At 36.3% G+C, this 72,089-nt stretch overlaps 4 protein-coding genes and 1 long non-coding RNA gene across 11 annotated transcripts; 2 read left to right on the top strand and 3 right to left on the bottom strand.

Annotated features, from left to right (window-relative positions):
• Positions 1-25,701: 25,701 nt before the first annotated feature.
• On the top strand, positions 25,702-29,184 carry LOC111901112 (monodehydroascorbate reductase, chloroplastic/mitochondrial). The gene is made up of 17 exons (XM_023896983.3): positions 25,702-25,929; positions 26,023-26,215; positions 26,318-26,417; positions 26,483-26,560; positions 26,646-26,717; positions 26,848-26,966; positions 27,043-27,127; positions 27,197-27,286; positions 27,380-27,481; positions 27,551-27,640; positions 27,707-27,790; positions 27,883-27,954; positions 28,046-28,229; positions 28,307-28,369; positions 28,457-28,497; positions 28,613-28,726; positions 28,895-29,184. Exons 1-16 carry the CDS (start codon positions 25,920-25,922, stop codon positions 28,724-28,726), a joined length of 1,497 nt encoding a protein of 498 aa, XP_023752751.1. The 5' UTR covers positions 25,702-25,919; the 3' UTR covers positions 28,895-29,184.
• Positions 29,185-31,816: 2,632 nt separating this feature from the next.
• LOC111901111 (2-C-methyl-D-erythritol 2,4-cyclodiphosphate synthase, chloroplastic) lies at positions 31,817-33,445 on the bottom strand. Its single transcript, XM_023896982.3, has 3 exons — positions 32,986-33,445; positions 32,411-32,541; positions 31,817-32,244 (listed from the first exon to the last, which is right to left on the bottom strand). The coding sequence occupies exons 1-3, from the start codon at positions 33,314-33,316 to the stop codon at positions 32,011-32,013; spliced, it is 696 nt and encodes a 231-aa protein (XP_023752750.1). The 5' UTR covers positions 33,317-33,445; the 3' UTR covers positions 31,817-32,010.
• Positions 33,446-35,852: 2,407 nt separating this feature from the next.
• LOC111901109 (uncharacterized) lies at positions 35,853-41,785 on the bottom strand. 6 transcript variants are annotated; one of them, XM_023896980.2, is made up of 10 exons: positions 41,515-41,653; positions 40,733-40,756; positions 38,328-40,647; positions 38,148-38,251; positions 37,976-38,045; positions 37,192-37,890; positions 36,912-37,114; positions 36,692-36,815; positions 36,419-36,622; positions 35,853-36,338 (listed from the first exon to the last, which is right to left on the bottom strand). In XM_023896980.2, exons 3-10 carry the CDS (start codon positions 40,614-40,616, stop codon positions 36,195-36,197), a joined length of 3,837 nt encoding a protein of 1,278 aa, XP_023752748.1. In that variant the 5' UTR covers positions 40,617-40,647; positions 40,733-40,756; positions 41,515-41,653; the 3' UTR covers positions 35,853-36,194. The 6 variants fall into 6 exon arrangements, with proteins under 6 accessions (XP_023752748.1, XP_023752745.1, XP_023752746.1 ...); XM_023896977.3 differs by having other exon boundaries at positions 38,328-40,838; positions 41,515-41,783; XM_023896978.2 differs by having other exon boundaries at positions 38,328-40,756.
• A 3,322-nt stretch (positions 41,786-45,107) lies between these two features.
• On the top strand, positions 45,108-46,770 carry LOC111901215 (uncharacterized). Its single transcript, XR_006183970.2, has 2 exons — positions 45,108-45,609; positions 46,508-46,770. It is a non-coding gene; the product is annotated as an uncharacterized LOC111901215 (long non-coding RNA).
• Positions 46,771-48,431: 1,661 nt separating this feature from the next.
• On the bottom strand, positions 48,432-53,120 carry LOC111901108 (E4 SUMO-protein ligase PIAL2). 2 transcript variants are annotated; one of them, XM_023896975.3, is made up of 16 exons: positions 52,746-53,120; positions 52,145-52,217; positions 51,924-51,989; positions 51,761-51,826; positions 51,581-51,663; positions 51,394-51,445; positions 51,247-51,315; positions 51,089-51,156; positions 50,950-50,998; positions 50,723-50,807; positions 50,473-50,626; positions 50,319-50,370; positions 50,121-50,237; positions 49,440-50,039; positions 49,028-49,352; positions 48,432-48,951 (listed from the first exon to the last, which is right to left on the bottom strand). In XM_023896975.3, the coding sequence occupies exons 1-16, from the start codon at positions 52,934-52,936 to the stop codon at positions 48,701-48,703; spliced, it is 2,301 nt and encodes a 766-aa protein (XP_023752743.1). In that variant the 5' UTR covers positions 52,937-53,120; the 3' UTR covers positions 48,432-48,700. The 2 variants fall into 2 exon arrangements, with proteins under 2 accessions (XP_023752743.1, XP_023752744.1); XM_023896976.3 differs by having other exon boundaries at positions 51,924-52,004; positions 52,746-52,799.
• Positions 53,121-72,089: the final 18,969 nt, after the last annotated feature.

Genomic DNA, 72,089 nt, shown 5'->3' with positions numbered 1-72,089 from the left:
TAAGATCAATTCAATTAAGAATTCAGAAAGAAGAAAAACGATGAATACGAAAGTAAACATAATATTTGTTCAACTCATATTATGCTTTCAATTTTACAGAGTACAAATGAATTCTCTGTAAAGACTGTGTGAAAACTACTATTCTCACTTAGTACATACCCCTATTTATAGGAGAACAAAAGCATAATAAAAATACTAAGGACTAGACATTAAGACTATTCATTATAATGCCTTAGTAAATATAACATTACATCCGAAGACCCTTCTTATGAAGACTAAAGATCCTTCGTAACAACATAACTAACACTTTGACATATTACAACATTTATACCCTAACAATCTCCCCCTTTGGAATAAAGGTCGAAGTCTTCATGAAGTTAGTAGTTGAACGGCATACATCAGCACTCTTCGGATCTCCATGTACCAAGAGATAACTTTCTTTATCTCCTTCTTGTGTCCTTCTGAATTCTTCTTGCAATGATTCATACGAACAATTAAGTTCGTATATTGCGAATTTGTGTATCTCTCCACTTCAGAAGTTTGAAACAAGAATCTTTTAGCTCTTCCAGCTTTATCTTTTCCTGCAAAGACAATCCCCAATGGCTTTAAACATATTTCACCGTCTTCATACTTTTTCAACTCAACCTGCTTCTTCGTAGGTGCCATTGGTGCAGTAATGTCGAAGCCTTTAACAGCAGCAAGTTCGACATCAGTTTGAGCTAAGCACTCGAAATAATTCTCCAAGAATATTTTTATGTGCCTACACCCAAGACTGAAAACATCTAGTTCTGTTTCTTGGAGAAAAGAGAATGACTTGTCTTTAAGTATAAGGGCAACATTGATGATATCATAAGTGTTCATCAATGGAAAGTCTGCCACAGTGAACTCTTGTATCTTTCCACTTGCTCTTGTCACAACATATTTCAAATTCTGAAACTTCCCTTCGAAAATGACATCCCTTTTTATGGATATCACCTTCTTAATCTTCTCCAAGAACCAAACTTCTTCTTGAGCCTTTGCTAGCACAGCATGAAATTGTATCTTCATCTTCTTTCCCTCTTCAACATCCATAGACTTTGTCTCAGCTTTGAACTGTGGCATAACGAACATCATCTCGTTGATAGGAAAATCAAGTTAACCATAATCAGTATTTGTCACCACAAAGCACTTCTTTGGAATCTTTTCAAACGAATACATGTGATCGAACATCACCCTGGATTCTATTGTTTCGTAATTGAATATTTTCGAAGGATCACCCTTATCAACATTCGAACCTTCAAGAGCTCTTTGACGCATTATACTTTCAACATGCCTCATTCTTTCAACTTCAGCTGCCACCTCAGCTTTCTTCTCTTTGTTAGACTTCTCAACCAAGACTCCTTTTCCTTTGTCTTTAACATTCGAAGGAGCTGCATTCTTTGACGAAGATACATTTGAAGGAGCTACATTCTCAATTACAATACCTTTTGCAATAGGTCTTGAAATTCGAACAGTTGTAGTCACAGTCGAAATGACTGGAGCAGCTGAAACAATTGTTGGCTTAACAATAACTTTCGAAGGATAAACCTTTCCTACCACCTTTGTATCTTCAGTTGTTTTCTCATGTTCCCCAACCTTTGCTTGACCAACCTTTTCTCCCCCTTGCACCCCTGTGACAACAAGTGGGGCATCTGATACATTCGGCAGAAGGCTTGAAATACGAAGTAATGGAGCAAGGTGTTTTTGTAGAATGGCTTCGAAATGTATGAATTTTAGAGAAAGAAATTCTTGAGAAATAATTGGAGAAGATGATTTCGAAGATATTTCTTGGAGTTCATTCAGTAGTTTCACCAACTCTCCAAAATGTTGTTCTTCTTTGGCTGAAAGAGAGATCATCTGAGGATTGACTTGTTAGAACATCTTAACACACTGAACAACCGCATCACAAATAATGTGCTATCCAAGGTACAAATTACCCGAAATTACCTAGAGATTCATAAAGTTGCAAACTTTAAGAGATCTAACTATTGGATTAATGTCTAAGTCCATAACTATAATTGGTAAGACTTGACCCGACCCGACATGGTCCAATTGGGTTGCATGGCATTGTGCACTTGGATAGACTATAATGAGAGAAATAAGACACTTATGGTTATTAATATATTATAAGTTCTAGTATATTAATAATAAGAATAATAAGATTATTTAATTAGTATTGATCAAGAATTAATCTAGGATTAATTAAGTGATCAAAAGAAGACTAATTAAATATATGGGTTGATTGTGTAAATCATCCATACTTGTATAGTGGGCTAATGCTCTATGGATAATCAAGTTGGCATAAAACCCGTAGGATGGTCCATGGATGCTCCACGGTGTATTTGAACCCATGGATCCAAGGAAATGGAAAGTCATGACAATTAGGGTTTACCCTAATTGTAACACTATATAAAGATCTTATTTTTGACAAAATCGACGACTAGTATCAATCTAGAGAGGGCTAGCCGATTTTCATGAAGTGTAGAATTCTCTCAAGTTATTCCAAGTGTATTTGGTGTTGTGTGAACCATTTGAGGTGTCACACTTGGGGCACTTGGCACTCAAGCTTCATGAAGACTTTCTACATGAAACAGGTATGTATTCTATCTTGTTATATTCATTATTTTATATGCTAGATTAGGATAATACCTTGAGTGTTCATATTTGTATGTATAATAGAGAAAACATACATCCAAGGTATTTAGGGTTGCATGTACACTTAGGAGTGTTAGAATGCTCAAAACCCTACAGTGGTATCAGAGCCTAGGCTAGTTTTCTTGTTATACTTGCAAAAGAAGCTGGAAAATCGAGTTTTGATGTTGTCTGCCCAACAGACTCACCGAGTCCAAGGCAAAATACATCCAACTCGTCGAGTTGGTTCGTGCACTCGACGAGTTGGACCCCCAGACAGCATAAATTCGACTTTTTTGGCTGGAATTGGACTAGGAACATTACCCTAAGATGTTTTTGAACTTATAAACTTGTTTTTGATGTGGTAATGTTCATGCTAATCCAATTTCAAAGATAATTGTCAATAGATTCATGTTTTGTATTAGGTTAAAGTTTAGACTAATTACATGAAAAAGTTTGATTTGAATTATCTTGTTCTTATGAGTTGCTTAGATTAATAGAAAGTTGAGTGAAATAGTTGTTTTCAATCCAAATTAATCTAAGAGTTGATTCTAAAATGTGTTTTCGTAACTTGTCCTCAAGTTATATGAAAAGTCACATTTAAGTTTCATAAAACTCATAATAGTTGGCAAAGGTTACAAAAAAAAATGAAGAGTCTAGTTCTAGTTAAATGGTTTTATGACTCCATAATTTGTCCTCAAGTTATGGAGGACCAAGAGTCTCTTCATTAAATAATAAATAAATAAATAAAAGTGTAACCTTAATTAATTCCATAAGTTATAAAATAAAGGAAAAAGTTAATTCTTTTATTAGTTTAAAGTCTTCCATAACTTGTCCTCAAGTTATGGAACTTGAAGAGTTTTTGGATTAAAACTACTTTAAACACATAAGTTATGGAATTAATTAGTTTTGAATAGTTTCAAAACTTGCCCTCAAGTTTTGGAATTTGAAAAGTTTTCACTTATGAATACTTTAATTCCAAGTTAGCCCTCAGAATTTTAAAGAGTTAAAATTCAACCCTTATACTTTATAATATTATAAGTTAATAATAAATATATGTATAAGAGTAAAGTCGGTCTTACCGCTAGTACGCCTCATTCACGAAGCCGGTCCATAAGGTGGGTATAAGGTTGTTGCCTATAAAATGGCAACTTAATGGGTGTCCACTCTCACCCACCGCTTGCTTGACTGGTGGAGGGTCGTTAGCCGAACGGGTTTGACAGGACTATAATTCTCCCTTCATTAAAAGTATTAATGATAAATACTAAGTAACTAAACTCTTAATAATACCCAATCTTAGTTACTTAGGAAAATGTGAATAAGGTGCTAATCCATGAAATTACACTTTGCACTTTGTTTAAGTCGGTTAGTGGAGCGTGTGTGGTTAACCGGCACACTAACTCGTATTTAACAAGGTAGGCAAAGGGTAACTTAATGTTTATCATAGTATCGATGGAGCGTGTGTGGTTAACCGGCACATCGATTGAGGGGTAAACACTTAAGGGTACCAAGTAATTTGCATGGTTACTTCACACCTTGTTTTGTGATCCTCGGCATCCCAGTCACATAACTTGAAGGGCACACTCGAGATTGAAACATGTCATTGAACAGTTCAATGAATCTCAAAAGATCTAGGAGTTTCAAAACCAATTAAAACCTAATAATACATTTCGTTTATCTTGGTGTAAATTGGTGAATCGTCATTCACCTACCTTCAAATATTTTATAGCTTGGATTACGGCATACCTCTTCTAAGTTATAAAATAGTTTGTTGGGTCCTAGCCTTAATATTTCATATTGGGTGTCATATTAAGGACTTAAGATCAACTATCTTGAATATCTCCCAAAAGATGTCTGGTTTAGACATTTATGATCTTCCCAAATCTCTTGAAACAGGCTTTCCTAAATGAAGATGATGTCCCATGGAAATCATACTTCTTTCACCTCCTCCAATTATTCTCCCCAACCCACAAGTTATTGAAAAGTTTAAGGTCACTCAAGCCCAATTGGCAAGGCAAGGTCTAGGTGTGGTCACGTCTTGGAGATGTAGTCACATATTGACAAGCCGGGAGAGTTGGGTGTCAAAGTCTTGAGAAAGTTGGTGGTTCAATCACTTTCTAAGTCACATAGTGAGTTTCTTTAGGACACCTATGAAACAGACTATGACAAGACCCTTAATGATCTTATCTATTTGTTAAGATCAACTTCCTTAAAACTTGATGGACATTGACAATAGTGACACAGGAAATCCCGGAAAGCATTCTCTTCTCAACGGAAAGGGATCGGCCATAGTCAACTCGGTTGACCAAATGGTAAAGAGAAAAGCTAAGTCTGTGATAGTCTCGTGTACCATTATCAAAGGGTCCATATGTTTATATTGCCAAAGAAAGGGGCATTGGTTGCGAAGCTGCCAAATTTACCTAAGGATGTTAAAGTCAATAAGTTTGACTCTACTTCAGGTAAAGTCCACTATCTAACTCTGTTAAGTTCTATTCTGAGATTCCTGATACATGATGTGACTGGGTCACATGGTGATGTTTTAAGAATCAAAGAAAAGTGAAGAAACTTAAAAAAAGAATATGCTGAATCTGATCGCATAGATGGATTTCTATCGCGTAGTTTGAAGATCAGATTCTTGAGCTGCTTCTTAGGAGTTATGAGATATTGCTTAGGAATAGATAACAACAAGTTTTCATATGGATTGTAAGGATAAGTTTTTCCGCAAAGTTTTAAAATAAAAGAAAATTTTTGATTTTAATTATTTTAAAATATCCTTACAATGGCATTTGAGGAAAAATTGTTGCTTATATGATTTCATTAATAGCAAGAGTGGAAATATGAAATTGATTCTTTCATTTGTGGTAATGTCTAAATTTACCAAATAAGGAAAGATTCTCATCACCCAAGTTTCAATTGGACCGGAACTTGGAATCATGCAAGTTGTATTGCATGATGAATGAGAACTTTCAAGTATTGGAAAAATTAAGACTAATTACTCGTTCACATGGATGTGTGAGTCAAGTAAAGGACTAAGGGATCGAGTACACATTCTTGTGCACTGCTCAAGTCCACCACAAAAGATCGATAAGATTATTCATCATAATTTACTAAAGCTCAGTAAATATGGTTATACTTAAAAGCTTAAGTGTAATTCTGAGATATTGGAAAAGGTTCCGATGTAAGGCAGAGCGAATAAGAAGAATCAAATTAGGTAGAAGGATAAAAGTTTCTCAAATCTGAAAAGATGGGAGAGTACTTTAGTATCAGTTTTGTGATCATCTTAATGATTAAGAAACCATAACACAATTAGTTCTCTAAGGAAATCTTAGTGCATTCTTATGACTAAGACGAGGAATCTTGAATTGTTGAAATGGTTAAATCAAGAAGATGAGTCATACTCCGTTCCAATACAAGTCTTAGAGTCATACTCCAAGATTGTAATTTGAGAGACATGTCTTAAAGAAGGTTTAAAACACTTGTCAAATGTAAGAGTAAAAGTTTCCTACTCTTGTACATTTGAAATTGGTAAGTTGTGATGTTTTGGATAAAACAGAGACCAACTAAGGCCAATTATGTGAAGTCTTTGTCTTGATTAGAATCCACACTATCTCTTGGATGTTTGACAATGGAGTCTTATAGGTCAAGAGGACAGTGGGAGTCTTAAAGTTCTTGAAAGTCTCAAGAACTAATCAAGAATAAAACCTGAAGTTCTTCACTAGCACACGACTTGAGGTTTATAACCTATCGTATTGACATATTCTGTGCCCATTCCAATTAAAGTTGGCTTTGCATATGAGTTCTTAGAGTTCTCAATTTGTTGCACAACAACTTGGAAGCAATGGCAGGCCCTTGAGCTGCCAGGTGGCAAGAAATTAAGATTGAGTTCAGTCCATATGAGTTTGGATTTGTCATTATCCTTGCCTTGTGACTATGGTTTTGACAATTCACATGGATAAGAACACATACACCATTAAGTCTAAGTGTCATAAGGTTTCTCTCCGATTCATGAAAATGATGGTGAGGAAACACTTTCACTAAGTAGATTTTAGCTAGATAGCAATTGTGATATTTTCATTCTCAAAGTCGTTAGTGGAGCGTGTGTGGTTAACCGGCACACTAACCTGGACTTGTGAGAAGTGGCAAAAAGTTCTAACCATTATGATTACGGCATCCCTCTTCATAATTGTTTAGATACACAAGTGTGCTATCTAAGGGAAGGTGTATGATTTTGATAAACTCTTATCAAAACAATCTAGTATCAGAAATCTGAACTTTGGTAAGAAAGTCCATGAAGTATTGATTTCTAGAAGTCCAGTTGATTTCTGAGTACATGTCAAAGCTAGTGGGAGCATAAGTGTTATGCTAATAATCATCATGTTAGTGGGAGCATGATAATTATGATAAGTATTGCAAGCTAGCAATGTTAATTATAGAAAACAAAAGGTTTCAATTGGGAAAAGTTGTTTTGCTATAATTAAGGGAGAGGAAATTATACTTCATCTCAAATCTATAAGCTTAGATCGTGAGGTTTTAATCATTTAGTCAAGGATATATATATATATTATATATATATATATATATATATATATATATATATATATATATATATGAATTTCATGTTGGAATGGTTCAACATAAGGAAATTCTTTATATGGGTCCATTATTTGCGTTCTAAAATTCTATTATGATTACGGCATCCCTTTTCATAATCTGAATTATGAGAACTTGGCAAATAGAAATGGAAATGTTATAGCAAAAGACTGGTTTAGTCTTTATGTGAGACATCATGAATCGTGTCCCATATGCTTCAGATATAGGATCGATTACATGTGCTATATTCATCCATTCTAAAATTTTCCTAATGCCTGGGGCATTAAGAAGTGAAAAGGTTTAGAACTGGATGTGACTAAAAAGGATTAATCAATTGTCGAGGACAATCTAAGGTTTACCAAAGATTGGTTGCTCAAGGACAGTTGGAAGTATAGTGATAATTCTGGAAGGACCATATTGACATAATCTGTAAGGAGGCAACTCTTGTTCAGAAGTAATAGTCAAAATGGAATCTGGAAATGTTTCAAAGTTAGAATTTTCAATCTGTTTAAGATTAGGAAACTTAATGCAAGAAGGATGTTTCCAAGGAGTTGATCTCCTTTGGAATACTCTGTAATGATTGTTGTCAAGTCTTTCTGACTTTGTGCATAATCATTACAAGAGGATCAATGCATATAAGTTTAGAATCTAACAGATTTCAGTAAATGACATGAATTTGGAATTCTTGTATTTGCAGTAAGGATTTGGGACAGTGAAAAGAGAATCATGGAAGTTATGTTCAATGGATCTAGTTCACAAAGTAAAGATCATAGACAAACATAGTATGCATACTTGGTGTATGGCATGACTAGTGTTTAGAAAACATAGTGTACATACTTGGAGCATGGGACAAGTATTGTTTTAAATTCAAGAATAAAGTTGATAGCTGAAACAGTATACAATGAATAACGTGTAATCATATGGTGATAAATAAAAGGTGTTTTATTTATGTTCATAGGTTTTGATACCATATTGGATTCAATTATTATTGTGTTTCACTTTGCATGTTTTGACTCCCCGAATAAACTGGGTTATTCTTCCAGAATGACTAAGTTATTCAAACCATCCATAGTCGGTCATATGTTGGAAGTATATATGAATTAAGACTGTCATGGGTTGGCTTGTAGAGGTCTAAGGTATTGGACAAAGGGCTATAACACTCATGAGTGCTCATAAGTTATGAGTATTGGATTCAACCCGCGCTCATTGGAATCACTTCATGGATTTTATCACGAGTGATCATGAGACGATAATATCTTATATTCTTCAAACCTAGAGATATGAGTTGTTACTATGAGTTGGTTGTACATTGATTTCACGAAAACGCATTTGGTAACTCGGTGCTATAAAACATGTCTTTGTGTATGATTTAACAAGTAGTAGAACAAGCCATATGAGTCGAAATTTATCCATTCCTTTTACCTTTGGGATAAAAGCGATATCTTTGGCCCCTCGATGATTTGACGATGACAAATGGAAGTGCTCGGCCGGGCCAGGACTGATTTGATTTGTTCAACTAGTCAGTCGTCATAAATCGGAAATCGGGAAACAACAAATGGACAGAGAGAATGATTATAATCCATGTCTCAGTCCATATGATATCTAGAATGGAGGAATATATGATCCCTTATCTAATGGACAAGTCACTGACAAAGGTTAGAGTTCATCTACAAGGTCAGAGTTCGACAGAAGCTTTTGAGAGCTACGATTGCCAGTCGGTTCCTGAAGTCATACGCAATATTAGTTTTAGACTTATCCAAGTGGGAGACTGTTGGATTAATGTCTAAGTCCATAACTATAATTGGTAAGACTTGACCCGACCCGGCATGGTCCATTTGGGTTGCATGGCATCATGCACTTGGATAGACTATAATGAGAGAAATAAGACACTTATGGTTATTAATATATTATAAGTTCTAGTATATTAATAATAAGAATAATAAGATTATTTAATTAGTATTGATCAAGAATTAATCTAGGATTAATTAAGTGATCAAAAGAAGACTTATTAAATATATGGATTGATTGTGTAAATCATCCATACTTGTATAGTGGGCTAATGCTCTATGGATAATCAAGTTGGGCTAAAACCCATAGGATGGTCCATGGATGCTCCATGGTTTATTTGAACCCATGGATCCAAGGAAATGGAAAGTCATGAAAATTAGGGTTTACCCTAATTGTAACACTATATAAAGATCTTATTTTTGACAAAATCGGCGACTAGTATCAATCTAGAGAGGGCTAGCCGACTTTCATGAAGTGTAGAATTCTCTCAAGTTATTCCAAGTGTATTTGGTGTTGTGTGAACCATTTGAGGTGTCATACTTGGGGCACTTGGCACTCAAGCTTCATGAAGACTTTCTACATGAAAGAGGTATGTATTCTATCTTGTTATATTCATTATTTTATATGCTAGATTAGGATAATACCTTGGATGTTCATATTTGTATGTATAATAGAGAAAACATAGATCTAAGGTATTTAGGGTTGCATGTACACTTAGGAGTGTTAGAATGCTCAAAACCCAACTCTAACCATCCCAACAAACAAGAACAAGACGTTTATGGGACAAAACTCAAGATCTAGAAACCTATCGTGATAAAAATTGACTCTTGGACACTTATAATGGTCCAGAAGAGTGCTAAGGTGAAGAATGGAGACTTTCTTATTTGATATTTTCTACCTTATTCCCCCTTATTCCTTCTTTAGCTTCAAGGATCACCAAAACTAGCTCAATAATGGAGGAAAGTGATTAGGGTTTGAAGGTTTTCACAGATCGGATACAATTCAAGTAAAATAAACAACAAAAAACTAACTAATCAAAATAAAGAACAAAAAAAGTAAAGAACAGGAAGAATTCAAAAAATTGTTCCTTTCACCAAGAAAAGAGGTTTTCTCTTCACCAAGAAGACGGATTTGTCACAAAGACAATCACTAAGACATTAACAATACCAAGCCGTTCTACATTAGGGTTTCACCCTAATGTAGTATATATACTAAACTAATTTAGTGAATCCCTTAATTAAAGGGATTGTATCTAATCTAAATATAACCGGATCCTTATCACCAAGATATCAGATCTGTTATATACTCTATATATAGAGTCTATAACTACATAATATAAAAAGATATCTTCTAAAATGATATCTTCCTAGTATACAAAGATCACTAAGATCATGGACTTCACACTGACGCTGAACATGATATCTTCCTAGTATACAAAGATCACTAAGATCATGAACTTCACGTTGACGTTGAACACTCTTGAGTTGATGTTGGCGCTGGTGTTGATGCTAGCGCTAGAGTTGTATGGTCAACATGTTATGTTTGACTCATCTGATTATAAGGTATCACCTTACAATCTCCCCCTATATGATGATGTCAAAACTAATCTTCAAATAATTTTTAGCTTTAACGAATGATCCTCCTGAGAAGGTGTATGACTCCCATTTTTGGTTATTAGCAGTAAAAGCAGTAAGAGCAGCAGAAACAATCAGCATAGCATGAGTTGCAGCAGAATGATAGATGATAAGGAGATGATGGAATGTTGATATCAGCTCCCCCTTATATTTTGATCCCCCTCAGATAAGCAACATTTGAGTTTTTCTCCCCCTTAGATGTGTAATCTTCTTTCAAGAGTGACTACTATGAATGATCAAGTAACAATGTAGCAGAATTGGACATTTCTCCCCATTTTTGACATCATCAATAACTACTGGCTCCTTTTTTTAAACAGCAATTAACCTGAAATAAAAAGAAAACATCAACCAAGGTTAGAGGTAAGATAGGTGTATCACACTATTGTGTTGTTGCAATAGTAGATCATTTACACATAATTACAAAGTCTCATCAGCATATGGTTTTTAAACATTGAATCATTAACTTCTTATATTAGAAGAAAAAGGAAGAGAGTGGATAGTTGCGTGTAATATATCACGGTACATGATATACCCATCGGCACAGACTGTCGAAATTTATCAGTGTGTTATTGCACAGTGAATCATCAAATTTTATATTAGAAGACTCATAGGAAAGAAGTAGGATGTCTCAATCATGCTGAGGTGAAATCAGTGTGAATCATTGACAATGATAACCCATTAGCATGAAGTGGTTCAATCCTTGCATCATAGAGTTAGTTGCAGTCTAGAATCAAATATTCACCATCAATTCATAATGGTACCATGTATACCTCAGACTAGGAGGTCAGGGACATAAATAACCCTTTGTCATTTAAGGACCTGACAAGTATCTCTTACGATGATGACTATGAAATCAAGGTAAGCCACTGAGTTATGCTCAATGTTTTAGCATAACATGGGACTTGATGTATACGGCAAGCATGCTTATAGGGACAGAGTCAGGTAAAAGATGATTAATCAAGAAATATAAACACCCAAGCCTTGTAATAATTTTTTGATGTGGACCAGGAAATCTCACTTTGAAAGTTTAGATGATGCTAGACAATCATCTTGAGTGGGTGACTCAATGTCATCTCAGCAGATGTCTCGCAGATGAGATACGTAAAGAGATTTTAGGCACATACAATATCTTGCTTCTAGGGACAAGCATTTTCAATAGTCACATACTTGGCTTATGAAATGACACCATCAATTCATGAAAGGTACAATGATTTTAGAATGAATAACCATACCTAATGGAGCTTATGTAAGAGCCAACTCCAGAAATCAACCAGCTTCAACGATTATTATGACTAGCTTGTAAACTTTCAACTTTTTTGCCTTTGTCAAACTTGATTTCTCCCCCTAAGCTTGTGATTCAATTGTTTGAGACACTTTGTAAGCATGTTGTATGTGACGCCCGCAGATTCTAGCTAGTCAATTTATATACAATAAGCGTTAAAAATGACTTTTTGATAGAATATTATTTAGAATAAATAATCTTAACCAATGTATAGTATATGTCACAAGGATTTCGTACATATAAAGAACGTTGAAATCCGACTTATAATGAAGAAGTTATGACCCGTCGAAGTTTCGCGATTAAACCGACACGACTCGGCGTATCGTAAAAAGTAAATTTTGACAAAATACGTTTTATCCTTAGCAATCTAAAAAAAAAGTTGTAGCATATGTTAAACCGAGAGTGTGCATATAGAGAACGTCCAAATATGACTTTGTTTGAGTAAATTATGATTTTTCAAAGATTTTGCATAGCAGCATGCAGCCCGAAAATCGAATTTTAGATCGATGGATTTTTAGCCGACACAATCTAAACGAGAATTGAAGATCTCGTGAATAAGAGCTCAACGATATAAGGATAGTTGAAAACAGACGTCAGATGACAAAGTTATGAAATTTTAACGGACTTTAACTATATAAGCCTATTAAAATATAACTTTAAAAATAAGTTCAAAAATTAGCCGACGGAGTCTAAACGAAAGTTGTTGATCACGTCGCTACCTATGCGTGGATATAAAGAACGTCAAAATGGAGCTCGTATACGAAAGTTACGGATTTTAGAGATAATTAATTTTTGGACTAAACCAGCGAGTGACAGGTGGCAAGATCTGGGCCACACCATCTTCCCCATGGCTTTGCACGAGATCGTGACAGCTGACATGAGTACGCCCGACATACCCTTGCATACGCCCAACGTACAGCGTTGTTGGCAGCCTATAAATAAGTGACATTTTTCACACTTTTTCTCACATCTTTCTATCCAACTCTCTCCCAAACACCCCCAAAGCCTCTATTCTTTTCCCTAGAACCTCCTAGGTGTTAGTAGTGAGTCCCAAAGCACCAGAAGGCCCAGAAAAAGAAGAGCTTTCAGCTCAGAAGTTATGCCCGCGCAGAGACCGGTTTCTCGCTAAACCCCCTTGTAAGTGAGTTATGATTACCATACTTTAAGTATAACTTATGTTTAAGTTCATTATCGTTATTATGAACCTATAAACAAGATTTATCAGTGATTCCAGGTCGTTATACTAATTGATCTACTTACGGGGATGATGTCTAGGTTGTGAATTAGTGAGGTGTTTAAAGTGGGATTTCCAAACTATATACTTCGTATACCAAAGGGACCCTACCTCCAATATGATCCTACCTGGTTGTTCCTTACTTGATAGATCATGAAAGTAGACTTTAAGTTAATGATCAATATAGACTAATAATTAGTCGCAATAAATGTTAGACTAAAATCTTAGCGATAATAATGCTAGGTTACGTCAAAGGAAACGACAGTTGCTAGAAGCGAAGTGCTGCCCAATTTTCAAGTCATCAATTTAACAAGTGAGTGCATAGTCCCTTTCATGAACATGATTTTAACACAAATATTAATAAAGGTATTAAATATATTTTGAAAGTTTGTATGTGAGTTATATGCTTATTTTTGGAAATATGTGTTATATGTATATTTGATGATATACGCTATGTGAACCAGACATGGATCTATATGTGTTAAGATGTATTTACATGATAATAATAATAGAAGTATTATAAATGAGAAGATAAATGTATGTTAATACTTAATACTCTGTATAAAATATTACAATAAATTATGATAGTGTTGCCGAAATGGAGTTAGTATTGAAAGTTGATTATAAGCATTGTAGGCTTGCTTAGTGATCAAATAAGACTTAAAAGAGATTCTTAGTTCAATTACTTTTAGATATTGGGTAGTATCTTATTAAGGGTATGTGTGTAATTGGAATAGAGAGTAGAAACTCTTTTCGAGGATATTGATGATCGTTGGAGTATGTCCTACGTACAAAAGTACTTTCTATGTACCACGTATTTTTCAAAGCTCTGTGTCTAAGGTGTGGCTTGTGATGGGGTATTATTATGTTTTGGGGTATGATTCCTAAACATACTAGGTACTATAATGTTCCAGAAGTACTATCATGTACAAAGTCCATTTTTTGACACTATTGTGTGTCGGGGTACGGGAGCGTACAGGAGTACTTTATTAGTATTTCCCCATACTTTTTCTTTTAATGAGCCTTGTGTGTCAGTGTTTCATTTCACAAAGTAAATGTGGGAAATTCGTAGACTGCCTAATAGAGTGTGTCAGTAATAGACCACTACTAGGTATATCTAATGTTATATTGTCGGATAGGGTGAGTCTGGGAGTAAAATACCTCACGGTGGCAGACCACTGCTAGGCACAGTTAACTAGATAACCACCCCTGACTTAATTGTCTTGTTGTTTTTATGAACGGAGCTTCATGGTAAAACTTGTTCCACTCCCCTCATTTGATGTATTTATTGATCCTCGTTTGCTGCCAGGGAATTTCTGAAGCAACGTCGTCAGTTTGTTGTTCATATTGATCCTTTAGGCTAGATCTTGTAAGATCGTGGTATAGGATATATAGGTGGGAATGGACGGGATGGGATAAATTCTTTTAGAGATATGATATATATGTGTTAATGATAATAATTGGATCTACAGGTTTGAGATATACATTGTTATCACATTGTGGGATTGAAATCCCTATGTACTCATCAGGTTTCCCAACCTGACCCACTCAGTTTATCGTATCACATGTGGCTATATGAAAGATATATAATGCTGACAGATTCAATGAGTATTAGGCCACTAGTTTAATTACTGTAAGGCTTGTAATATATCGTTATGCTTATGTTTTTGTATTGACGATGACATCTCAATGTTTTAATATAAATAAAATACATTTCTTCGGAAATGCTTTGATAATATCATTATCATGTTTTCTGGGAACTAATTCCGCAATATTATTCTTCAAAAAAGATACTCTGATTTTTAAAATAAGCATAAACAAATCGGTATTTTATGGCCGTGAAAATGGGGATGTCACAGTGTATGATCATACATAATGACGTTTCTTGTCAGTTTCATTAAAATGGTGCAATGAAATTACAAATATTGAACCAAAATGCGTATTGACACATTAGGTAAACTGTCACCAAGACCAATTTGGAACCATCTAAAAACATCACATAATCAAACATCAATGCTATCTCTCGTTTAACTTCAAATCAGTGCATGAAATGAACAAGCTGTAAGACAACAATAAATGCATAACTGTTAGGAGCTTTAGGGGGTAAATAAGTTCTAATGTTCACAGATAATTTGAACACAAGACATAACGTTAAATTTGTCCCCCATAAAGAATTATTGACCCCATTTGATACATGAGTGCCTTCCCCCCCCCCCCCCCCCCCTTTTATATTTCTATCAAGCTGATAAAAAAATATACACCTGAACCATTTTGCTTGGAATACCTGCACACCCTTGTTTTTTTTAGATTTAAAGAATAATCAAAAAACAAAATAAATATAAAAGTCAAAATTTAAATGACACACAATTACTGACACACTCTTGTGAATATATATATATATATATATATATATATATATATATATATATATATATAATTTTTTAACTTTTTTTTCATTTTGATTTTCCTCTGCTTTACTTTTGAAAAGCCAACAGCTACTTCCTTTGAGTTCCTTGATAAACATGAGAATAGGAAAGTATACTTTTACAGTGTTTCCACATAACCCTCATGAAGAACAGATAAAAGAAGCCACACAAATACCCATAATGCCCCTGCTAGCCTCAGAGATGTATCACCTATATTTAATCACTTTAGCTGTAAACCTCGTAAAAAGGAACCCATGCAAGAGCAACTTTCTTTTTTACAGCATCCAATTGTATTATAAAAAAAACTATAAGAGAAACATGTAGACCATAGTCTTCACTTTTAATGAGTGATGGGAGTGGCCGCATTTAAATCATAATATTTCCTTTGTTGGTCCCATTGATCTGTGTAAATTGACAGATTATCAACCTCCTTTTTAAGAATCGATGAACAATATATGAGGTTGTTAATGAAAGCATATCATGTATGAAGAGTTGACGCTGACAAGAATAAAATTGGTAAAGTTTCATGAGGTGAGAAGAGAGGTTGAGGAATCCAATTAGTGAAGTCGGCGTGAATATTATCAATCAATTTGAGACAAAGTTGAGAGCATCAACATGAACCAAATATCAGTTTGTGTACATGTGAATCCTTCTTCAGAGGGAAACATAAGAAACAACAAGTCTAGTTGTGCATCCTTTGCCTTTTAACAAACATACCCAACGTGATAACCTGAGCTACATTCCTTTTTACTTGTGCTAACAGGACGAAAATACCATTTCTTTACTTACTCACACAAGCAACATCATTGTGACCAAAATGTCCCTACCTAATATCTTCTATAAAGAACGAAAGTGATAGGTCAAAAAAATCCATACTTGACCAAGGAACCCATCTAAAGTTACCAAACAGCCCCTTGATCTTTGAGACTCTTTAAAAAATAATAATAAATAAAAATAAAAATAAAAAAACTTCAAGCAGTATCACAATAGTTACATCATTCATCAGTGACAAGAGAAGCAACATTGATATTCAATGAAAATCAATCAGCGTAGATCATCAGAGAGAACTTTTGATCAGGTTGAAATACAATGTGAGACAAATGGATGAAAATCATGAAGCTAAGTATTTGAGAGAAATAGATGACTAAAAATTGAATTAAGACATTCATGAGGCCGCTAGAAGGAGACACCGAGAGCTATGGCTGAGTAAGCCAGCGTGTGAATCTTATCAGTGAGAACATCAGTGTGAGAGTCATCAAGATGAAAGTCTCATCAGCTTCAACCAAAAGTGTCCATGGAAGTAGGTCATTACAGACCAACAAGCTCCATAGATCTGTTCTACCTTTTTGTTTTTTTTACTTCAAACTAGCACACAGAGATTTCATAGATAAAAAAATGTACATAAAACTTAAAAAGAATATCTGATAAAGGACATAAAAAAACTTTACACAAACAATATACAAAAAATCTTACATTTACTTAATGAGAGAGAGAGAGAGAGAGAGACTACCAACCAGAACTTTGAAAGATTCCATTTCTTTCTCACATCCTCGGATTTTAGCAAGAGATTTTTAGAGATCAAAAGAAGATTTGATATAAAAAACTTACCTGGTGGTATCTTGGAGCAGTAGAATGACAAACACAATGTTTCAATGTCTGAACAAACATTGAAATTTCAGATCATATTTAACTATTTCGGATCATATTTAACTATGTTTCAATGTCTGAACAAACATTGAAATTTCCGGATAGCAGTAGCCACCTCAGTGGCAATCAGCTCCCATATCTGATCATCAGTCAATGCCAACCTATCCTGGCCACCCGCTCCAGATCCTCTCGTGAACAGCATACAGAAAATGAACCAAAATTTATCAGAAATGCCACAATCATACTATTACAACCATTACAGAGAGGCTAAACCCTCAGGGCTTGTGACTTTCTTACTACGTGTACAGGTCCTGTGCTTTCAGTAATACGACATATACTACCTTCCACACCTACACGTATCTGTATTAATGGATCATCATAAACTACACAAAAACAAACCTATAACTAGGATACACATACATCCTATACTCACTCTCTCGTGAGTGGCTAATCATTCCTCATCTGACCGACTGCTCACATACTCACTCATGAAACTTCTGTCAACCATGCAGCCGCTCGTGTATGCTAATCATACATAACGATGTATCCCATAGACAGTTGAATACTTGATTCTACCCTAATCCCACAACCGAGCAAGGAATGGGAAATAAGGATAAACAAAGCATTCTTAGGCTATAGAATCTTAGTTATGTACAACTATGATGCACACGCTAAGCAACTACAGTAATGATGTCAATTTCATATATATATATATATATATATATATATATATATATATATATATAATATATATATATAATTCCCTTAGGCTATCAGGCATCATACATTAGACAATTTTATCATGTAATTCCTGAAGATCTCTAACCTATCACTAGCATGCAGTTCTATCATAACATCAAAAACAAATAACAATGTAAGTAATTTGGGGTATACTTTTTTGACAACTCTTATAGATCCTTAGTTTGAATCTGGAGTCACACGAATGCTCATCCAATTCTCTCAAACTATGGATCTAATACCAACTTGTAACATTCCAAAAATCAAGGTAAATTTTTCATTTTTTCCATAACCATAAATGTTTACAAAATATAGTTTCCACAATTTCATATTCACAAATCAGAGTATCCCATGAACAAATCTCATAAATCTAAAGGATGTGCACGATCAATCCTTCCTCTTTCCTAGATTATCAGAAGAACATGAAACATAACACATAACTATAAGCCAAAGCTTAGTGAGTCTCCTCAAAATAATCCACATAACAGATCAAATACAAAACATGCATGTTGGGTCCACAATCATCGGAATGGATTACCCTCGGGTTCACAGCCATCGGGTTGGATTACCCTCGGCCCATAACCATCAGACTGGATTTCCTCAACTCAATCAATCATCAGACTGGAATGACCTGGTCTATTGGCTTACGCACATAGCAGTGAAGCCTCAACCCAAACCGCACTATGTCGACATATGCAACAGATAAAACCTATAACAGTAAACAAATAATCATACAGATCACTACAGCGTAGTAACATTCTAAAGCATAATAACAATCTATTGGGTCGGCATTAACGCCTTCGACCCACAAGTAAAGTGAGGAACTCACCTCACATTTTGAAAATATAGCAAAAAAGAATGTTTCTCCAAATTCCAAGTCTACAGGTCACCTAAACAACAAACAATGACCTAACTCAAACTACAATGCAAAATACCAAAAATGCCCCTAATTTAAACTTGGTCAAAGTTAAAGTCAACTCCAGCTAGTAGGCGCGTAATGGCTGCTAGTCAACAAACCATAGGGGTCTCAACCCAATCGTTACGCCATGGAAACCTAGGTCAATATGTAGGGAGTGGTCTGGACAGCTTAAACCATTAAGTCACTTTTCCCAACATTAAGAGCTCCAAAGCTAAAATCTGGTCCATCTTAAGGTCCAAGTTGATAAAGTTTCCAACTTTATCCCTTTAGACCTTCCAAGAGATATAGATCTCACTTCTAGGTCTAAATAAGGAAAAAACATAACTTGGGTTAACCCATTAAGCACTTTCTCTTGAAGACTACTAGATCCCTACTTCCAGGCATGTTTCTAGCATCTTATAACCACATAAAAACCCTTACTTTCCATACATGCATGTCCAATGCATGTCTTGGACCCTTATTAGGTCAAAATGAGGGTTTTTGACCCAAAGATCCATGCATGGCATCAAATCTCACTAATACTTCATATCCAAGGCACCACATGCCTTAAATGGCATGGAGATTCATAAAGTTGCAAACTTTATGAGATCTCACCACCCAATAATCAAGAACATGAAGATTAAGGGACAAAATAGCAATATCTAGTCACAAAAAACATAAAGGTTTGATTTTGAGGACTTACAAGAGTCTAGGAGGTTGCTACAACAAGGATTATATCTTTCTTGCAGATTCTAAGCTCACTTATTCTTCTTGCTTTCTTCAATGTCTTTAAAAATCACCAAAACAAGGATCAAATAATGGAGGAAAGGATTAGGGTTTTCAAATCTCAAAGGGGGTTGATAGAGGTTAAGGGTGAGAAAACCCTAGCCCCCTCATTCCTATAAATAGGAAGCAAAACCTAAAAATAGGGTTTGTCATTTGTCAGCCACCACACTGTGTCCATATATTGCCACGTCATGGCAGCCTTAAATGAGCCCACGATTTTTCTTGAAGCGCTATGTCATGGCACCTTCCCCCACTCTATGGTGACCTTAAATTTCTTAAATTACTGAATTACCTCAGGATTTGGGTGTTACACTGAAGCTGATTTACCGATCAACAATTGTCCATGCTAGACTATAGATAGCAATCTATACAACGAGATAACAATCCCTCAACAAACGTTACTCAACCTAAGTGAACCAAATGACTTTTGACCTATTCATTGGCATTCCCGAAAGGAACCATTGTCTACAACGAGCTCCTTGCTCACAGCTTCCTGCCATGAAGACAACCCATGCATTCCTAATCACATATATCTTATAAGAACTTGCTTTGTGCCCCCGTCTTGACCAAATCTTAAACCAAAGTCTCGCATACCCAAACCGTAGATCTCTACGACCCATTCTTCTAAAACCATAAACTCGAACAGACCAATTCTCCCCCATATAGGGTTCGAACTTCCACCAACTGACATTTCAAACAAGCAAAAATTCAAATCGGATCAACCAAATACATAATATTCCTAACCCTTGGAAAATGTTTAACACAACGCAAGATGATGTTCCAAATAAAGACCAAGCAAACTCAAAGAGATTTTGAATCTCAAATGGAGACCTCAGAAACTCCCCAATCATAACTGCCTCTAACATCAAGAAGCCCATGCATATACACAAGTAATAATTATGTCCATTCATAACACCAATTCTATATCTAGAAACAAATGGACCACCACACACCTCGTCTACAAATCCCTAATCATCAATTCATAGTTGGGATACATCAGAGACAACAAAAATTTCGTTCCCAATGCACTTCCCTAATCACATGAAACAATCAACTAGCAGCTAACCTAACTATATTCAAAGCAAGCAGACCCTTGATTTCATCTCAAGGCAACCATACCACAAGGATTCACTTATGCATTCCCACACTACCATACTTGCTGCCAAAAACCGAAACTATCTAGCCCTATGTTGGGTCTACATCCTAACTCTTAAAATCACATGTTTTCTCTCGCTTGCCTCCAAACACAGAAAAATTAAAGAACATAACCCCTGCCGTAGATAGTGGTATTCCAATCTATCTGACAATCATTCAACCTTTGGCTACAATCCTCGAGCCGATTATCACAATTTCTTCCTTCTTAAGTCCTGCGACTCAACTAGCACTATGTCAAGCAAGGCCCTCGAGACCTCAAAATCAACTAACTCACCTAGGTCTGAACCATTCAAACCCAATACTGATATGGCCACTAAGGCCCAAACAATCACCAGACTCACCCTCAGCCTGAACAACCATAACCAAAGATCGACTAATACTGAAGCACTGCCACAAATCATGGTATCAAACCTGCAGTTGCTCGTGCATGGTATCAAACATACGCTGCAATACGCACTCATGGAACTTCCACCAACCCTGCAGTTGCTCGTGCATGTTAATCATACATAACATTAGATTTTATAGACAGTCGAATACTTGATTCTACCCTAAGCCCATAACCAAACAATGAACAGGAAATAAGGCTAAATCAAACCTTCTCATGCTATAAATTATAGTTATGTACAACTATGATGCATACACTAAGCAACTACAGTAATGATGGCAATTCCACCTAGCATACAAGAAATCTCATATGTTATCAAGCATCATAATTTAGGAATTATATCATACAATTCCTAAAGATCCTTAGTCTACATACTAGCATGCAATTCTATCATATCAGAAATACATAAACATATATGGATATCTTGGGGAATCACTTTCCTTGGCTCCAACTGATTGTATTATGTATAGATCAGATCCTTTTTGTCGGTTCTTTTAGAGTTAAATTTTGAAAACATTTTACAGATCCTTAGTTTGAGTCTAGAATCACACAAGTGTTCATCCAATTCTCTCAAACCAGGGCTTTGATACCAACTTGTAACATCCCAAAAACCATAGTAAAACATTTTATTTTAAAAACCATTTAATAATTCATAAGTCTTATAAAACATTATTCCAAAAGTCATAACCGTAAATCAGAGTATCCTAGAATCATCGATCAATAAAATATCCAAGGATATTGTGTATGATCATGTCTTCGCCTTGCCATGATCATCTGATGTACCTGAAACCATGAAATTAGACTGTAAGCACGAAACATAGTGAGTTCCCCCAATGTACCACACACAACCAAACAAATATACATATTGCATGTTGGGTCCACAGTCTCCCGACTGGATTACCCTGGCCCATAATCTCCCGATTGGATTGCCACTCTGGCCCACAATCTCTCGATTAGATTATCACTGGCCCATAATCTCCCGATTGGATTTCCACTCTGGACCACAATCTCCCAATTGGATTGCCACTAGCCTACATCACCCGATTGGATTGCTCGGGTTTGTTGGCTGACAGCACAAAGCAGTACAGCCTAAACCCACCTACATTATGTTCAACTTATGCAATAGATAAATATATAACATCAAGTACAGGTAATCATAAAAATCTACCAATCCAACATATAATCATTGAATACATGTAATCATACAATTCTATCAGTCTAACATAGCATCATCCTATATACCAGGATACATAATCTAGTGGGTCGGCATTGGTGCCTTCGACCCACGAGTATAGTGAGGAAAACTCACCTGGACAACTTAACAGAAGCTCAACAGCTACCTCAGCAATAAAACAACCAACCCAAGCTTCCTAAAACCAAGTTGAGATAAATCCTTAGCCAAATATTCAATTCTACCCAAGTTTGACCAAAAGTCAAACTGGTCAAAATGTCAACAGTCAAAGCTAAGGTTAAAATTGCTAACAACAGCTCTCCATATTGTGGCCTTCCTTGGCCACTTCATGGGCACTAAATACCAAAATAGTTGATGATTCCCCAGTCGCCCCATTATGTTGGCCTAAAGCTACACCGTAAGGACTGGTCTGAACAGCTCAAACGAGCTTAGTCCAATTTCTTCCGATTTTAAGAGCTCCAAATCTCAGATCTGATCCTTTCCAAGGCCTTAATGGATAAAGTTTCTAACTTTATCCATTAGGAAGGTCCAAACCACCAAGATGTGGACTTTAAGTCTCAAAGGGACCTAAAATGCATCTTTCTTAACTTAATTCATTAAGTCCAAGTTTTCAACCTTCAGAACTGGATCAACATGATGTTTAGATGAATAAAGTTTCCTTATCCAAAATAGTGCCACAATCATTCAAGATCTAAATTTTAATACATCATAATGGCCTAAAGGACCAAGATAGCTTGCATGGCTACAAGGGAATGAAAAAGATCATAACTTTCCTAGTCCAAGAGGTCCAAGAAAACATTCAAAACTGATCAAAAAGTATTGGAGTCCAGATATAAAACATAAAATGTTCTTGGGACCTTGGAGAGTAATAAAGTTGTAAACTTTATTCTCGGCTCTCACTCAAAACTCGTTAAAATGGACCAAAACACCAAATACACTTAGATCCAAAGATGAAATGTAATAAAGCTTCGAACTTTATAAATTACAAAGGTCTAGAAGGTGGATGAAAGTTGAGATCTTCAATTGCCAAGCTTCAATGATTAATCTTGCATGAAAACATTGCTCTAAAACCACCAAAAACTCTAAAAAAAAATGGATGTGAGAAGAGAGGGGATGCTCAAATCTTGTAAATAGAGGCTCGGGTTTCTCCCAAGAGGTTCTAGATGTGATGGAGGCAATGAAAATACCTTAAAGCATGAATCCTTACCTTTAAATACCTTGAAAATCCTAAAAATTCCATGGGCTTTAGGCTACATAGTTCTCATGTCGTGAGAATATATTCTCACCTCGTAAGGACTCTCACGTCATGAGAATTACTTCTCACCCCTTGAGAACGGGTTTTCACCCAATTTCACTCCAACTTCAAACAGTCATAATTTCTTCGTTTCAACTCCGTTTTGGGCGTTCTTTATATGAACCGAAATGTATTGACGAGCCCCACAACCTTATCTGATTACTTTTGACTTAATACATATCGAACTAAAACCATAATCCATACAAGAAGCTCGGAATATTACTTTTCCCATTTTATCCTTTTTCTTCCAAGCACAAATCAAAGACTTTAATCACTAATCCAACATTATCATCATCCAATAAGGTCTAAACCCATTCCTTTGAAGCCTAAGGCTTTTGCTTGATCCATTTATTATCCACAATCCCGAAATAATAAACTTCTTAAAAGAGGATGTTACAAAAACATTTGAACAAAATGTCGGTTGTAGCTCAAAACCTTTAAAAACATCTGAATTTGACTACACTACATGAAATGTTCATGTTAGAATCGACCTCAAGGATGATGTTACCGTTCAAATTACACTACCTTTCCACCTAATGGGAAGAGACAAAGAGAAAGGTAAAGCCATATATTAGGATGAGTTAAAAGTGATGTGTGCGGAGATCAAGGGTCTAAATGCAAGATTAGACAATTTTTTAGATTTCCTACAGAAAAGAGCTTATGAAACAAAATGTTGATGACATGAAACTCTTAATGCAAGACACAACGCACACATCTTGGAGAAACGTGAATTAACTTTGGTGATAAAAGTCGAAATTAGGAAAATGTATATAACCTTTAGTTTTTTTCTTTTTTAAGCTTATGTTGTGTTTTTTTAAGTTTTAGGTTTTTTATTTCATGTTATGTTTTTTGTTAACATTTTAGGTTTTAAATTTAATGTCATGTATTTTTAATTTTAATTAATGAAATTTAAGGGTTTTATTTAAATTGAATTAGTTAAAAAAGTTTTACAAAAATTAAAGGAAATTAAATCTGCAAAATAATAATAATAATAATAATAATAATAATAATAATAATAATAATAAATTGAGTTAAATTAAAAAATAAAATTAAAAAAATCTCTATAGTTTAGCTCTATTGACAAAAAAGTCATACCGAATTTTTTTTATTATTATTACTAGTTTATAAACCATAGAAACCATGGTTACAAAATTAATTAAATTTTCATAGTAAAAACTGAAAATTATTATTCAATTATTTTAAATAAATTGTTAATTAAGAGATATTTATCTAGTTATATAAAATTATAATCACCTTAATGTATGTATTAATGTTATTTTAATTTTTATTATAATGTTATTAATTTAGTTTAATTTGAATGAAAATTTTGAAATTTGAAATTTAGAATCAATAGGTTGACAAGTGGCGTAACATTAAATAGAATGGCTAATAGGTGACACTTGGCAAAAGAAGAATAAAACTATTCTTTTATTAGAATAGGAAGATTATTATTATTATTATTATTTTGCAATTTAATTATTGAAACCGATATATATTTGAAAACCAATCCTTGTAACGGGTTAGTGACGATTTTAAGGATTAAATTTCCAAATAATAATAATAATAATAATAATAAAACATGAATGATTTTTTCATTAATAAGGTTAAAGTTTAAGGACTTTTCTAAAGATTTTTTTTTTATATATATATTAAATTTATTTGAAAAAATCTTATATTTATTTATTAAAATATATAAAATAAAGATATCATCTACATTCCTTTCATTAAAAAAAACTCATATTTTTTTTATTAAAAACACAATAATGATAATTTATATATCATTTTAGGGATTTTTAATGATTTTTTTTAATAAATATCATTATTACAATTATAAAAATATCATCTAGATACAATTTCTAAGTAGATCATGTCCAAAACCAAAACATCAAATTGTGGCAAACTCGTTTCACACTCGCTTCAAGTGTGAGCAAGATTTTAATGGTGATTTATAAGATAAATTTTCAAATGGTCATATAAGATGCCACATGCATACTATGGAAGCATGAAACAAGCAAATTGGTTATGAGCAGTTTCAAAGTCACCAAGAATCTTCTAACAAACAGAGAACCTTTTGAGTGTCCTTCAACTGTATCAGAGGACTCTTCAACTGTATCAGAGGACTACAAGTGTCCTTTCCATCTATCCAAGAGGCAATAAAATACTATTTTTTTAGTTTAATGTTTGTTTATACACAGATCATACCAGGCTCATCATCTCCATAATGCGATCAGGTTTGACCTATATCTTCCGCACATACACAACAGCAAATTCCTATACCTTATCATAAACCCTAATTCTTCCTCAAATTCGTTAATTTTGAGTAGCTGCGTCTGTTAGACGATCAATGTCGACCATATCAAGTTCAATGTCGATCAAACACGGGATTTCACTGTGGTGTCCTCAATCTCCGTCGCTCAATCGTCAGCACTCTGGTGTGGTTTATTCGAGAACGAGAAGCCTCCACCGGAGAAACTTCGTCGTTTCTGCATCATCCTCTTTTGCTAATGAGAATCGAGAGTGAGTCTGATTTTACTGTTGCTACTTTGCTCCTTATGTTACACTATCATCGATTGAGATTCAACTGAAGGGTTTATGGTCAGAATTTTGAATTAATTTCAGATTTGTGATAGTTGGAGGTGGAAATGCTGCTGGATATGCAGCAAGGACTTTTGTCGAACATGGAATGGCCGATGGAAAGCTCTGCATCGTTTCCAAAGAGGTCTTCTCTTTCATTTGTTAATTGATTAGGGTTTAGGGATTAACATTGCTATCAATGAATTGCAGGCATATGCTCCATATGAGCGCCCTGCTCTAACAAAAGGTTATCTATTTCCTTTAGACAAAAAGCCAGCTCGTTTGCCTGTAAGCCAGTTTCCTCAATCTGATAAAAATGCAGTAATTTTTGTAGTTTACTTATCATTGTTTCCCACCATTGATACTCCTCTAGGGTTTTCATACTTGTGTGGGTTCAGGAGGTGAGAGGCAAACTCCTGATTGGTATAAGGAGAAAGGGATAGAGGTATTTTATTTGCACTTCTTATCTTTATGCAACTAAATACAAATTCTCATTGCACTTCCATTCCTTTGTGTCTGTTTTGCTTTGATTCATGTAAAAGTATAATATATTTAACTACCAAAGTGAAATGCAGATGATTTATGAAGATCCAGTGACAACAATTGATGCAAAGAATCAAACATTGACAACAAATTCAGGAAAAATTCTCAAATATGGATCACTCATAGTTGCCACAGGGTGCACTGCATCTAGGTAAAATAAAAAAGATTGTTGTTTATGTGTTGTTAGGGGAAAGGAAAATCTTGAAACTTATCCTCCATTGCTTCAGATTTCCAGAGAAAATTGGGGGAAACTTACATGGAGTTCACTATATACGCGATGTTGCTGATGCAGATTCATTAATATCATCACTGGTATCTCTTTTTAAATTTATCTTATATCCAACTTGTATTAAGGGTATCTATAATTATTATTTTTTTTAGGGGAAAGCACAAAAAGTAGTTATCGTTGGTGGTGGCTATATTGGCATGGAAGTTGCAGCTGCTACTGTTGCATGGAATCTTGACACAACTGTAAGAATTTACACCACAATCATTTATTTTATTTTATTTTAAATAACAATATTCAATATAACACATAATTAAAACTCAGTTGTACAACAACAGGTTATATTTCCAGAAAACCATCTTTTACCAAGGCTGTTTACTCCTTCACTAGCCCAAAAATATGAAGAACTCTACCAACAGAGTGGTGTCAAGCTCATGAAGGTTCTCCACACACACACACATACACACAGAAATGGTTAAATCTTTGTTGACATGATGTTTGGTTTTCAGGGTGCATCTATAAAAAGCTTGGAATCAGGTCCTGATGGAAATGTGACAGGTGTGAAACTTGAAAATGGATCTACCATTGAAGCAGACTTGGTAAATAAATTTAGGAATTTACATTTTAGTACAAAGCAAAACTTTTGCTTATTCCATACTTTGCAGGTTGTTATTGGTATTGGAGCAAAACCTGCTGTGGGTCCCTTTGAAAAAGCTGTTACCTTAAATTCAACTGTTGGTGGGATAGAGGTTAGCCTCATTTAATCAATAATTTCACTAAATTATAATTCTAATTGTCAAAAAAAAGCAAAAATTTAATCAATAATTTCACTAAGTTACAGGTTGATGGCCTGTTCAGAAGCAATGTACCAGGAATATTCGCTATTGGTGATGTGGCAGCATTCCCACTCAAAGTAGACTTTTTTTTATTTATAAAAAGTAGCCGATTATTTTATGACATTTGGATTAATATTTGTTTTTTTTTTTTTTTGGTTTAATAAACAGATGTATGATAGGATATCACGTGTAGAACATGTGGATCATGCGCGTGGTTCAGCACAGCATTGTGTAAAAGCTTTACTAACTGCACAAACTCACAATTATGATTATCTTCCTTATTTCTATTCGAGAGTTTTTGAATATGAAGGAAGTTCAAGAAAAGTATGGTGGCAATTTTTTGGAGATAATGGTAACAATCTTTGTGATAAATTTATTTTGAGTTATGAATTGAAATTTCGGATTAAATTTTGTACCCTTGTTGAACAGTTGGAGAAGCAATTCAAATTGGGAATTTCGATCCAAAAATTGCTACATTTTGGTTGGATTCTGGTAATCTTCTCTCCCCTCTTTATATTACCTACAACAATAAGTGAGAAGTGAGTGAGGATTAATATATATGGTTTTGGTGCTTTACAGGTAAATTGAAGGGTGTTCTTCTTGAAAGTGGATCTCCAGAGGTATGTGTTTTTGTTTTTTGTCAAATTAGTGTGAAATATAAAAAAGCACAACATATTTTCATCGTTTTATTGATTTAATCGGTGAAATGTTTTTTTTATATGATTGTTATTGTAGGAGTTCCAACTGCTTCCTAAACTTGCAAGGAGTCAACCATCAATTGACAAAGTCAAACTTCAAAATGCAGCTTCTGTTGAGGAAGCCCTTGAGATTGCGGGAGCTTCTTTATAGGTTAGAATTAATCTTTCATCTTTCATTGTTTTATTTCTATTAAGAAAGTATATATATATATATATATATATATATATATATATATATATATATATATATATATATATATATATATATATGTTTATTATAGCATCACACTTTCTACTTATTGTTATTATTAATGTGTAGGGAAAAAGGCAGAGTGTATTACGACAGATTTATCTCGAGAGAGGTCAGGATGTGCAACATGTAATGCACAAGGTACAACATGCAGAGCATCTTCTTGGTTGCATTGTATTTATAAAGCTTATATATGTGAATTTCCCTTTTTGCCCTAAACATGATGGCTGTAATGAATCATTGCAACGGGAATTATACATAAGTTGAGTAAAATAAAAAGTAATAATTTTCTTAGCTTCATGTGTAGAACGGAAATTATACATAAGTTGAGGTGTAATAAAAAGTAATAAGTTTCTTAACTTCATGTGTAGATTTATTGTTTTAACATGTTATTTATTAAAAAAAATGTTATTTCGTTTATGCATATTTGGTGTTTGGATATAAATTTGTCGTACACTTGCATTGTGTTGTAGAGTTTTTAAAGTAAAAGAAAAGAATTACTATTTTACTGTAGTTCTTGAGTTAGAAACAAAATTGAATAACAAAATCTACAGCTCTACATGTTTTTCGGTTGAATGAAAAGAACGCAAAACCGACATGTGTACAAAGAACTAGAATTAGATAATCAGGTTTGATTAAAATACATTGTAGAAGATAACGTTTCTATGTGTTTTTGTTATACGAAATGGTAATACCTATATAGATATATTAGTTGTTTGAGTAATTCAAAAAATCTAATTAAGTAAAAAAAAATTAATAGATAAAATAACATTCCCATTTGTTAAATAATATAAAGACAAAATTGCAAAAATGAATTCTACGGTTGGCAAAATTATATGTTTTTGGTCTAAAAAAGTTTGATGGTGCATTAGGGAGGAGGGAGTCGTTCCCTCCCAACCTATTGCCACATCATTTTTTCTTTTTTATTTTTCTTCATTTTTCCCAACCCACAACACACGGAAACCTATCTTTTTGAACTCACTCAATTAAAAGAATTACAAAATAATCAAAGGTAAAATCTTAATTAGCAATAGAATTATCGGCGGTACCACTCCCACTTCAACGGGTTGGTTGATTGGTTTCACATACCCCCTTCTTCATCTTTCTTTACTTTCTCTTTCTCATTTTCTCTTGTACCATGTGTTTTAAAACTTGTACCTTAGTTGTTTTGTATTTTTTTTAATTGAGTAGGTTTAAAAAGATAGGGTTCCCATGTATTGTGGGTTGGGAAAGATGAAGAAAAATTAAAGACAAAAAGTGATGTGGCAGTAGACTCCCTCCTCCCTTAGTGGTACAGTTTTGAATACCTTGTGTGGTTTTGGTCCCTATGTTTAGCATTTTAGTGTGGTTTTGGTCCATACCCCATCTAAAATGTCAAATATACCCTTACATAATTTTTTTTTAATTTCTTTTAATTGTTCTCTTTATATTTTAATTAAAAATAAATACAAAAAAGAAAAATCAAACCCACCCACCCACTGCACTCCATTTTTCTCTCTCACTTCATTTTTGCTCAACTCCACCACTATCGACCAGACCATCATCGCCGCCGGACCACCACCATCTACATGTCATTGGACAAACACCATAGTTGGATCTGTCCGTTTTTAGCAAGAATCCACCACTATTGCCAGTAACTTTGCCCTTTGTCTTCGTTTTCTCTGTAGAAAACTACCACTACCACCGAATCTGCCCATTTTTAACCAAAAACCACCACCATCTCTGATAGTGCTTCCTTTCATCTTCGACTTCGTACAGGTCAAAGTGGGAGAAAGAGTGTCGGAGAAACCCATAGTGTCATGATCCAAATCTTTGATGATAGTTTTCACATCTAACGACAAAAAGGGAGAAGCTTCATGTGATGATGGAGATGAACCTTCTAAAAATTATATCTCTAATGAGAAGGGAGGCAGATGTTACTTTGTAACACCATCTAATAGACAACGTTGGTGAATGTGGTTTATCTAGGGATGGCTCAGATGATTTCTGGCGGTGGTCCCGATGATGACATTGTTTTTTTCATATCTGAGCATGTTTTCTGACAAGGGAGATGCATGAAGGTGACGGGGGTTTTCTAGAGAGAGAGAGAGAGAGAGAGAGAGAGAGACGAGGTGGGTGGGAAACGAATGATGGTGGATAGCGGTGGATGATGGTGGTTGGCTATGTACAATGGTAGCAGTTAGTGGTGATGGTGATAGAAGATGGTGGAAGTCGGTGGTGATGATGATAGAAGGTGGTGGAAGTCGGTGGTGATGATGGAAGGTCGGGGTGGTATGTTCTTGAGTGTGTTTTTGTGAGTACATACGTTCATAAGTGTGTGTATGTGTGTGTTCTGGAGAATAAATCTAGTTAGAGAGAGAGGGGGAGGGTTGGTGGGTAATTTTTTAATTTTTAATTAATTAAAAACATTAACATTAATAAATAAAATAAGAAATTAATCTAAGGGGTATAATAGTCTTTTTAAGCGGATAGGGACCAAAAACAATAAAGAGATCCAAAATTGGACCACCGGTGAACCATCAAACTTTTTTCGACCAAAGTCATATAATTTTGCCAACCTTAGGGACCATTTCTGCAATTCTATCTAATATAAATTTATAACATGACAATTAGAGTCATATTAATTCATTAATTAACTTCTAAAAGTTAGCATCTATAATTCCGACAGTTATTTTCATAAAAACGCCAAATATCCTTCTATTTTTCTGTCTAATTATCTTCCTATCCATTTGAAATGATGACAAGTGTCCTAAAATATAATTAATTTTATCAAAATACAACGCTTGTCATAATTTTAGGAAGATAAATAGAAACAAAATGTAGGAGGATATTTAATTTCTCATATATTAAAGCAATGTGAGATTGAGAAAGTGATAAACCCCTCAACTGAATTTTGTCCTATGAGTTTCATAAGATGTCGATACAATGCTGCAACTAAATCCAAAACTGATAATTTGACCCTTAAATAAGATAATCCAAATCAGAATCATATCATCTTAATACTAAAAACTGATTATATGCAACTTGAAATCAGAATCCATTTGTATATATCTTCGTGCACAGAATTAAATTAAATATGCAATTTATAAAAGAAACAGGAAAGCTAGATTCACTACTTTTGTATACATAAATTAAAAACCTTTGATTAAATGACACAAAATATGTATATTGGGTTTATTCTTTTCTTACTTCTTCATTAAAAGCACAACAGTATGAGCTGCAATACTTCTATTTTCTCCAAGACTGTCTACCTTCTCATGTGTTTTAGCTTTGAGGTTCACAACAGTAGGGTCCGCACCTAGAAGCAAAGACAAATTGGCTCGAATCGCCTCTTTATGAGGACTTAATTTTGGTCTTTGAAGTATCAAAGTTGCATCTAAGTTTCCTAGCTCATAACCAGCCTCATCCATCAATCTCACCTGATATCATATTTTAAATCAATTCATATTCATATTCTTTTAATGCTAGCTTGATTTCTTAGGTCAGGATTTGGGGTGCAATAGATACATTGTAGCATGTTTAAGTGATAGATGCAATGAGTTAAAAGAGTTGATAATAAAGTTTGAAATTTTGATAGAAACTTACAGCTTCTTTGATGAAAACGGATGAGGCTGCTCCTTTCCATTTAGGATCAGAGTCTGGAAAGATCTGCCCAATGTCAGGTAGACCCAAAGCACCCAAGATTGCATCAACAACGCAATGCAACAGCACATCACCTAAAACACCACAATCAATCAGAAGAAAAAAAATACTCTTTTTCAATAAATGTGAAGAATGATTTGCATAATACGGTTTAATGATCGTTAACACTTGATATAACATTTCAAATTTATCTTTGCACTTTTCATTTCTAAGTTAGGTAACTCAGCTGCAAGTCTATTATGTTTCATACTTTTTGCCCCACTCAAATGGGTACATTCATCAAATTTCACAGAAATTCGTGACTGTTCCATCAAATTCTATCTCATACAAGTTTCATGTGCTCAGAAAGTAAGGTTTGGAGAGATAATTACAAACAGTTAAGATAAATTTGAGAATTGTAATTGTATATTATGCAGTCCATAGAAAATTTCAATTAGAAAACCAAAAGAAAGAACTGAATCAAGTGGCGTAGTTGGGATCAGATAATCGCCATAGATTAAAGTAACAATACAACTTACCATCGGAGTGCGCTTCGCAACCTCTGTCATGAGGAATATCAATGCCTCCGATGATGAGAGGGTATCCAGGTTCCAATCTATGAAGATCGAACCCGTGGCCGACTCGGAACGGGAGAATCTTCGAAGGAGTTGGCGCGACGGCCGGTTTCTCAGCTTCAACGGCGTTTGCGGCTGCCGCAACTACCATCGGCCGTGATATCGACCTAAGAGAGATAGGTGAGCGTCTGGTGGAGCAGGTGAGGAGAGAAGTGGAAGAAGGTAGAATGGATTGTTGTTTCGAGAAGACTCCGGTGTGGAACGGAGACGTGTAACACGATGAAGTCGTCGCCATGGCTACTCTGTGGTTTTGCTTGTGAATTGTTAGAGGTGATATGGTGTGTTTTTGAGCTGTGGAGTGATTTTATTCAGAGGTAGGATTAGGTGTGTGCTGGTGCAGGGATCGAGCTTATAAGTTATAGCTCAAGCCATTTATGATTTAACTTCTATTCTAAAAGCATCTATTTATGGTGATGCTCTTTCATGTTGAATCTACCCTAATAAAAGTTCTAAATGGAAGCCATATTTGTCTTAGAAACTTTTGTAAATAATTCACATGTTAATTACGAATTAAAAATTATATTATCGCAATAACAAGCTACACACTTTTTGTGGATTTTAACCCTATTTGACTTATTTGACTGTTTCGTAAGTTTATTCTAGACTTTTTGTTAGGACGATAAGTAAACGAATATGTATATGTATATATATAAGCATTCAAATTCAAACTTCAAAAACATTTATAATCTGAAAATCATCATTAGAAAAAGAAGATGATTTAAAATGATAACAAAGTATCGTACAAAAACACAAAAACACAATTGAACATTTTATATAAACGTATTACAAAACAAATATAGTTTTTGTACACATATGACCATTAAATTTACATTTTGTTCAAAAAATATCATTGTGCTACGGTTAATAATAAAGACGTGTAGAATGTTATATGGCTGTTGATGTGAATTTTACTGTTTATTATGTACTTACTATGTAATTAAACTTTTTTTGTACATATTTTTATTATTTTTTTTACGGACGTCGATCACTCGACTCTCAATATTTTAATTATCATCGTACAGTGAGTGAGATGGCAAATGGGCGCCGCTAAGCCTCTAAGATTTGAATTTGATTGAAACCTCTAAGATTTGAACCTGATACCTCCCCTGACCCTATAGGGGTGCCCCGAGTCTTGTCATATATGTCACCAAGATGATTGTTAATATTATAAAATACACAATTACACATAAATTATTTTTACAAATAAGCTCAAAATAGTTCAATATATAAATACGTATTTTTGAATATATATATATATATATATATATATATATATATATATATATATATATATATATATATATATATATATATATATATATATATATATATATATATATCCTCCCTAATAAATGAAAATGATTTTGCCACATGTCACTCTTTCATTAACTTAGACACATGTCATTTTTTGGTAGTTTTGAATAATTGTTTTTTCCATTTGTCATTTTCTCATTTTTTTTATATTTTCTCAATTAACACATCATATTTACACCTCAATTATAATTGTCTTAATTGAAAATAGCCAATAAATTACAATATTAGTATTCATATAGTATTTAATATGTTTCTTTATAAATTCAAACTTTAAATTTTATATTTCAAATTTTAAAAAAAAAAAATTAGTTTAAATTTTCATATTTAATTTTTCATTTTATCTAACCCGTATAACATACGGGTCTCACACCTAGTATATATATATATATATATATATATATATATATATATATATATATATATATATATATATATATATATAACAAATATGTGTTTTTTGTATATAAATATATATTTTGACTTTTAAAAACTATAGTCATATAGTATACCTTATTACATGTAAATGTATGGATACACAAATACTCAATTATCCATTAAGTTAAACTATTAATCTAATCATGTAGAATAAAGCCATGATAGCTTGGATAATTGAGTATTTATGTATTTATACATTTAAATGTAATAATGTATACAATGTGATGAGACTATGGTTTTCAAATATAAAAATACGTATTTAGACATTGAAATGTCTAATTATAAACAAAAAACACATTTTTTGTAAAAACACTTTATGTATGAAAATATGTATTTATATATTGAAATACTTTGAACTTATTTGTAAACATACTTTATATGTATGCAGTGCTGTAAAAATCACGACTAGGTTTCGATTAATATCCGATTAGTCCCTAAGTGCTACACAACCGACTAGAAGACATCTAACGATTAATAGTTGCCTACAATCACAATAGAAACTATTTGAGGAATAATTAGTTTTGTATTAATCATATTAGCCTAGTTTGTTATGATATTAATGGTCTTTACAAACTTTGTTATGATATTAGTCATATTTAATTTTTTTTATATTCAACGAATTAGGAATGTATGGTCTTCTATTAATCATCGTTTAACTGATTAATCATTTAAAAAAGCTAAATTGTATGATATGTAGGACCCTATCATGTACATCACATACATTAAAATCAACGACAACAACCACAACCATATGACATGATACGTGGGTGGTGACCTACTATTACCGATAACGTAATGGTATTTTTTTAAAACAAAAAGTAAAGTTTAATATCATATGTACAAAAACTATAGTTGGTTGGTAATATGTGTACACAAAAAAATTCAATGATACTTTTTGTACAATTCTGAAAATTTGTTATCCTTCTAGTTCATTTTCCCTTTAGAAATCTCCATACTAAACAAGCCCCATGAGAAGATCAAAATAGATAACTCAATGATAAAAAGTGTATGTAACATCTTAGTTACGAAATCTCTTAAAGGTATAAATTTGTAATTTCAAAATCCTATAAGGGTATAACTATAATTCCAAAAATTCCATACGAAACTACAAGTCTACAAGCAGCAAAACTGTGCAACCAAATTAATAATTTTGTGTTCTTTACAAGCACTAAAGATGTGGCAACTATAGACCTATAGTAAAATACCTGAAGTACCCTTAGCAGGTGAGGTCAAGATGGAGGCAGAGTCTAAAACATGTCTAGACCTAACCGAAAAATTAAGCAGATGCAGACGCGAGGGCAATTTTGTCCATATAAGTTGGATGATCATATTTCAGTAAAAGGATTGTGGAGAAAGCATTGAGGTTATAATTGGAAAGTTCCCAATTCCTGTCCATGCCTCTTGAGTAATACTTGCCTACCGCTGGACCATTCTAGCCTGTATGAGAGATCAAGATTATGAAGCAAGTTTTTCAATCTGTCCATTTCGCTCAAGTCCTTTGAATTATCCTGTCAAATGAAAAGGGTAAAAAGGTCACAATCCATATTTACCTATTATCTATCCATGGTATATATATATTACAAAATACCTGTGAAAAGTGCTTCCCGTTACCCATTACACTTGCCATTACACTAGATCTTGTGGAAGTAGGAGAGAAGCCCTCCCATGGAGGAACAAATATCAGTTTAGTGCATTGAACAGGAACAAGATTCCTACTAAGCTTTTCCCACCACATGGATCCCAATGACCACCATCTGATCATTAAACCATGCTCAGAGAAAGCTATCAACCCCTGCCATATATTTTTAAAAAAAAAATTATTGGAAAAATTCTAGTATTAAAATAGCATGAATGGTTGTACCTCTCCATCAGGTGAAAAGCTCAACACAGAAATTGCAGTATTTGCAGTTGTTTCAGAGGCTCCTCCAAGCAAGGTTGGAAGCCCTGGAGGTCCACTAGCATCCAATATCTTTATTTTTGTCATACTATACAAAAATTAAAAAAAAAAAAGTATAAAAAAAAATGTTATCAATGCAACAAAATAATCAAATAACAAGCTGTAATAAAACATGATGTGGCACCTTTGCATTTCGTACACACGGATGATAGATTTGTTAATATCTCCAATTGCATCACCAACAGCTAAGCGAGTAGATGAGTCATTGAGGGATACCATGGGAAAAACACGCACAACTTCTTTTAATGTTGCCATTGAATTTTGTAAGCAACTTCTACGCATGGCCATGTTGCCAGGGTCCATTGTCTGTAGAATAAAATTCACCACCTGCAACCTGGCTAATTTGTTAAAGATGATATAAAAAAAGGAAAAACTAATAATTAAGAAAGGAAAAACTTGCAAACCTTATCAAGGTAAGGAGCTAAATTTCTAGGGGACCCACGAGCGACTCTGATGAGGGTCATGAGGGAGACAATATGAACAGGTGAATCAGAAGCAGTAGACCAAATTTGTCTTTCAATCACATGTAAAAAAGATGTGACATCAGCCATTGCTAAACTTGGTAAAAGAATCCCAACCAAAGATTCCCGGATCTCAAGATTTGCAGCTGAACCATGTGTTGTCATTGGCTTAACAGATTGTCCCCTCACATGCTCTATTTGAAGGAAAATCTCCGAAATTAAACGAGGTATTTCTGAACTCATGCAAACACTCCATATCCCCTCCATACCTTCTGCCAAAATCTCAGCTGCTGTAGAACTATATTTTTCATTCATAGCCATAACTAATTTCAACAGTGGATGTATGACCAGATTAGCAAGAGTTGACTTTACAAGACTTGGGTACCAAACAACTAAAGCAGCAGCAACAACAATGTGAGAAGTCATTGCATCTTGACTTGTCCCCCCTACACATGATACCCAGTCTTGACGTTCAAATGATTCCAGCCATGACAACATTTCGGAATCCTCCTTTCCATTATTATCGTTGGAATTGTGATTCCGGAGTGGAAACGGAATCGCCCTTGAAGCTGCACAGTGGAACAATGAACGTGCTGCCATGCGGACATGTTCACTTTTATCTTGCCAAAAGCTAATTAAAAGCTGCACATTAAAAAGAGAAAGAATCAGCAAACAAACACTATAGGGTTTAGGGTTTCTGTTGCATACATGCATATGAATTAATTACCTGGAGTAAAGGTGGCTTAATGTCGGGAAATTTCTCTGCGAATTTTCGTGTGTAAAATGCAGCTAATGCACTGCAAATAAAAAGTTTGTGATTATCTCACTATCTTTTACATATTACTTTAATCTCTATTCTCTAACCATTTTGTATTACTAATTGCAAAATGTTGGTTTACCTGCTTGCAGTGGAGCATGAATGAGACAAACTAATCATGTGTTGAGCAAGGGACACCATAGTTAAAGACCTCATTGCACAGAACTCTGAAGATGATCTCCAAAGCTGAAACATTAACATAAATGTGTTAAGATGTGAACAATGATATTAATGTATAAATGTTAACAAAGAGAAATTGTACCTCTAATGTTGCACTTGGACCAGGAAATGTCAATGTGAGAGACCCTCTGTCCCCAAGCAAACCAGAAGCTACAAAGAAATTTTTAGGTTTCTTGAGTTTCATCTCAGAAACTAACAGCTTGTCAAGCTCATGATCAACATCCCACAAGTGCAAAACTGATAAGCTGAACCGAAATAAACATCCTTCTATTGAATGAGCCCAATCAGTGTATTCCGTGGGACCCACATGGGTTTCTTGATCTCCATCTGTACTCAGAGAGCTGTTGATTCTTTCCAACCCCTTTTTGGGTGTCTGGATCTTAGGTTCATCATTCTGATTTTCAGAAGATTCAGCCCTAAGTGACATCAATGAAGTCATATCAAAAGTCAATGTTGCAATTCCTGGGAAAGGGCAAGAGCATGTAATCGGATATCCGTTGCTTCCATGGGTCCCATGTTGAATCATCCTTGTAGTGGCATGAGATAAATCTGTTGTTGAAGCAACGCGTTTCTCTGGAGTATTTGGATGAGATTGTGAAACTTGTGTATCTTCAATCACTGGAAGAAGCAATGAGGAAGCAGAAGTGTTCCTCTCCATGGAACTTAGAGAAAAGTTATTCTTATTCCCACTTGTACAAAAATGATCAAACATTGAATGAGCAGCATTCCCACGAAGAACTCGTTCACGAGCACCTGACTTTATATCCCAAATGTAGAGGACATCAGATGCATCAGATGTTGCTGAATGATTCAGTGAGAAACATGCAAGATAGCCTCGTGTACTATCCCAAACTACTCTTGAAGGGATATACGGGTGTCCTGGAAACATTCTTTCCACCCTTAAAGTCTCAAGTGAAGCTAAAGCAACACATGAATCTTCTCCAATGGATAAAAAACAATCACTCCATGGACGATCAGTGTGGGGAGGAGGTAGGATTATCTGGCGTACAGGTTGTACATGATGATGCATCACTGCAACAAGATTGCTGGAGTTGAGATCCCATATACATATTGTGCAATCCATACTTCCAGAGATTAAAAAGATAGTGGAGTTGAATCCTCTTGAGGTATTCACCATTTGATGTGCAGCTAAACATAGTATAGCACCTGTGTGTCCTGAAAGATATTGCTTCCATGCACATGAATCCACCTCTTCACATGGACTTCCTTCCACTTTTTCAGAGAACATATTGAACCGAAGAACTTCTATTTCTCCACTATCATATCCATAAACTATCGCATAAGGGGAGGAGTCATTTTCAGAAATAACCATTGAAGAAGTCACCACAAACTCCCTTTTTAAAAGACCATTTGAATTCTTTGAACCCACAAACCACTCATCAAAATAGCTTCCTTTCCCAACCAATTTACATTCTTGATTAAAGTTTTCACCTTTTGCCCATATCGTTATATGGGGTTTCCAATGCACTGGTTCTTCGGTGTGGAGACAGATTGATTCAATCCGCACAAGATTTTGATTCATTAGAACAAAAGAGAATGATAACTCAACATTAGGAGGATGTGAAACAACAGGGATTGTGCATAGAGGCACATATTTGAAACCTTTCCCTGAATATGAATATGATATGGTAAACATAATTACATAACCTTTGTTGTTCCACACTGCAAAAGTTTCCACATACATGTTATGGTTTTCCTCCATATCTACCACTGTCTGAACAAAACCGTTTCCAAGAAACAGACACCCTGCAACATCATACTGACAAAGTTGATCATCTAAAAGAGAAATCTCTCCAACCTTAGTACTCCCATCCACCAGCTTAAATATACAATAGGTTGTATACAGAATCGCTAAAACCTGCCCAGAAGCAGCGAATGAAATTGGAAGTTCCCCTTCACTTGACTCTTGAAGCAAATCGGTCATTTCCATGTGAGAAGAATTCTTTTGTGAGTCATCTGAAATATCCTCACTCCGGGTGGTGTCCTTTAGTAGTGATACACATTGCATGTTACCAAAGGAATCAGCAATCAGCACTGATTCCTTCTCCATATCACCAATAGGTGTCACTATAGACATAAACTTGAAAGGCCCAATAGATAAAGTACCACGAAACACGGTTTGCACTATTGTTAGAGTATATGAATCGATTATTACAACTGTGCATCTTGAAGGTTTCTTATACTGTGGTTCTATATTTGTCGAAGGTTCACCTAATTCAGTAGAATAATCAAGTGACTGATGGTTGTCTAATGAATTAACAGAGTCAATGAAATGACAGGCAACACATACATATCTCCTATTTTCAGGTAAAGCTTGAACCATGTATGGACTCCCAACCCAAGCTGGCATTTTCCTTCTACGGCTGCAATGTCCACTGTCTCTGCCCCAAACCGATAATACACCATCAGTACACGCACTTATTAGAGAACCATAGTTAACTGAACTAGAGTTTGATGCCACATTACTTGGATCGCTTATCTTTTCATCTCCTAGAGTCGATGCAGGGAAACAGATACCCATGTCAGAAATTGGTGCAGTATGACCACATAAGATAGCAACCGGTTTAATGTCCTGACAATAGAAATACTCATCAACATGACAAGTGGATGCCTGTTACTTATAGGAAATAGAAAACTTTCGGTGATTGAGTGTTGCCAATTGAAAATTGGAGTGTTGAAACTAAGCAATATGGACTCTCACTTAGATGTCCTATAGCTTCTAAGCAGAATGAGAAACACGTACAGAACTTAAACTTAGCAATAGGGACTCTCAAATAGTCATAATTAACTTCCATACATCAATGGATAAAAACTATCGTCAAAATTGTTGATAAAGAATTTGTTTGTAAACATTAGTTCTGATGGAAGCATGGAGCTGGAATAAACTATTCAGATTACAGTAGCAAAACAAGTGGAATATCCAAAACATCAATGTTAAGTTTGCATTACTGAAAGTGTTACATTTGATTTAACAGAATTGAAGAGTGGATTCTAGAACCAGTTATGAAAAGAGTGTAGCATTTAGATGCATTCCTGATCTTTGCCAATTCGGAAAGGAACTCCTAACAGAGAAATGAGGAGTATGCCCTTAGTTGGAACAATAAGCAAAATTCTAACAAGTCCAGATGTAAACAATAGAAATCGAACACAAAATCACTGAAAAATCACTGCACTAAACAAAACCTAATTAAAATTCATGATCAGATTATAAGTTAAGAGGAGTCTGAGTTTCAATTGGTTAAACTTACGTGATCGGAATTAGTTGAAGATAAATTCCACCAGAAGATGGTGCCATCGGATCCGCCGGTGTAGAGAGTCGACGGACGGTCAAGTACGGCGGTGGCGGTAACTTTATGGACCGGTGGCGACTCTGACCATACACAAGCAACAGATCGACACTTCATCGGCGAACAGCTTCTTCAGACCTAGCTGGACGGATCATACAGGAGGTGAAATAGATAACCGAACACCGGAAAGTTGCTTGAATTTTTTTCTCCTTTTACCTTAAAAATATAGTACTAAATTATAGTATAAGAAAAAATGAAAAATAAAAAAATTACCAACCAAGAATAACTTGCACAAAAAAACGATGTTGATAATGATATTCAGATACTCACTCATTTCATTGTATATCGGATATTTTTTTAACTTTTTTTATTGGACAAATTGCATAAAAAAATGTTAAGTTTACACAAAATTTAAAATTTATGATTTTGTTTTTTTTTTTTCCAGTTAAGTCACTGAAACACAACTTAAATAATTTTATATTTTAAACTCATTTAAAGTATTTTTAGAATGTGATAAACATCTTTTATCGAAATTCGATCACAATACAAATATCAAAATGGCTTTCAAAATGTCATCAAATCATCTAAGCCAGCAACTACTCGCATCTAAGGGGGTGTTTGGCTGAGTTTTTTAAAACAACTTATTAAGTTCCATTAAAAACGTGTTTTGATGAAAATAACTTATTCCGAAGGTGAACATCTATCTAATAAGTCATTTTTCATAAGTTATCTTACACTTACTTATTAACTTATAAGCTAATAAGCTAATGAGTTATAAGCTAATAAACAATAAGTTTTTTTTGCCAAACACCCCCTAAATACATGTTAAAATAGTATATTAGACATTAAGAATGCCTAGTGACTAATATCAAGACTTCATCATGTTATAGTTAATGATTAGCTTAATCTATAACCTATGATAAATTCCTCAAAAATCATTTGAAAACCTATAAAACATCTTTAACTCCTCTGATAAAATCTTTTTTTCCTTTTTACTCTAAAACTATGTGAAATCCTTTACATCTCGTAAATATCGTTACTCTCTTTTCTCTTTGACACATTTAAAATATATAAACATTTAAACACAACATAAACGGAAAGTATACAATGCAACATGCAACTAACTTAATCTCATTCATCTCTTTATCCCACTTACATGTTCTTATTTCATAATAGCAATGGAAACTATGACATAGTTAGCACAAAGAACATTGCATCATGACTGTTAGGTGCATTTTGTGCACCTATTTTGCATGTTTATTCCTGTTTTTTCATTGCATTTTATTTCTTAATTCTTGCATTTAGTTAACTATTTAGGCACTTGCATGTCGTACTCAAAATGTCTGGTACTACACTGTCTTTTGATTTATTTTGCAGGCTTAAGGAGATAGCATGGAGCTTGAATGATGGAGCTTGGAGCATTGGAACTTGAAGAGAAAATGGATTGGCCGTGTTGTGGAAGGAATTGAAGACACAACCCAAGTTGTTGCATGTCATCAAAGCAAAGGACCACGTTTGAAGCACGGTTCATGTCACACCAAAACGGGTCATGTTTAGCATTTTCATCATATATTTGAGCGACGTGACTCAGGGTGAAGCTAGACTGAAGACGAAGCCAAGCTTAAAGACTTAATGAAATTTTAGCAAAAAGCACGGCCATGCTGAAAAGACATGGTCAAAACACATGGTCAAAACGCATGGTCTGATGGCAAGCACTTAGCAATTATTTATGGGGCTAAATAAGAGGAAATCGACATTTTTTAGAGATATACAGTTTCTAGAGTGATTGGGGGCGATTAGGAGAATTTTTGGAGCTTTTGAAGATCTTTAATCATTGCAAACACTTTTGATTTTCATTTGTAAGCATTAAACAATTCTAATTTCATCTTTTTTTTTTTTGTTTGATTTGTTCTTAGTCATGTGTGGCTAAGAAACCCTAATTTCTAGTTCTTGTTCAAATCATGTTGATTGCTTGACTTGAAGCATATGGCTTAATATTTGATTTATGATTATATTCTAGTGATTATGTTCTTTTTAAAACTAGAATCCTTGAATTGATTTATGTTTGATTGGCCACTTATATGAATTAAATTCTTGTGTAGTTAATTAACTTTTTTGGCACCTAATCGTTCTATAAAGTTAATGATTTGTAACAAACAATAAGTTTTCTTATTATAAAAAATATATCACATGTTTTCACACTTCCGAGCATATGAGAATAAATGAACATTGTTGGGAAGCTTGTACAAAACTTAATGTAGCTTTTCAATGCAATATAAGAGCATGTTTAGGTTGAATTAGTAAAGCTAAGTCTAGTCAAAGAGCGTGTTTTTGTTAGATAATTTGGCAAGCGAGAGGTATTATTAGAGTGTGTTAATATCTTTCGGTACCAACTTAGAATAACAATCATGAATTACATCAAGTCATAATCAAGTTAAATCACAACATTGTGAACTAGAACTAGAACCATTCCAACAAATTGCTTACAAATCTGTTTAGTTTTCTGCATATTTTCAAAGTAGATTGTTATTTTACATTATTTCAAATTTTGCATACAAACCACCATTTTTTATGTGACTAAAGTACATTGTGCAAAAAGGTATAGACTTTTGTCATGTGTCTTTGAGGATTGATCTGACTTGCCTTGTACTACTTATTAGTGCATTGTAGCAGTGTATTTTTAGTCTATTGTACCTCTACTATTTATTGGGTTTAACACACCTAACAACGACTCCCCTCATTTCTCTTTACTCTTGCATGGGTATGGGTGTGCTATCAATCATCGGTCTCATACTTGAGGTATCTAGCCTCAGGTACAAGTGGGCTTGTATAGAATACCATACTACTCTTTGTTATCTATAGTTCTCATTTGCAATGGACTTTGGAGGGATGCACTAGTATTTTCCAACTCTTACATAAATGCACATATATTAATGCAAATACTCTTAAAATCTCTTTAACTCTTTACTTTTTATGAAAATCTTTTATGAAAACATTTTCATGAATACACATATAGATGATCACATATTGAAACACATAGAAAATGGTTGAAGTAATCTCAAACAACTTCTCATTATAAAACATTTTGTTTCTAAGGAACATGTATTCGATAGTACTCACTTCAATGGAATCCAAGTTATTCTTCTTTTCTTAAGCTTGTATATCCATCAAACACTACCTATTGTCATTAACAAATATTTGTTACAAAATGACTAAAATATCCCTATAGGGTTCTTAACACTTTTGACTTCATTATAAACTTGTTGCTCTTATATTAGCTTATACTAAGAATTTGGGAGCAATCGGAACACTACAAAAAAAAGCCATTTAGTGGCACACACTTTTAGTGACATTTGGATTTTGTGCCAGTAATTTTAGTTTTTAATGGCATTTTTCATATGCCATAAAAGAAATAAATAGTTTCATATGCCATAAAAAAAGCCATTTAGTGGCACACACTTTTAGTGACATTTGGATTTTGTGCCAGTAATTTTTCATATGCCATAAAAGAAATAAATAGTTTTAGTGGCATTTTATGTAGAATGATGCGTAATTTTCACCTGGTGAAGACGAAAACCTCACTCCCTCCATCAAAATATTCAATTCCCTCTTTTCTTTTCCCTCCAGTGAAAAACCTAGCTTCCCTCCCCGTTGAAAATTGAAATCCAGCGCCTTTTCTATTCCCTCAGTTGAAAATTCATTCCCCCTCCTTATAGTTAAAATCATATTTTAATTGAATAATTTTCCTGCTTCCCTCGTCTTCAATCGATTTCAAGCAAACCTAATTTCACCCTAACTAGTCGAAATTCAGGTACGTGTATCACCTTTAGTCGGGTTTTTCGGCATCTAATAACCTTCGGTTGATCTCAGTTCGCCGAATATTAACCTTCAACTGATTTTAGTCTGTGCCTACAGGTTCAATTGACAATATCCATTTAGCTTTTTCATCTTTTACAGGAAAGAAACCATCGATCTTCTTGCCGCGTGTTTCTCTTCTTGCTGCGTTTTTTCTCTCTTGTGATTTTCTCGATCAAGAGTTATCTTCATCATCAGCAGGTATGTAGTACTCCTATTTTTATCCCCTAATGCTCATCTTGAAATTACTAATTTTGAACTCTGATGCACTTCGATTTTTCTTCATTATTGATCTTGTTGCAATACTTGTTGTGAATTTATATACATGTTTAAGAAAAGAAAGGTACTATAAGTAATTTATTGTTTCACTCATTTGTTCTAATTGTTTGTTCCTTCTCCTGTGCTCTATCATTAAATTAATTACAATTGCTTTACTTCTAATTGATATGATATCTAGTGGTTTGTATATTGGCAATAGTTAAATGGTAATTATGTTTTATAATTGGTGTTTAGTGAAATGCATACCATGTGCTCGATATAATGCCTGATAAAATCAATCCACAAAAATTGAATTCGTTTGAGTTTTGAGTGCTTGAGTTTTAACCATGTAGGTCCCATTAATTTTTTTGTTATAAATAAACCAATTTTCTAGAACTTATGTGGTAAAATATTGATGTTTGTGTTTCATGTTTTGTGTTTGGAATGACAGTATGGGTGGGCACAAGATATTCAGAAACTATTCATCAATTAAAGATTGTTGTTAATGTTATGTTTAACCTAATCCAAGAACATATCTCCAATGAAAAATTGTCTGTTGTTTTTAGCAATATGAACATAAATGTACTTACATCCATGGACTATTGTTAATTTGTTCTTTTGGCAATCGTGTATCTGTGTATTAACAACATTTGTTTTGATTAATATGTTTTAGGTCCCAGGTATTTCTTCTTTTATCATTAACAACTCTTTATCATTTAACCAAATTACTTTTATGTTTCCACTTTTCACATATGTAGTGGGCAATATTTTATTACTTGCATTTTGAATAGTTTCCTAATTGCTGCATACTGAAAGTTCTTTATTTTATTTTTTTTAACAGGTAACCTCTATCATTGCTAAGAAAGAGCTAATACAAGAATCAATTTACTCGCATGAAGAATGTGAAAGAGGTCCATAAGCTTAATGATGTCTCAAATTTTCATTCAAACATTTTTTAGGCTTGATTTTTTTTAGTATTTGATATTTACACTTAATTTGATACTTATTAGATGCTTGTTACCAAACATTTGGGATATCTTTGTAGGTCCATTGAACTTAAATTATTATGATTTCTGCATTTTATATACTTTTATTTTAATTTTATATTGTAAATAATTAGTTTAGTTAAAAAAATTAGTATGATAAATGTGTATAGCGACGTTTGGTTTGATAATGTGATTTTTATGCCAAAAATTATGTCATTAAAATGGTTGGATTTTAAAAAAACAATAGTTTTTATTGATACAAAATCTGTGCCACAAAAGATTTTTTATATATAGTGGCAAATAAAAAGTGCCATTAAAAGTCTATAAGTTTGTAGTGGCAAATCAAAAAAGTGCCACTAAAAGGCTTTAGTGGTAGCACTTCTAGTGGCACTTTTTTTTGTGCCACTCATTCTTAAAGAAGTCTTTAGTGGCACTTTTTTGATTTTTTGTGGCACTTTTTTTGTGCCATTAAATGACTTTTTTTGTAGTGGAAGTCGAATACTAGGATTTTCATAAAGTCAAGTACACTTAACAAGGGTTGGCGATGCCACTTGTGGAATTGCACTAGAATTTCACACGCCCTAATGTGCAAAATTTCTCTTTTAAGCTATATGCATTGCACTAGTAACTTCAAATGCTCACCAAACTTCATCAAGGGGTTTTAATGGACCAAATTAGGGTCATTAACATTATATTACTAAATTAAGTCCTATCTTCTTATGACTTTAATCACTAAGACCTTTAGAGGTAATATAAGCTTTAGGAATGCTTATATGAACATCATAATACCAACAGAGACCTTGATAATTCCAAATGACCAATTCATCAACAATGATTCATGTAAGCTCTTATTCCATCCGTAATTCCCTCATCAATCATTCAAGAACATCCAATTAAGTCATGGAGCTTAAGACATTGGAATCCATGGAATGGAATTTGAAGATTCCATCAATGAAGTTCCTCCAAGCTTGATCTAATTGATATTACATCAAGTACTTCACTTACTGATCACTCCAATGATTAAACAACAATCTAAATCACATAGGATATGATTTAAATCATTGAAATCATTATTTCAAATTACCTTAATCGTATTACATATGTTCCACAACCGTCTAATCAGATGTGTTCCACCAACGCATCAGATATGTTCCACCATCACTAACTACTCCCCTTTTTGTTCTCCTCTCTGATCTATTCTTCGATGGTAGAGTTCAAAAAGGAAATTTTCGAAAACAAATATGATTTTTCTATTGTAAATGGTAAAATGGATCAACAGAATAAGATGCATATAAGGTGTTTGATGATTTGTCTTGACGAAATAGACAAGATTTAAGTTGTGGTAGCATAATTAATATGTATGCATTTTTTATGTTAAACTATGAGTGATGTATGAGTGTATAAATGATTTATATATTGCAGCTTCTTGAAAACAATTTCAAATTTTTTGATCCATTTGTTCTTTAATTGTATTAGTTTTCCTAATTTTGCATTTTACTATTGTAACCTTTAATAAAAAAAAACATAATCTATTATATTTTTGAATAAATACGGCGAACATATAGCATTTAGTTACATGATAAATTATTTGTTTAAAATAACATTTTTAAGATTTACCAATAATATAAACATATATGAGTACTTATTGAATAAAAATATTATTTTTTTGAGACAAAAAAAAAACATTAATTATAGTACTAAGTAGAATTTTAAGGAGTTAACTAGTTTCACCTGTTTAACCAGACATAAAATTGTAAATACTTAACGACATGATAAATATAACAATAACAAAAATAATGACATGACTATTAAGAAAGAGACAACCACAAATCAAACCATAACCTATTAAGGAGTTAAAGTAGTGTCACCTAGCAGATCATGTAATGTAACCATATACTACTATATGCCAAATTTTTAAGAACATGAAACACAAATCAAACCACAACCTATTAACCTGTAGTTGCACAGCCAGTACTAGATACAAAAATTGACTGTGCTTTTGCTTTCTATACATCCCCTTCCCACGTGGCACCCTATCTCCACCACCACTATCTAAAACCACCACCACCACCACCATTGGTATTATCATAAAGCAAAGAGTTGTCACCAATCATGTTTCTATTATTTGCAAAGAGAAATTGCAAATGGGGTGGAATTACAGGTCTGGGAGTATTCAGAAGTGGTGGTCTTGTAGCTTGGACAGGTTGTGTTGGAAGATATATGTACTGATTAAGAGCCTCTGAATAAGCTTGACCCGATAAACTTCCACGCATGCGTCCACTTGGCCTCCAGTTTTGGTCTGTTGCTCAATCATAAATCATAAACAGTTTAACATACAAAAATATCATGCAAGCTGAATGGAAATGAGTAATTACCTCCATGGTCATGCGATGATGGTGTCCAGCTCCTGACGTGGAAACCTTGTTGAGCAGCTGACATGGCATGATGCCGGGCTTGTTGGTTGTTGCTTACATGACCATTTGTCGCAGCTGACATGGCATAGTGGTGGGCCTGGGCCTGGGCCAGTTGGTTGTTTACATGAGCATTTGTGGCAGCTTGTTGTTGAGCTGACATGGACATGGACATGGCATAGTTTTGTTGGTTGCTTAAAATACCATTTGTGGGACCCACACCTACTTGCTGAACTTGAGGAGACTGGTGTTGTTGGTGAGAGTTATATTGATAACCACCATCAAATGCCTAATCATACATAAATCAATAAAACATTATTCCATAAACTGGTAAAAAAAGTGAAACATAATTTTGTAAAAGATTGATTGTCGAAACCTGTGGGCCCATGTGTTGTGAAGGTGGGACCGAGACTGTACGGTTTATCTGATGTGGATTCATATAAAATCCATCTAAGCCACCACTACCCGGGCCCACAGAGGTCTGAGCTGGAAGTGCCTGAACAGCAATTGGGATTCTTGTTATATGTCTGGAAGAATGTGTAGGGTACCTCACAATCCCATTCACATCCTTTGACTGCATAGTATTGGAAGCAGAAAGTTGACTTTGACCCTGCAAAATTGGATTCATCTGGACAGGTGGCACCATAGTATTGGATGTCTGAATTTTCTGAAACCCGTTAGGTGGAAGTGGAATATTTCTTATGTTTGTAGAGTTGGGATTTTGCAACTGAGAAGGAGAAGGTTTTTTGTCGATGTTTTGATGATGAGGATCAGTAGCAGTGGCATTTATGTAATTATCACCTTCTGTAAGGTCCAAAATACCAGGCCCCATGTTTTGGTGTAAAGGTGGTGTAGATTGTAGTTTATTATTATTATTATTATCTGTGTTATGATCATCTTCTTCTTTAACAGCTTCCCATGATCCATCAGCAGAGATTCTCACATGAGAAACATTCACCCCTACTTCCTTCAGAACCTAAGGAAGGATCAATATTTCATGAATACTGAATATTTTCAAATTGTTGGTGAAGGGGTAAAATGGTCATTTACTTTTTACCTTAACCATGATGCGATCAATTCGGATGTCAGTGAAGCAGACAGATTGACTACAATGGGGACATTTCCACGATGGTCTTCTTGAGTTTATGTCCACATAGTTGTCATAATCAAAACACTGCAAAGGATAAATACGGAAACACGTAATTACAATTTCTCGTCTGTGCAAAAAGACATAAACACCCTTCTCATCGCTCACCTGACGATGTTTACACAATTGTCCTTTGACGGGAGTCTTGATACGTTTGAAGCTGAATAAAAATAAGAATTTGGATTTAAAGACATTAATTAGTGAAGATAAATGAAGTGCTATTTGTATTAAAATAAAACAAAAATAAAAATAAAAATAATACCTTATGGGGCAATTTAGTGATGTTGTAGATGGGCCTTCAGTTAACTCATTATCTGGATCAGGAGCAGCAGCAACTGGTGGCACATAGTTGGGAAGGGTGGGAGAGATTGGATTTGAGATCATACTCATGAAGGCAACAATTATAATATAATTCCCTAACAAAGATTTATAGTAATTTTTATTTAAGATGGAGGATTCAAGCATATATAAAGTATATGTATATTAAAAAAGGGTTAAAAGTATAAATATACCATTAAACTGGCCCACAACTTGAAGAAGATTGGTTCCCAACTTGAGCATATGTGTCACAAGTGTTGGAGTCTGTGGTCCTGGATCCTGATTTAAATCATGACTTTAGTATTTTAATGGTATTCTTGAGAAGTTGACTTTTATTGACTTTTAAATCAAAACATGGATTTAGTATTTGATGGCATTATTCTTAGCTGACTTTTGTTGGCTAAATAATTATAATGCAAACCTTAGAAACACAAGTCCTCCCATTCACAGCTCTTCCATTCAACAAAAAGCTACAAATTTAACAGAAGGATTTATAGTTTGATTAGTTTAAAAGAATATGTGCTTTTGAGAAAAGTACAAGGGGTTAAAAGAAAATATACTTGACTTGTTGGGGACTTATGATGCATGAAGATGTCTCTGTGTCATCAACTTGAGCAACAAACAAATACTGCAGTGAAGTTAAAAAGAAAAACTAAATAAAATAAAAAGCAAAATTGCATAATATTGTACAAGATTAACAAGAAAAGAAATTGCTTACTATTTTATTGTTAGAAGACATTGCTTTGGTTGTGATATCAAAATCTTTCAAAAAAGCACCGTATCCCGGCTATGACAAAAAGAAAATTATAATTATTACATAGATTTTCAAGATAAAATTAGTTCAAGAAAAATGGAACAATATTACCTTGGCCTCAACAAAAGCAAGTGTTTCACCCATCTTCATACTTGGATAGAACCTGAAGGGAAAGGATAGTGATAGTCCTAATCAAAATTTATTTTCAAAAACTTTCAATGTAATGAAATATAAACTTTCCATTTATGGAAGTTGAAACTAGATGGAAACTTGTGGAGATAATGAGATATCAGAACACCTTAACATAACTGCTGATATACTGTGATGGACTATGTTCTCTCCAAAGTTCATTTCCTTAACACTGCAGAAACTGCCTGATATCTAGAATCATAAAAGAGTAGATTTTATATAAGAGACTATAAAAAGTGGAAGAGAACTCAACATTGATTAATATAAGTATATATAAAAAATTACCAACCTCATTTGAAAGCTTTTGAAGCTCTTCATTATCCTTCTCACTGAACCATCCATTTCTACATGCACCCTTTTAGAAACAAGGTAACAAGATTTTTAAATCCCTAAAGAAATAAGAAATGTAACCAGAGAAAAAGGGGGAATTTATAATAAATACAATTGAGTACCTTCAAAGAGATCAACAGCACCATAATAGCAGCTTGTAATGGGGCATCATTTTTCCATTGACATATCTAAGCACATAAGACCTTGGGTAAAGTTCATTAACAATAATACATTCATAAAGTATATAAAGGATAAGTAAATCAACAATAAGATGTATGTTATAGATGAAACAGTAAACTTCTTAAACACAGTGTTCCCATTAATATCAGAATAAGGAAGTTACCTGCTTCAACAAACCAGGTAATTCTGAAGCTTTGACTGGAATTTCCTTGTTAGCAACAGCATAGTCGATTACTCTGCAATCGACATGGTATATCTAGTCAGTATATGAAATTTGATTGAGAACAAGGAGCTACCATTAACTAAGAGTTATGTTTGCTAAAGACATTGAACTAGTTTTCTTCATAATGAAATTTCCAACTCGGAAGATTAACAAGTAACATTAATCTTCGAAATAAGTGCTAAAATAGAATATTCACCGAAATATAACCTAGAATGATTTAACCTAGTTTTTTATTCGAAAAACACAATGCCCGAAGTAAAAAAACAAATCAACTATTTTGGAAACATAGAAAGCGTTTCATTTCTTATTGGAAAGTTCAACATCCACAGTAAGTTTATCTAGTGCGTGTGTGTGTGAAATCAAGGCTCAAAAAAACTATCTGAGACGAATTATTAGGGTTTGATAACAAAAACATCAAACAATTTTCAGTTTTCCACCGTAAATGCGTATACAAAAAACGCATAATGCATGAGAAAACGAACTAAATGCGTTTCTGTAACTGATCCATATACAGAAGAAAGTTGAAACGAAAGGAAAACACCTGGAAAGAGAGATGCAGAGTTTGAAGAACTCGTTGTTGTCGTTCCTTGAGCCACCGCGAACGTAAGCAAGTAGTCGATCAACAACTGCTGAAATGCGGACAGAGTTCATGTGCGACACTGATGGCGTCCGGCTGGTTGACATGTCAACTGTTCCAGGCACCTGCAGCGGATTTATCACCGTTCCGGTCATGCTCGCCGGATTTATCCAACTAAGAAGTGCCGAAACGATTGAAGACGATGAATGATAAAACCGTAAAATCCGGTTGCAGAGGCGGCGTCGACTTTTTGCGATTCGTGATTTGAATAATTGGTTTTTAATATTAAAATAAAATGCATTTTGTCTTTTAGTATAAAAAAAGTTGTAATTAGTAGTTCGTAGGCTTTAGCTGTATTTAAATTAATTGTTAAAAATTATAAATGTAAATTTGTAAAAAAAATATGGATTTGATTTAAAAATATTTCGACTTGCATTGGTTTCAAACTTTATAATAATAATAAAAAAATTGGTCTTTAAATAACTTAAAACGTCTATTATTATTTTTTATATGAATGTTCAATATATATCGATTGAAGACAAACGAGCAACAAACTGTGACGTTAGCATTTTCTAGATGACATATTTGAATTTTCTTTTTTTATTTGTTGGTTATATTTTTATGATTAGAAAAATAAAAATAGATCCGCGTCATCCCATTGTATGATGTTTATACACTTTTTTTTTTTCCTTTCAAATGTCTACCTTCTCTTTCTTTCTTTCTTTTTCTTTTCGAATAAACTTAACATGCTAAAAAAAGTTTGATGGTAAGATGTGTAAAAAACTTTAATAATTAGATACATACACAAAACAAATTTTGTTACATTGACCTTTTATTTTAACATAATATAGGATTTTTTTTCTTCTCGTTTCATTATGAATTTCAGTTGATAAAATATAAAAATGTAACTTTTAATAATTATATATACCTAATCAAGATTTATCACAAAATTTACTTAATTAGTTATCTAATTTTAATAATTTTGGTCAATAATATTACATCCAAAAATTATCTCATAGAACCTACTTTTATAACGGTTAATTAATTTATGATCATTAATTAAATATACATATATTGAATTGTATAAACATGCTCTAGATCATTACGTGTGAAATAAAGATCATGATATTACGGATAATTTGATCATGCTGTTTCTAGGATCATGAATATTTAGAATTTGTCCAGTTTGATTGTTATCATGTTTTCAATATTATTATTTATCATCTTATTAGTTGTTAATAAACATGTTTAAAAGCTCTATAAATTGTTAAAAATTTTATTTAACATTGTTATTATAGTATTGAGTAGTAACCAAATTTCACGTGTTTTATTTAAATAATTTGAATGTAAGAAAAAAAATCGTATAATTTGATTTGATGGACAAAAACATCACAAAATATTTAAAATCGTATGACAAGTGACAACCAGTATGCAAGCTTTAAATTTGGACAATAGAACTGGAGGGTAGGTTCATTAATTGCTTTAAACATACAATCCTTAATATGTGCATCAATTGCTTTAAAACCACGTTGTCTTATCTTGCAGTTTTCATCTTTATATCGAATGGAACCTCTTCTGCTCTTCATGTGCATCATTTGTTTTAATAAAACGTAATTCTTAAAGCAAAATGAAACGGGCCAGTATTAAATATCATTACAAGTATTTTCATCATTATGTTTGAAATGAAACCAATATTAAATATCATTGATATTAAATTTATTTTTAATTTTATACTAAAAGCAAGATTTTTATAAAATCTTTCTTTTATTTAAAGAAAAAAGATACTATTATAAAATCTAGTTGTCGTAAGAAAATAAAAATTGTTTTGTTCTTGTTTGATGATTTAATATATAAATGATAATTTGGATATTTAATTAGTGGGTAAAACCTATTTATAGAAATCTATACAAATTTTGACAAATTATAGTAAGTTTAAACTTGTACGATTAACAATTAATAAGATGATAAAACAAAAGAATAGGTTTGAGACTTAGCATTGAAAACTATCAAAATAGTTTTTTTTTAACTTTTTATTTGTTAGTCAAAACAAAATTGTAATAGACCATTGGTTCGTCGGTAGGACGGTGAGCCAATGCCCGATTCGTCAATCGACGAATCAATGTCACGAAACCTCACAAAGGGGAAAGAGATGATGACAATGCACCCTAAGTATTTGGTTTATTTTCAAAAATGAGTTTCCTCTTTTAGTGGAAACTAAATTTTAATGTACCAATGAGTACTTGATTTATTTATTTTTTTTTCCAAAATAAGTTCTCTTTTGAAAACTCTTTATTAGTCCAAAACAAAATTTGAATGGACCACTAACTACTTCATTTATTTTTTAAAACTCTTTTGTTTATTAGTCAAAACAAAATTTTGATGTACCACTAAGTATCTAATTTATTTTTTCCAAAAAGAGTTTGTTTGGGTCAATTAGGATTGTTCGGACTCAACATTGGTGTAACACTGCTACAGCCAATACGATTTTTTTGTGTTGGTGTATAGTAAAACATCAAATATGTTCTTATATTATTTATTTACAACAAATTTGGTGTTAACTTTTTTTTTTTTGTATCCTCTGGTACAACTAAATACAAATTTGATTCTGGTGAACAGTACATTATATCAAATATGGTCTTATTGAGAAAAAGACAAATATAGTAATTCTTATTGGTTTTCAAAAAAAAAAAAAAAAAAAAAAAAAAAAAAAAAAAAGACCTACCGAATAGCCATAAAAATTGCAATTTTTTCCACTATGAGTTCAATTATAGTCCACTCTTCTTCTTAAATTTTTTATAGTCATTTGATTTTTTAAAAAAAACAATCCAAAAGAAGACTTAAAAAAAGGAAACAATTGAGAAGAAGAGTGGTTATAATTGAACTCATAGTGGGCTTTAAGTATTGGTCACATTTTGCACATCATTTTTTTTTTTTTTTTTGTTATTTTAGATGTCATGTCATTCTCCACATCACACTATATCTATCACACCCATGCCACCACTTTATTGTTTTTTTTTTTAAATTAAATGGCTATAAAAAAAGTTAATGAAATTAAATGAATAAACATGACTGGTTAATTGCCTTGTTTTTTCTTCGCTGTGTTTTGTCTTCTCAACATCTCATAACCAATGGCAAAAAGTGATGTTTTAGAAGCCTTAAGATGCCAAATAGGATCGATCTTCTACACCGAGGACCCATAACTGATAGTCAAAAACCTTATTGCTAAGACAATAGAGTTGTTTTATTATCTTCCCATAACTATTAATTATATTATCTGTATTATCCTTTTATTGCAGCCCGATTTTCTTGGTTATTTTGGTACTCTTTTAAACTTTTATTTATTTTTTGAAAAATTATTAAGGAGTTCGGTTATATTTGGATTTTTCTCTATATTATTTATTTATAAAAAATTTAATATTAAACTTTATTAATGTACAATTTTGTATTTTAACTTTTATTTGTATGTCGTTTTTTAAAGATATATTATTCGTATAATGATACTTTATGCAAATTAGGAAAATATATATACAAAAGATACTCATTATATAAAAAATTTCATAACGGATCAGGTAGACCATTATATCTAGAAAAATATATATACATATAAATTTTTTATACATATCTTTTAGCAAATCTTTGTAACATAAAAACAAAGAAATAATGCAATGGAAGTATTGACGTGAAGTACATGGAAATACTATAATATGTATCAGAGGTGGTCCCACTTACTGTACATGGTGGATTGGTGGCCGCAGCATATGCATATCTGCACCAAAAGGAGGTGAATTTGACCGGAGAAACATACCTCACACAAACTCATCATCAACAAGATCGTAGGGTACAGAGGAATTACAGAAAACAGAAAAAGAAACAAGAGTGCGCCTACATTCCACCACCTGCAATTCTGCAAATGCTTTTCTGCATCAAAGAGAAAAGAATCAAGGAGGAGTTTAAAAAGAAGATATCGAGAGAGAAAGCTGATTTTTTTACGAAATGATGGAATTGAAATCTGTAGTAAAGGGGGATCGATTTGGCTATTTGGGTGATGGTTAGGGTTTATGAGGAAAGCTACACGAAATTGTTTTGGGAAACAGGAAGATCCATACTTGTTCTAAAAATTGAATTATGAATGTTTGCCTTTTTCAATAAATTGGCAAAATGAAATAAAATAAGAATACAATGGAATGTTTATTTATGAAAAATATATATAAATGTTAATTGTATTTTATCAAAGCAATTTGATTTTTTTATAAAACCATAATTAAAGTTTCATAATATCAAAACTGAAAAAAAAAATTGAATCAAAAACAACTTGAGTAGTTAAACTTCTTAATAAAATCGGAGTTGATAAATCAAACAAATTTGAAACTTATGTACTGATTTAATGAACATATCGATAAAAATCTATCGATTTAATATTTAAATTTCATGGAAATAGGTTTAATTATAAAAAAATAGAAGAAAGATTAATAATATTAATCAATTTGACTCGATACTAGAATGTGCTCGCTCAAAATCGCATCATGTTGATATTGGAAGGAAACTCAACTGAAATCAGAAAATCAAAAATAATGTTAGGATTGTTTTAATTTTCGAAAATGTAAAATCTAAAACAATGTAATTTTAGGCTTGAAAAAAAACATTTGATTATACATGCCTATAATCGAAGCGAACATAGTGTAATTTGATCTTCTTTGATCATGTATTTTTATTTTAGTAGTTTGGAAAACTTAAGCTTGGGGGAGTGGTGCGGTTTAGAACCGCGATTTTGCCACCTTGGCACATGAACACCGCCTCCCGGATGCGGTTCAGACCGTAGTGTGGCACCTTTTGGCCGCACAATTTGAATGGTCCATCATCTTTTGACCGATTTAATGGTTTTTTTTGAATTTTTATTTATTTATTTATTTTTTAAACTGCCCCTATATATGCATATCATTTTTTTATGAAAGCCTCATTCAAATTTCTTAACTTTTTACCATTTTTTCTCAAATCTTCTCAAAATGTCTTCTTCCAAAAGGCTTACCAATAAAAAAAATACCCACTAGAAACACCACAATCCTAAAACTTTCATATGATTAACCGATTTATTCGCCTCCATATAATCACTATGACGGTATACTTTCGTATTTTCCACAACAAATCTCACAACCACAACAACCAACACAACCACAACCCGACCCAAATTTTAATTCATTTTATTTTTTTGTCTCAACTTGAGTTTGTTCAACAAACACAATCACAACCACGAACGGTCATTTCTGATTCCGAACCGGAATTCATTCAAGAAACTCAACTCACTCGAGCAGCAAGTAAAAGAGAAGAGAAGGCGTCAATTACAGGATGGGGACCCCTAGAAGTGTTAGTGTTGGCACGATCATGGATTAATATTTCAGAAGATGTGACGATTGGAATAGACCAAAAACATGACCGTTTTTGAATTCGGGTTTTACATAGTTTCCACAAAGGAATGAACGTGGAATTTATCGTTCAAAACATCAAGTGTAATCGAAATGGGGGAAAATGAACAAGGAAGTCATGTTGTTTAATGATTTATACACCAACATGAAACGTCAATGGAAAGTGGAGAAAGCGATGATGTGATTTTGCAGAAAGCGTTGAAAGTGTATCAAAAAGAAAACGTGAAGGCTTTCAAGTTTCTTGAAGTTTGGAATCTTGTGAAAGATAACAAGAAATGGCAAAACATCAAAAAATCATACGAGCATATCGACAGAGGTTCAAAACGCAGCAAAACATTCGAATCCGACCACACTACATCAGATACTTGTGTTCAATTCAACTTGAACGAAGATGAACCCGTTCTAGTTTCACTACCTTCCCGACAAATGGGAAGGGACAAAGCAAAAAAGCAAAAGCAAAACGTTGGATTCAAATGAGTTGAAAGAAATGAGGGCCGATATGAAAGGTATAAAAGATAGAATGGACAAGATTTTACAACTTGCATCCGAAATAGAGCTTCGGAAACAAAGGGACAACGACATAAGAATGCTAGCGATGGACATGTCGAATATGACCGGTGATGCAACAAGGACCTCCGGCGGCTCTTCTGGTATTCTGCTGCGGTAGAGATCTTCTAGTCACAATCAGAGAGATGCGTTAGAGCCATTAACATGGCCTAGACTGATCTAGCACGCCAGCCTATCCTGGCGCGCTCCTGCCAGCCCTGCCTGGCGTTCCCTTGCCAGCCTTGCTGTGGACTCCCTTGCCAGCCTTGTTGAGGACTCTCCCGTCGGCCCGGCTTGGCGCTCCCTTTCCAGCCTTGCTGGGTACTCTCCCGTCGGCCTTGCCTGGCGCTCCCTTGACAGCCTTGTTGGGGACTCTCCTGCCATCCCGGCTTAGCGCTCCCTTGACAGTCTTTCCTGGTGCGCGCCCGCCAGCCTTGCCTAGGGCGCACCCGCCAGTCCCGCCCGGCGCCTCCGGGCGGCCTTGCCAAACTCCTTGCTAGTTGGGCATGAATTGGGCTCGCCCAAGGGTTGACCTAATTCCCCTTGACCTAATTGTCCCCTATATAATGAACAATACCTCCTCCATGGAGGGGGGGCTTCCCCATGGCTCAGCCGCCACTATACTCCGGTCGGGTGGCTCAGCCACCACACACCACCAACACCAAGATGGTTCCCTCCAACTATGGAGGACCATCTTAGATCTATCAGTTGATCTAACTTGATCGTCGGAGTCCGCTCCCGGGGCACAGTCCCTGGGACGGCTCTAACGCATCTCTCCGATTGTGACTAGCAGATCTCTGCCGCAACAGAAGACCAGAAGAGCCGCCGGAGGTCCATGTCGCATCATTTGGCGCCATCCCGGATTCGAGCAAGTAGTAAAAGCCTCAGTGGGTCTCAAAATCGTTTTTGCTCAGATCTGATGTGTTTTCATCTAAGGATTGATCAGGTTTGTTCATTTCTACACTCCTTAGTTCAAATCCGTTTGGATCTTGGCAAAGATCTATCCAGATCTGATTAGCTATGTTTCAGATTTTTTGATCTGATGCACTTTTTGTTCAAAATCTATAGATATACTTCATTTTTAGCTCAGATCTAAAAGATCTGGACGTTTTTTGTTCACTTAATCACCTCTCAAGTTCAAAAACACCAATTGATGACGTGCCTAGGGCAACACGACAGAAGCACGATCCGGGCATGCCAACCGGGCCCAGCCCAGCAGGCTTAGCGTCGGCCGGTGCCCCCGGGAGCGAAATGCATAGGCAAAAGGCTCGCGCACACCAACCGGGCCCAGCCCAGCATGCTTAGCGTCCGCTGGCGCCCCCGGGAGCGGAATGCACAGGCGAAAGGCTCGCGCCCGCCAAGGGACGCTCCTAGCTCCGAGACAAAGGATATGGTCAGGAGACAAGCAGGAGGATCAGGCCATTACCACCAGAGCCAATAAAAGCGCTCTAACTATTGAAGGCGCATGACTCTCCAATCAGCGCCCCTGATCCTGTCTCCCCAAAAAGTGATCTTGTCTGGTATGGATCAGGCAAGGGAGCTAGGTATAAAAGGATACACTCTCAGACCTACGAGGTAAGCTCTCTGTACTCTCTAAGAGCGCACACCCAAAGATCCTAAACACTCTCTAAGTTGACCGTCAGAGCGTTCTTCCGGGAGCTCCTTCTGGAAAGCGGCTGACGGCCTCCTTTCTTTGTGATCTTGCAGAGGCAGCCGAGAATCCAAGTGAACAATATCAATCGAGCCAAGCCAAGGTCGCATCATTTGGCGCCATCCGTGGGTGAGATTAAGAACACAAACTAAAAGCACGAAAGTGACAAGTGAATGGCGTCCAACGGCAGTCAGGGATAACAGGCTAGTCCCAAACGTCCCATGGCAGCGTTGGACGAAACACCACCGTCTACAGCGGTCATTTGGGCCACTACAGGCGAAGAAAGCTCAACGGTAACCACTGAAGGTGTCCCACAACCGCCACTTCACCAGCCAAGAACAACTCTGGTGGGGCTATTTCCAACAACGTCCTTTCAGATGCCACCGTTCTTTATGCTGCCATTGCAACAAACACAACCGGCTCCCTCAGCAATGCTTCCACCAGGCCACATTTTCAACATCCCACCGTCGTTTACAGCGACACCATCGTATCAGGTGACAAGCGGACAGAGTTCAATGCTTTCAATGCCACCGTTGGCGCAAACCATGATAGCTCATACGCCACCTGTCTATTCGCTGGCCGGCACATGGACCGGACCAACCATCACCGCCAACAGTAACTTACAGCAAACAACAACGGTTATCCCTATGACCCCTATACACCCTTTCCCCTCCAGTTACTCCCTCCAACTACCATTTCATCCGTACCCCTTTTACGGACCAAGCCCTGGCTATCACACGCCGCCACCATATGGCTTAAACACACAATACCAGCAGTCGGGAGCGTCCACCATCCCAGGCCACAATTGCCTTTCTCGTAGTGTGACGTCTCCGTTTGTCAAAGAATTGTTGGACTACGAAATACCAAACACAGCAAAACTACCGACGCTCAAGACATATAACGGAACCACTGACCCGGATAGCCACATCGACACATATGAATGGACAATGACATCATTAAAGCTTGATGAGAGGTTTTGGTGCACGTATTTCCCAACTACACTTGATGGCATCGTCGGCACATGGTTCAAGACGCTAAGACCGGGCAGCATTTCCAATTTTGCCCAGCTTAAATATATTTTTCTCACCAACTTTATGCAATTATGCAAGTACAAGGGAAACTCTCATTCAATCATAAGTTGTAAGCAAAAGGAGGGTGAAACTGTACGGGAATACTTCTCAAGGTTCATAAACGCCACGTTAGACGTACCGGGGCATGATGAGGGGCTCATAGCTGGCGCCTTCACGTGGGGTCTTTTGCCAGGCCCTTTATCGCAAAAACTCATGGGAAAGAAGCCTCTAACACTGGCCGAATTGAAGGAAAAGGTGGAACGATATTTGAGACAGGAGGATGGAGAAGCAGCAAATCAGGCCTACTTGAATGCCATGACTGCCAGGCACCACAACTCGGGTCACATGGATTTCTGAGGGGGAAGTAGGCACTACGGCCAAGAGAGAAGACCACAGGCTCGGTTCCAACCGTTTGCCAAGGATGACAAGCATGGCCATCACCCGGAGGTGTACACGGTGTCGGAGAAGCAGCAGTCAGCCAAATCACTAAAGAATCGGTACTGTGAGTACCACAAAAGTAAGACGCGTGATACAACTAATTGTTCGGTATTAAAAAAAGAAATGGAAGAGAAGCAGCTTAAAGGGGACCTGGTGGAAATAGCGCAAAGCTTACGTGCCAAATTTGATGCCGAAAACGCTAAAAACACATCTCACGAAGGGGTCCAGCCTAAGGAGATATTCATGATACGGAGTAAGAGAAGCAGGGGAGTGCAATAAAGGGGGAAAAGGACCACCAGAACCTCGATACGTACGCTCACATTCTCTGTTCAAGACCCTCATCCGGAGGGATGGAGGGGCGATGACCCACTAGTAATCCAAGCCTCCATCAGGGATGTAACCATACACAGGGTCTACGTTGACACGAGAATTTATGCGGATATCATCTATGAGCACTGTTTACGGCTTCTCCCATACCGCTGGAAAGACAACCTACGGCCCACGACGAGGAGGCTGGTCGGATTCACCGGCCATAGTCTATGGCCGCTAGGCACAATTCACCTTCCCTTGACCATAACCATCCACAATAAGTAGCAAAAGAAAACCTCCCTGATTGACTTTGTGGTTATTCAGCATGCGGCGGAACACAATATCATCCTGGGAAGATCAGCTCTCTTAAAGTTAGGGGCGGTTCCATCAACCATGCATGGAGTCAGGAAGTTCGACACTCCAACGGGCGCAGGCACGGTACTGGCCACTCCACCTAAAGAATTGCAATGCTTTACAATCATGAAACCAGTAGAGATAACTAAATAGGCCAAGATGCTGAGACGTGACCCCACAAAAAGAAATGAGGTGATCAACGAGAAACACCCTGACCAGCCAGTCAGTATTAGATGCGATCTCCCGAGTCACATAAGAAGAGCGTTGGTCGACTTGGTCAAGCGGTATAAGCACGTGTTTGCATGGACCCCCACGGACATGGTGGGGGTAGAAAGGAAAGTCATTGAGCACAAACTTGTAATTAAACCAGGAGCAAAGGAGGTTAAGCAAAAGAAGAGGGTCCAGGGTGGGGACCGTAATAAGGCAATCAACGCCGAGGTGGCCAAACTAGCGGAAGCTGGAATAGTAAGGGAAGCAATATTCCCGACGTAAATCGCCAACCCAGTTATGGTCCGCAAGCAAGATGGATCATGTCGAATGTGCATAGACTTTTCTGACTTAAACAAAGCATGCCTTAAAGACTGTTACCCCCTCCCCGAAATTGACCAGAAGGTAGAGTCATTGCAAGGATTCAAGATGAAGTGTTTTTTAGATGCATATAAAGGGTATCATCAGATCTTGATGAGTAAAGAGGACGAGGAAAAAACGGCTTTTTACACGGACCATGACACTTTCTGTTACACCAAGATGCCTTTCGGTCTAAAGAATGTAGGGGCTACGTACCAGCGCCTGGTCGACTCAATCTTCGCCAAACAAATTGGGAGAAACATTGAGGTGTATGTGGACGATATGGTGATCAAGAGTCCACACGAAGACAAGATGTTACAAGACATCGAGGAGACTTTTCGAACCCTGGGGAGGGTAAAGATGAAGCTAAACCCGGCCAAATGCACGTTTGGGGTGGAAAAGGGGCAGTTCGTGGGGTACTATGTCACCAGGCAGGGAATCCAGCCCAGCCCGACCAAGGTGGACGAGTTTATCGAAACGCCAACCCCAGGCACCCTCAGGGACGCGCAGGGTCTAAACAGGAAGCTTACAGCTCTGAGCAGGTTCATCTTGAAATCCGCTGACAAGGCTATGCCGTTGTTCCACACGTTAAAAGGCTGCATCGAGAAGAGCAACTTCCGGTGGACGAACGAAGCAGAAGTAGCACTCTAGAAAATCAAGGAGGCATTACACAAGTTACCCACGCTGGCCAGTCCCGTCCCGGGGGAGACGTTGCAAATGTATCTTTCGACCTCAAATGAAGCGATATCCTCAGTATTGACTGTAGAAAGGGAAGGAGAACAGAGACTGGTATACTTTGTAAGCAGGGCACTACAAGGGCCAGAACTCAACTACCCCACCCTGGAAAAGTTAGTCCTGGCACTCATCTACACGGCACGGCGACTTAGGCGGTATTTTTAAGCACATCAGATCGAGGTGCTAACAAACTGCCCCATCAAACAAATATTGCTTAAGCCAGAGACGTCGGGGCGGCTAGCGAAATGGGCAATCGAATTAGGAGAGCATGACATAATTTACCACCCGAGGAAAGTGTTAAGGGACAAGCGTTGGCCGACTTCCTGCTAGAAATCTCAAACGAAGGGGGCCCTATTAAGGAGAAAGTGTGGGCAGTTGAAGGAGCTCCGGCCAACAATAATTCGTGGACACTATATACGGACGGAGCATCCATCAGGGAAGGCTCGGGGCGGGGCTAATCTTGACTAGCCCAGAGGGGGAAGAAGTGACTTACGCCCTCCATTTTGATTTTCACACATCAAACAATGAAGCGGAGTACGACGCTCTGCTCGCAGGATTGTGACTAGCCAAGCAAATGGGCTGTAACGACCCTAACTGACTCAAGGCTAGCAACGAACCAGGTCAATGGAAGTTTCGAGGTAAGAGATCAGAGAATGGGAAGGTATGTGAAGATGGTGAAACAACTAGTCGAATCGTGCAAGCAGTTCACAATTAAGTAGATACCTAGAAGCGAAAATAAGAGTGCGGATGCTTTAAGCAAATTGGCATCTACGTGCTTCGATCACCTATCGAAGAAAGTCTTGGTAGAGGTACTTCGAGAAAAAAAGTATAGATGAACGGCTGGTGAATGCCCTAACGACCATTGGACCTACGTGGATGACACCATTCAGGGAATACCTACAAAGGGGGGTGCTGCCGGACGATCACGGCGAGGCCAGGAAGATACGTATAAAAGCGCCCTCATATGCATTAATAAATGGAGAATTATACAGGAAAGGGTTCACAGCGCCATGGCTGAAGTGTGTAGACCAAGCCAAAGGGAGAGAGATGCTACAGGAAGCACACGCAGTCCAGGTGGGTGCACACGAGGGGGCACGGGCCTTAACAGGCAAAGTACTGCGAATGGGTGTATATTGGCCCACAATACAGCAAGACGCGCTAGAGATAGCCAGGAGATGTAGGGAATGCCATTCTTACGCTCCAGTCCAAGCAAACCCCCCAGCACCATTGCATAACATATCTAGCCCGTGGCCGTTCTACCAATGGGGTATAGATATAGTGGGCCCATTCCTGGAAGCACCAGGGAAGCTGAAATACATGGTGGTGGTCGTAGATTATTTCACAAAATGGATTGAAGCGGAGCCTTTAGCGTGCATCTCACGGAGACACATGATAAAGTTCGTATGGAAGAATATTATACAAGGTTTGGGACGCCCAAAGTACTCATCAGTGACAATAGCGTACAGTTTGCCGAGAACCCATTCAAGGAGTGGTGCGCCACCAAAAGGATAAATCAACGATTCACATCAGTAGCACACCCACAAGCGAACGAACATACGGAGGTGTCCAATCGAACTATCGTGAATGGGATCAAGAAAAGGTTGGGCAAAGCAAAAGGGAACTGGGCGGAGGAGATACCGACAGTGCTATGGTGATACAGGACCACACCACGAACGAGCATGCAAGAAATCTCATTCAGCTTGACGTACGGGACAGAAGCTATGCTCCCTATGGAGTTAACGGTGAGTACACTAAGGGTGGCTAGCACGGATGAAGAAAGCAACGCACGGGACCTGAGGATAAACCTGGATATCCTAGAAGAAAAACGCAAAAAATCATAAATGCGACAGGCTGCATACAAGCATGCAACGGAAAGGTATTATAACCAAAGGGTAAAGGAGAAAGCGTTCAAAGTGGGTGAGTATGTTCTAAGGAAAAACGAAGCGAGCCGAGCCCAACCCCAAGGCAAACTAGGTCCAACGTGGGAAGGCCCTTACAAAGTCACGGAAGCAAATTGGAATGGTGCATATGTCTTGGAAACGATGGAAGGAAGGCAAATTCCAAGAACGTGGAACGCCAGGAACTTGAAAAAGTTTTTCTTTTGAAAAGAAAGAAGTGTAATCCCAGCCGACCAATATGTTGCTTAGTGCGGCACATCCCAAGTACTTAGTGTACACAAGTCCATGCTTAGTGACATGAGTCTCATACTTAGTTTATTTGTAGTCCATGGTTAATGTAATGGGATTATTCAAATGCTAATCTTTAATACTTAGTGTGTTAACTCTTAACGATTGAAAATGTGCATGTAGAGATCCATTCGTTGGTTACTAAGAGCACCCAGTACCGATACTTAGCGTGTCGGCAATGACTTAAGCGAAGCAGAACGCCTAGCGCATCAGAGCGCTATGTTTTTTTTCAAAACAAAAAAGAAAAAGAAAAAGAGAGTAAGCAACAAACAAGTAATGCTTAGAGTGCATGATTACACACATAAAACAGTGAATATTGTTCAAAAGTCCATACGTTATACAAACTAAAGGCATCATATGGCCACCAAAAGAAACATGCAAGATAGAAACTGAAACATGCATATAATTTTTCCATGCCCCAAGAGGGGTAGCACATAATGCCGGAGCATCTTCAACAACATCATCCTCATCACATGCGACTTCATTTCCCACAAAAGCCACTTCACCTTCACCACGATCTCCATCACCACTCTCATTACCCCCTCCAGCATCAACCTCAGCCACCTGCATAATATCATGACCCATCGCACTCTCCGAACTACCCTCTGAACCACCAAAAGAGCATAATTCCCGGAGACCCCCAACACCCAGTTCACCTAGACCCAACAAGGATGCATGATCCATACTAGCAAAAGACAACAAAGCATCCTTCACACTAACCACTGGATAGACAGAAGCAGCATCAACACCGACATCTCCACCACCAACACCAGCAGAAGTTTTCTGAACAGACTCAATCCCGACCATAAAAGCAGGATGTGGGATGAGACTTGTCGTGTTAGTAAAGTCCGGATGCTCAATCAATTTTTCAACAATGTGAACAACACCAATGTGCACCAGCCAATCCAAGTCTCGACGGGAAGCATCAAAATCCGATTGCAACGACGAAATAAGCTTATCGCGATCAGTAGCATCGCGCTCAAGACTTTCCACCTGGATCATCAAACCTTCATTCACTTAAGTCAAGGAGTCGACCTTCGCTACCAAAACGGCTATAGTTTCGTCAAGGACGGTTTTATTATAGGATAGCAATTCACACTTTTTCTCAGACAGACGGATGTCCTCGCCAAGCTCGCCAAGGCGATGTTCCAGCCCCGTCACGTGTGACTCACAAGTAGCGTGGACGGCCTCCATCTCGCCAAGGGCATGAACAAGTCGGGAACCCACGACAAGGTAAAACATGGCCTGCGCAGCAGCATAGGCCATGTTATGAGCAAGAGCAGGATTACCCATAGCCTCCATATCGCCAACAACAACCGAAGGAAAACCATGGCGGGAAAATTCCAAAGCATTGCCAAAAACAGAGAGACGGGAATCATTGCGGAGATCCCAGGAAGGTACAAAAACAGGAGACTCAGTAGAGCTGTCCCCAGAAACACCACCCAAAGGAACTGAAACTTGCCCAGGGCCGCTAGAACCTTTAACCGGGGAGAACTTCGGGGAAACCAATGGAACACCTGGAACAGGAATAGAGGAGAAGGTAGGAGCAACGGGCTGTTCAGTCGCCATGTCGATCCCTTCGGACTGTTGCGTGTCATCATCAGGGATCACGACCACACCGGCTGGTGTGGAAGTCATAGAACTCAGCAGACGAGAGAAGTTGCGCCGGGTATGAACTCTCTTGGAAGCGGTAGGCGTGCCAGTAACCGGCTCACCCATGGCTAAGACAACTTTTCTCTTCGCTTGCATTCGCTGGGCATCCGTGATAATCCCTTCTTTGCTGTCTTCACTACCCTCCACGGAGGAGGAGCAAGTGGTGCCAAGGGGCATGACAACAGAGATTGGGCGGGCGTGTAAAGGATCCTCCTCCGATGCTGACGAAACTACAGGAGGGGCGGAAGGGGCAACAGTTAAGGCAAGCTGATCCATTTGGCGAGGTGGAGGAAGCTGATCAGCTAGATCCACCCCGCGATACTCTAACTTGACCTGATAACGCTTCCGTAACACCTCATCCATGGACATGGAAGATTCAACACCTAGAGATATCATAACAAAGAATACCAGTCATATAGTAGTAACAAGGGGGAGAAGGGAAAAAGAGGGGCGTCAACGACGGAGAAAAACACCGCCATTTTGCCATGACGCCTCCAAGAAGGGCTCATCCCCACACCAGAAAGCAGAGCCTCAGAATAATCCTCAGGGGACACTTGCACACACTTCAGGTAATCAGCGACACTTTGGTTGTGAGGGAAGAGCTTGGGGATGGTATTGGCAAAAGCATTCGCACGATATCGGCCGCTTCCGACAAACTCCTAGTTTACCCATAGCCACTTGTCCTGCCAGTTCTTAGGGGTCCACCCGTCGGGAACTAAGGCGTGCCCCCCTCGTCGGACCGAAAATGTGCACTTATCTCCAGTGACGCAGAATCGGAAGAAAAACTTGAAAATGAAGTAATTCGGAAGATACTCGTTGGCCCTACAGATCATCTCAAATGCAACCACTTTGTTGACTGCATTGGGGATCAGCATCAGAAGACTGCAACCGTCTTTCTGGAAGACCTCCTCTTGAAAATCAGTCAAAGGAAAACGGATGCCATCATCTAGGGTTTTCAAGTAAACCCCAATCTTGCCAGGGGGAGGGGATGAGATACTAGAACCAGGTGCAAGAAACTCTACACCTTCCAGAGAAGATAAGCCATATGTGACCTCTAGTTGACGATACTCAGTGGCGGAAAGGAGGATACCGGGAAGGTTTGCCATGAGAAAGGAAGAAAGAAGAAGACAAACCAGAAAAGAGGAAGACGAAGAGAGAAGGAGGAAAAGATAAAGAGAAACCGCTTAAATGCCCTTACAACGAAAAGGAAGAGGCGGGACATTTAAATGCCTGACACGATGACGTTACTGCCAGTCATCATGCGCAGTCACATCGCCATTAAAGACGGAACGGCGGGTAAAGAAAAACCAACACACGTAAGCTAGCTAAGTCCAGAACGTCGTAAATAGCGCTGCAACGCTACGGCTACTGGACTGGGGGAGTTGATGACGTGGCTAGGGCAGCACGGCAGAAGCACGAGTTGGGCATGCCAACCGGGCCCAACCCAGCAGGCTTAGCATCCGCTGGCGCCCCTGGGAGCGGAATGCACAGGCGAAAGGCTCGCGCACGCCAACTGGGCCCAACCCAGCAGGCTTAGCGTCTGCTAGCACCCCCGGGAGCGGAATGCACAGGCGAAAGGCTCGCGCCCGCCAAGGGACGCTCCCATCTCCAAGACAAAAGATACGGTCAGGAGACAAGTAGGAGGATCAGGCCATTACCGTCAGAGCCAATAAGAGCGCCCTAACGGTTGAAGGCGCATGACTCTCTAATCAGCGCCCCTGATCCTGTCTCCCCAAAAAGCGATCTAGTCTGGTACGGATCAGGCAAGGGAGCTAGGTATAAAAGGATACGCTCTCAGACCTACGAGGTAAGCTCTCTGGACTCTCTAAGAACGCACACCCAAAGATCCTAAACACTCTCTAACTTGACCGTCAGAGCGTTCTTCCGGGAGCTCCTCACGGAAAGCGGCTGATGACCTCCTTTCTTTGTGATCTTGCAGAGGCAGCCGAGAATCCAAGTGAACAATATCAATCGAGCCAAGCCAAGGTCGCATCACCAACTCAGACCCGTTTTTACTTGTATTTTCGGGCAGAGAAGAGGTTCTTAGGAGCTCTTCTCCATCTTTGTTCATATTTTGGTGTTTTATCCAAGTAACTTGAGGGTTGAAGAACTTTTTGGTTACTTTATTCTCAGTTTATGTTATGGAGAAATCATCTTCATTTTATGGTTTCTTTGCAAAACTCTTTCAAAACTGTCTATTTTCTTTAAAAGCTTAGAAAATTAGACAAAAATTTTCAGATCTGTTTGTTTCTCACATTTTGATAGCTTGTAGAGCAAGTTGTAGAGAAAAAATGTTTTATGAGAAGAAAACCTCATCAGATCCGTTTGGCCTTTGCCAATATCTGTTTAAGATCCATTTGGTTCTTGCCAAGATCTTTTCAGATCTGTCTTAGCATCATTTTCTCTTTCAAACATTCTCCAAGATTGCAAAAACCTTATCAAATGTGTTTTCATCTAAGCTTGGTGGTTTGATCAGCAAAGGAGAAAGAAAATAACTTTTATGAGTTTTTTTATTTCATTTCAACACACACATTACCAGAAAATCGTTCTTTAGATTGAACCTTTTTCATCATCTGAAAAGTTGTTTGTAAACAAAGCTTTGATGCTTGTACATTTCATACAACCTTAAAAAAAAAAACTTGCTAAATCCCGTTTTTTATTTATATCTTGGGGTTTCTTCAGTGAGGTTGAGAAGATCGGCGAACCCTCCGGCTCCAAAGAAGCCACCCCAACAACTACCATCGCTTCCAGCAACGTCGAACGACCGAAATAGCTCCAAAGACCACAAGTGTAGCAGACGGCTCCATCACTACTCCACCATTGTCGACCAATATATCAGCAAGGGGGAACCGAGCCTCACGTGACTCTTCTTTTTCGTTAGTCCGACGACAACCGGTGCAACCAGGCACCACAGCTCCTTCACCACAGTTCCCTTATTTGTCGTTGCTCTAGCCACCACCTACAAGTTACGAGTCCCAATGAGGAACCAAACCCACCGAACCTTAAACCGACGACCGAGCAAATCAGTCTTCCCTCCCCTGGTTGACGAGTATCTGACGCCGAACCACCTGACACCGCCGATGACTCCATAACTCCGATATCTCTTTACAGTCGGCTATTCGCTAATCATCGGTCCTTTTTTTCTCCTTTGTGGCACCCTTGGGATGGATCGTTAGAGCAAGAAGGCGAGGCGACTGTAAGATGAAAGCAAAAGGAAGCAGCCCCAGACTTGACACCCACAGGCATCCAACAACGCGTACACAAAAAAAGAAAGAATTTGAGCTTAAAGCGCCATAAACCCTAACGGACTGCATTCGTATGTGGGCTATAATATATGATTTGGGCTTCCCATATATTTTGGCATTTGGGCTGCCTAAAAAACAATTAAATGGACCAATTTTGGCAAGAATAAATTGGCTGTCAACACTAAAGTGATATGTTTACGCTCAACAAACTTGTTTCTGGAAAATTCGTTATTCGTCGTGACCTAGGCCTGGACCACTCAACATTTTCAAAAAAAAGAGCAATAAGAAAGAAGGAAGTTTTTTTAAAAAAAAAGGATTTTGGGCTAACGAATCGGCATTTGGGCTCATTTAAATGGGTTGCTGCCATTTTATTTTATTTTGGGCTTCTCCCATGTTGGACCATTTGGACTATCTTAACCATTAAATAAGTCGCTCTCGCAAGACAAAAATCAATAATGTAATACTCGCACAACGCAAGCTTCGCTCAAAAGAATGTGTTGCGACTCGAACTCTAGCGACAATTTCAAGAGAAAAGGGGGGGGGGGGGGGGGAGAAGAGTAGTGCATTATTGCTACTACTACTTGTGAAGCACTTCGAAATAACCTTCAGCATCTGTGTTGCCTGGCTATCAACAATCGTCTTGACCAAGCTCCAGGAAGTCTCGCTGCTCAGTCCGAAGCAACCGCGTTGCCCGCATCTCAACAATCACACATCCTAGCCATAAGCAGCCATACGACCCAACTCAGCAGCCGCAAAGCCTGGTTACCAGCAACTACGTTGTCTGCCTCCCAGCAGTTGCGTCGCCCAACTCTCAGCGGTCGCGCTACCCAGCTCTTTTTGGCCCGCTTGAATCACCTAGATCTTTCTAGCAGTTGTTTTGCTTAGTTTTCAACAGCTATGCATCCATCGTTCCCACTCTTCACATCCTCTCAGAAGGGGGGTAGGGTTGGTACGACACTATGTAGAAGTGATTTTTATTCCCAAGGGGAAGAGCTAAAGTACATGAAGAACATATACTATGCACGCCGTACATTCCCGAGACGACATTAGTATTCCGGGCTAAAAGAGAGGTATCGTGGTCCAACTCTCGGTAGTCTTGCTGCCCAGCTCTCAATAGTCGTGTTGCTCACTTTT

The sequence above is a fragment of the Lactuca sativa genome, chromosome 6, assembly GCF_002870075.4.
Source record: "Lactuca sativa cultivar Salinas chromosome 6, Lsat_Salinas_v11, whole genome shotgun sequence".
Taxonomy (NCBI): Eukaryota; Viridiplantae; Streptophyta; class Magnoliopsida; order Asterales; family Asteraceae; genus Lactuca; species Lactuca sativa.
Note: the sequence above shows the minus strand (reverse complement) of the source record. Positions and strands in the feature narration are given on the sequence as shown.

Coding starts and splice junctions, on each gene's coding strand:
- LOC111901112 (XM_023896983.3), top strand. Junction 27,482..27,550: donor GTGGTGTCAAGCTCATGAAG/GTTCTCCACACA, acceptor TTTGGTTTTCAG/GGTGCATCTATAAAAAGCTT. Junction 28,370..28,456: donor TACATTTTGGTTGGATTCTG/GTAATCTTCTCT, acceptor GGTGCTTTACAG/GTAAATTGAAGGGTGTTCTT.
- LOC111901111 (XM_023896982.3), bottom strand. CDS start 33,316: ATGGCGACGACTTCATCGTGTTACACGTCTCCGTTCCACACCGGAGTC. Junction 32,542..32,985: donor TTGCGAAGCGCACTCCGATG/GTAAGTTGTATT, acceptor GTGGTGTTTTAG/GTGATGTGCTGTTGCATTGC. Junction 32,245..32,410: donor CCGTTTTCATCAAAGAAGCT/GTAAGTTTCTAT, acceptor ATATGATATCAG/GTGAGATTGATGGATGAGGC.
- LOC111901109 (XM_023896977.3), bottom strand. CDS start 41,670: ATGAAGTGTCGATCTGTTGCTTGTGTATGGTCAGAGTCGCCACCGGTC. Junction 37,891..37,975: donor TTAAGCCACCTTTACTCCAG/GTAATTAATTCA, acceptor TTTAATGTGCAG/CTTTTAATTAGCTTTTGGCA. Junction 36,623..36,691: donor GCTTTTCACCTGATGGAGAG/GTACAACCATTC, acceptor AATATATGGCAG/GGGTTGATAGCTTTCTCTGA.
- LOC111901108 (XM_023896975.3), bottom strand. CDS start 52,936: ATGACCGGAACGGTGATAAATCCGCTGCAGGTGCCTGGAACAGTTGAC. Junction 51,990..52,144: donor TACCTGGTTTGTTGAAGCAG/GTAACTTCCTTA, acceptor TTATGTGCTTAG/ATATGTCAATGGAAAAATGA. Junction 50,999..51,088: donor ATAAGTCCCCAACAAGTCAA/GTATATTTTCTT, acceptor TTAAATTTGTAG/CTTTTTGTTGAATGGAAGAG.